Source organism: Accipiter gentilis, chromosome 31, assembly GCF_929443795.1.
Source record: "Accipiter gentilis chromosome 31, bAccGen1.1, whole genome shotgun sequence".
Classification (NCBI taxonomy): domain Eukaryota; kingdom Metazoa; phylum Chordata; class Aves; order Accipitriformes; family Accipitridae; genus Astur; species Astur gentilis.
In genome coordinates this window covers 6,548,223-6,599,834 of record NC_064910.1, presented here as the reverse complement: position 1 = coordinate 6,599,834, position 51,612 = coordinate 6,548,223, and the positions used below count along the sequence as shown (strand labels likewise).

At 41.5% G+C, this 51,612-nt stretch overlaps 1 protein-coding gene across 6 annotated transcripts; it reads left to right on the top strand.

Annotated features, from left to right (window-relative positions):
• The first annotated feature begins 18,855 nt into the window (after window positions 1-18,855).
• IL1RL1 (interleukin 1 receptor like 1) lies at window positions 18,856-48,819 on the top strand. 6 transcript variants are annotated; one of them, XM_049834577.1, is made up of 12 exons: window positions 20,351-20,491; window positions 24,947-25,042; window positions 25,907-25,977; window positions 28,250-28,451; window positions 28,748-28,916; window positions 29,004-29,166; window positions 31,790-31,858; window positions 33,718-33,850; window positions 33,943-34,100; window positions 41,969-42,112; window positions 44,022-44,180; window positions 47,286-48,819. In XM_049834577.1, the coding sequence occupies exons 3-12, from the start codon at window positions 25,911-25,913 to the stop codon at window positions 47,630-47,632; spliced, it is 1,611 nt and encodes a 536-aa protein (XP_049690534.1). In that variant the 5' UTR covers window positions 20,351-20,491; window positions 24,947-25,042; window positions 25,907-25,910; the 3' UTR covers window positions 47,633-48,819. The 6 variants fall into 6 exon arrangements, with proteins under 6 accessions (XP_049690537.1, XP_049690534.1, XP_049690535.1 ...); XM_049834578.1 differs by lacking the exon at window positions 24,947-25,042; XM_049834580.1 differs by lacking the exons at window positions 20,351-20,491; window positions 24,947-25,042; window positions 25,907-25,977 and adding an exon at window positions 18,856-18,876.
• Window positions 48,820-51,612: the final 2,793 nt, after the last annotated feature.

Below are 51,612 nucleotides of genomic sequence, written 5' to 3'. Positions count from 1 at the left end.
ATCTTGGTGCCTTGAGCTTCTGCTGGAGGGGGAAACCCATTCTTCCTTTCGTTCAGAGGCTCTGGTAGCTTAACTACTATACCTCCTTCTATAGCTGCAGTTAGGTTGCAGATGAAGCAGATAGAATACAGTTAATGTTTATAAAATCTGGGCTAAGGAGAGGCTTTTTTTCCTAGAAATACTTAAGGCTGTATTACACTGTAGAGCTTTAGAATACAGGTAAGTAAAATCAGTGGCTAGCAGCTTTACTCCAGAAGACTCCCAGGTCTCTGATTTAGTCATAGATACTACAACGCACGAACACAGAAGCAATAGAGTTTCCTCCTGTCATCCCTACATTCATTATTCCTGAGAGTAAAGGCAAAGTACAGCACTTGTTCTCTTTTAAGATGGGATAATATTAACCAGGACCTGATGCATTTGTTGAGAGAAACTGACCATTAGTCACTAAAAGTGAGTTAGAAAGTAGTACAAACCACTTGTGTCTGCAGCCCGCTGAGGATTTCCCATGTTGAAATCGATTGGAAAAGGAGTCTGATGTCTGCTGGGCATCAGGGGGCACAGTTAAAAAGTACAGCTTGTGTGTGACTTTCTCTGAGAGGTCACTGTGGCGTTACAGCTGGAGCTAGAGCTCCACTTGGCAATGCTGATGACTATGAGGAGTTGGTATTTCACTCTGAAGAAAGGTAGGAAGCTCACAAAGTCATTAAGGTGAATTTTCTGCTCCAGAAAGGTTGGGTTTGAATTGCTGCTCCAGATCACGTGACTTAGGTAAATTCTTTTTCTGGTTCGTTTTTGCCCCCAGCCACTCATATGATCTTCCCTAATTTTTTTTTGAGCACAACAGTGGCTGTAGTAGAAGGGCAGTTTTGAACACTGTCTCATTAGATTTCTTTTTTTTTCTTTCACTAAGCAGTTTCCTTGATGGGCTTTATTTCTATTGGCAATTATTAAAATCTGTGTTCTGTCTTTCCGTTGTATCGGGGGAGTGCTTCCTTTTCCTACATTGTCCATGGTAACACACCCCAGTGCTGCCTCATCTCTCCACCAGTCTCTAATGCTGATTTTGATCTTTTGCACTTTCTTGCTCAGTTTATTTATTCTGAATACACACAAATTCCCTGAAAAAATGGAAGGGCCACATTCAAGGCCTTAAGAAGATATTTTTTCTCTCTTTGAACACATTGTTTCTATTACCCATACTGTTTGTTTGTTTTGGTTTCTATTTTTCAAATATACATAACTGTTTCTTCTGTGCCATGGAAGTGGGTGACTTGGACAAGCAGTTGGATTTGGGAAGAAATTTGAGTTATCTACGTTTGTCCTACCTCTCACTCCTAGGGAAGCACACTCAGACTGTATCGGCTAGGTTGGTACCTTCTGGGTAAGGTGTGCCACAACCACATCATTTCAAATGGAGCATAGGAGAAGTGGCAGGACAAATGCATCTTTGTAGGAGTAAAGAAGTTACAGACATGTAAAACGGGCTATAAATTCTCCCATTTCTGAAATGGTGAATAAGCAGGGCATTTGGGAGTTACAAAGAATAAGATTCATCTGTTCCTTTAAAACAGAAAAAAAATTGGCAGTTAACTCCCCTACATATTGCCTACAGGAACAAATAGTGAAAAAGCTAAAGAGCTGTCTTGACAGGGACACTCGCAGTGGGAAAGAACTTGTGTGCCATATGTCCCCCTGCCATCTGTGTATGCTCTCTTCTGGGTCGTGACATCTGGTTCTGCTTGATATCTGGCTCCGATTCCTGTATTTTTAGAGTAAACGGGACTTGATTCTCTTCAGAGACTGAAGAGAACAGACCACATGCTGACTTCTTCAAGAAAAGCCAAGTTTTTCATAAAAGTATGTCTCCTCAGCCTAGATCTGAATGGCTTGGTACATGTATGTATTTAAATGAGCCAAGGACGTGCCAGCACCGTCTGCTGTCACTTTTTAAAAACTGCTAACTTTGGTGTGTTTGACATTTTTGGAGGGTTGGGCCATAAAGTTAGTTGGGTACCTAAATTAGGAGATGAATTGGCTTATTATTGAGGAAAGGATCATGTCCAAGAGAGCAGACAACTGAGGATGGGAAAAGATCAGGGATCCCAAGGTAAGGGTTGGTGAGAGAATAGTAACATCTGCCATAGAAAGTGGCTGTAGGGATCCCGAAACCCCACAGCAGTGAGCTGCAGTGGCATTGCACTGTGCAATGCTTCCACCTACTGATGCCTGAGACTGAAGCTCTCCCCTTTTAAAAAAAAGCCACTCTGTTTACATAAGATCATAACGAAGTTCTGTTGCTAATAATGCCAAGCCACAACAGTAAAATAACAAAACAAAACACCAAAAGGGAGTCAAAAAAGAAGATATTCTGATGATTGCTGTTCTGAATTATACTGTAATTATTATTTTTAGTGCTTTCCCCATGTTGTTTCTCAGTTGTAGGAACTAGCAGGGAGTTTAGTGGAAAATGAGATTTTTGGCCTTTGAGTCTGTACATCTGTTAATTCAGTGCCTCAGAATAATTGGGAAATGGGGAGGAGTTGTCCTCTGTAGAGCTGCATTTCTTTATCAGCCTCCAGCATATGTCAGTTAGATCTGACTGCTTTATGTTGAGCAACACTTCACATTGATTATTCCAAGAAAAAGACTATGAATGGAGACCACTTCATATGGGAACTGCATTCCAACAAATCAGCCATGCATGATGTCTGGAGAACCGTTACCAACTGCGTGCTCCCTAGGCAATTGACAGTCCCACAGCTCACTTGACATGGTGAAGTATGGAGAATTTGTGCCTAATTTAACTGTCTAGCCCACTCAGCTGGGAACAAATGGATCCAATGGTCACATGGTGAGAAAATCTTGGAGTCTGGGATGCTGAAGTGTTTGTAGGACCCCAGTACCCAGGGGGACAGTAGTCCTCGAGTCCTTGAAGAAGAATTGCCTCTGGGCTGCCATCAGAGAGGAGCAGTCAGGTGCATCATGAAGACCATCTGAAACTGAATGTCACAATGTTCCTGAGAGCAGGAAGCACTGGCCAGTCCTCCCTGGCTCTGATGATTTATGAATCCAGTTTCACAGGTAGTGTCTCTGCTACAACATGAAATGATCAGTCCCCAATCCTTGCCTTGGATGGTGTGCCCTGGCCCCAAGGGACCTTGCAAACCCTCTTTTCCTTGGTGGTATGTAGCCTTTTTTTTTTTTTTTTTTTTTTTTTAAAAGGTCTGTCTTTTTTTTTTTCCAATTAATCTACAGCCATATCATTTACAAGTTGAAGAGAGTTTGCAAAATGGAAGTGGGTGGTTTCAAAGCCTATTTAGGACCTTTGCCAAAATCTCTGTGGAGCAAAATTTTGTACTTGGATTAATGCTTGTCTTTAATAATAATATGCTTATTATTATTAATATTACTATTAATGTTAATTTTAACAATAAATGCAGCCAGATCATAAATCCTGCCATAGCTCAGGCAAAATGATTCTTAGTTCCAGAACTAATGGTGAAGATGAGACTTTGCAGAAAGTGATTAAAGCAATTAGCACAGGATGGCTGGGGCAGAGTGGTTTGTAATGCTATCATCAATTCAAGGAGCTCTCAGTAGTAGTTAGATTTTGTAGCGAGCATTCAGGTGGCAATTCTTAAAGTACATATACTACATAGTAGTATATGTATTAGGATACATGAAGGTCATCTGATGACTGAAGGATCCAAGAGCAGCCCCAGGCATGCTCATGTGTAGGCCCTCAAATGCACAGTGCTGCCAAAACTGAAATTTTCTGCTCCAGCTGTAGGGAGGCTATGAGCAGTCACTGGTATCCTGGGGGAGGCTGGGAGTTATGGGAGAGAGGGGCCCAGTGGCTTTGGTGGGGCTTCAGGAATCTGGGGGTCAGGCCATGCATTTGTTGCTTTTCTTCTTCAGTCTATCTCTCTCTTCCTTGAAACCCACCAAAAGAGGCTGCCTCTTGCCCACCTCATTTTCAGTGGCACACAGCTACTTCTCACAAACCCCAGCCTTACTCATATGCCTGCACTTGTGAGTTACAACAGGTCCTAGCTGGAATTGGGCTAGAGTGCTTGAGAAGAGAGTCAGTATGTACATTTCTCTCAAGGATGTGAATAACACAGGGTAGTGGCTATTTCCATTTACGGAGTAGGGTCCGGGTGGGTAGTATGAGATGGTCTTTCATAGGAAACAAAATGAGAGTTCTTGGTTGTATTGTAATGGAGGTTAAACCAAAGTGCATATTTTGCAAAAGAAAACATGTCATTTTCAAAAATAACCATATGACTTCTTCTTTGGCAGCTAAATACCATCTCAGCTGAGTAAGAGGCTAATAAGAAGAAAAAAAATAAAAATCCTTGTAAGGCTTTAAGTGTTTAGCTAATTTGACCTAGAGCTGGCAGCATTATAAAGTCTTTGTGGCCTGGTCTGGGGGAGAAAGGAGGAGGTGAGGAGGAATAAAGCCAGTAGCACGCTATATAATTACTGATTAAGATCACATGTAACATTTTGAGCTACTTGTGGGACGTGTGAAGCAGCAAAGTGCCATTTCATCTTTGTATGTACCTCTCTCTAACCACAAATGTACTTATTATGGGCATATTTCACTGCTCTTGGCTTTTCTTTTTGAAGAGAACTCCAATCAGTCTGATGATCTTCTTTTGATTTCCTGAGCAAGGCAACCTCCTGGATCGCCATGTTCCTTTCACAAGACCCCGTGTTGTGGAAATTCCCTTGCTTTAGATGCAAAGCAGATTTTTTTTCTTCCCCTAAAAGCTCCTGGCTTGTTGTCAGCAAAGTATTTTCAAGCAGGGAGTACAGAGTACTTTTGAGGAAAGCTGTGGAAGCAGTTATTTTTGACCTACACTGAAAACCTGCACCTGTATTTCATAACTTAGTGCAGGATGTATCCACCTGCAGGTGATCCAAAATGCCTAGGGGAGGAAAAAGAGCCTTCTGACATGCAATGAAGTTTGGTTACAGATGCTGTGAGTCTGTGTGTTCCTCCAGCTAGGCACTTGTAAGGGCCGGAGGGAGACACGCTGTCTGCAATAGCTCCAGCTGACCAATTCCTTGGGCCAAGAGCTGTCTTGCAACCAAAGGACCCAGTTTACTTACAAGGGCTGCTGGGGAAAAAAGAGGAACAACAAACGCTGGAGAAGAGCATGAGAAATGCTCTGCAGAGTCAGGCCAGCAGCTAACCGAGCCAGGCATTCTGTCTTCAACAGAGGCGCAAGGAGCTGCTGAAAATCTGACTGATATCTCAACAGCTGTCCCAAGGCGCTGGGCTGGCTCTCTAATTGCTGAGGCAGCCGAGCAGGTCGCTGCTACCTTCTCACCTCGCTGCCCAGCCTCTGTGTGCTCCAGCTTCTGACAGGATGCTCTGTCATTGTGGGAAAAGGGTGACATTCCCAAGGGCTCTGGTGGGCATCCAAGCTGAAGCCACCCTTGCTCTGGTGCTGCATCTGCATGGACAACCTCCCGAGGGTGCTGGCTCCAGCTGCACCTCTCATCGCTGTCAGCTCAAGCCAGCTTGGTTCCTGTGCCATGGCCGTGTCACTCTTTTGCTGTGACCATCCTGTAAGCTCCTCATGCAATGTCTTAGGTCTGATTCTGGGCCTGCCATCCTTGGTGCTTCCTCATGCACTCCCTCCAGGACAAGGAATGGAGCCAACAGCAGGCAGGCCTCTAAAAACAACTCTTCCTGTAGGCCAGAGATGCTCCCACACAAAGTTGCTCTCTTGCTTGATCCAGCCTAACCAAGCTGCAGCACCGGTTGTAGAGACGCCTCGTGCTGGCAGGCTAATGGGTTTTGTCCCCACTAGCTGTTAGCCAAGACTAGCCGGGGTGTTTTAATGTCTCAAGTTTCAGAATGCAGTGATGGTTGAACAAGAGCAAGTGACATTTGTCATATAAGCGTCCCTGGAGATCTCGGTGTGCTTTGGTCTCCTGTCTGCCTGTTTGCCTACAAAAATCAGCAGGGAGCTGGGCACATTTGCAGTTGCTGGGCCGTGGCTAATTTATCCCCAGCACTCAAGATCTGAATTCTGAGCTCCACTGAAACCTTGGGATCAGGATAACATTCTGGTGTCTGAGCCCAGAAGTTTCTTTAGTATTTTGCTTCCTTTTCGCCTCTGTAGCAATAAACAAAAACCCATGTGAAAATGGCTGGGTTTTGCATAGCTTGTTTGGCCTGTGCTGCTCCAGTATTTCATGGTGTTTTGCCACTGCCTGTAGCAATAGGTGTCAAATGAAGTTTTGTGTTTACAGTGAGGTGCTTTTATCATGCTTACTCAGCAATTATTTAGACTGGGGCAGACTGTTGACTTTTTCTCTTGGGAGTGAAAAAGAGGGGTTTGTGCAAAGTATCTTGCTATTGGTGGGAAAGAAAGTCCCCGGGCTGGAGTATCGGAACCCAAACACTGTTCTCTAAGCCTTGAAACCCACACGGAGCGGAACTTATTTCCATTCAGATATAGAAATGCTGAGTTGGTCTGTTGTTATTGCATAACAAAATTAACTACATCCTCCCCCAGAAAAACAATAGAGTTGTCTTGCCTTATTAAGGTGACTTGGGACCCTGAAAGGTATTAAAACAGTTGACTTTTCTCTTGAAGAAAACAGCATTCTTCATTGGTTCTTGGTTAGCAAACACTCATGCAACATGAAATTACCAGAGAAATGCCTGCAGGCATCAAGCTGGTGTGGCCAACCTGTGCAGCTGGCTATCAGGAGAGTTGTGATACATTTTTGGTATTTTTCTGGTATGGTCTGATAGGTGCTTATTCCCTGTCCTCACAAGTTTGGATTGTCCTGCTCCCTGTGTCTGCCCACACCTGCTCCAAGGCTGCCTTTCTACTGTGCCAGCACTCCTGCCTGTCCATGAAACCTGCCCAAGAACCAAACCAGTTGAAAAATAACTGTGCTTTTGTTGTTCATCTTAGCCAGTTATTTCTCAGGCAGAGCTGTTTTCTGCACTGTCTGCCATCTAGGAACACAAAATATTTTTTTTTCTGGCACAGGAGGCAGGAAAGCCAAGGGTGGAAGACTAGGATGGTGTGAGAAGCACTGCTCCTAAAGCACAGCCTTGGTAGGGTTAAGCAGCTGTTCGATGGTCTGTGTTCTTGTGGCTATCCCGTTTCCAGCACTCAAGTATGGTCCTTCAGAGCCCCCTCTGTAGATTGCAGTACCATGCCAGGAACACACTGAGGTAATGTCTCTCTTCTCTGGCCACCTGTTTGGGTTTTAAGGAATTTTTTCTATGGATTGCATCTGATGGACTTTCAGTTGCCCTGGTCAAGGGGTTGAGTGGAAAAGGTCATATCCCACAGTAAGTAGCATGGTCTGAGACACCACCTTCTGATGAGGCTTGTTTTCTGCAACCAACACATTTTTTTTCATGTTTTTACCTATTCCTTTATCAAGCTTCAGCACAAACCTGGTGCTGGCCATCCAGCATATTACAGAGAAAAAGGTGATGGATCTTCGGGAAAGAGTTATCAGCCCTGTGTAACTCCTTGCCAGAGGACACTGCAGAAGTAGGAAGTCCACACGTTTCTGGGGAGACCAGACTTGGAAGACAGATTCAATAGAAGGTGAATAAACAGACAAAAACATCACAGGCTCAGGGAATTCCTGGTGCTGAGAGCAATTGGAGGCTAGAAGAGCACTGAGGTGGAGTTATGGTGTATGTTGGATGTGATTTTACTCTTTATTTTTCTTAATAGTCCTTACTGCAGAAGAAGTTAGCTACTGAGCTAGATGGTCTGAACCAACACAGCTGTTGTCACGTTTCTGTGACTCGAACTATAAAAGCAATAGAAGGATGGAACTATTCCATCAAAGCTTGCTACCACTGCTGTTGACAAGCATTCTTTCATGTCTTTTTTTCGCATCTTTTACTGGTGGTTTAATTCCATAAATGGCAAGTCTTGAAAGGAATCATCTTGTCTGAATTGTAGACTCTTCGAAATTCATCATTACTTCTTTTGTCTATCTGCCTGTTCCTTCATGTCAATGAAGTTTGTTGTCGTTGTCCATTACATTGCCTCAACAGGCTCCACAGTTGCTTTTTATCCTTCTGAGAATTTGTAATTTTTCCACGATTCCAGTAACCCCAACTAGCTGTATATTGGCTCAAGATCTATTATTTCCATTCTTGCAGTAAATTTATTCTTTGTCTTTTCAAGCTTTAATGGACCATCTGAAGGGACCCTGCTGGTGAAAACCACCTGGAAACATTTAGCTAGAGCAGGTTTCTACTTCTTTTGTCACCACTGTTTTATTGTCTTAGTCTTTCAAACAGAAATATTTATTTTGTCTTGATGCAGATGATACTTCTACTGCTCCCTATTGGATATTACATTTTGACTGAAACTTCTGGGTGCTTCTTTCTTCTCATTAATATACCCAGAATTTTCACTGTAAGAAGTTAACTCCTTCTTTCCAGACATGTTTGACTCAAATGACCAAAACAGAAAAAATAGGAGGTAGTAATAATCGAGTACAGACGAGCACACTGACCTACAGTGAGTTCTGTTGACTTTGGCGTATATAAATAATGAAAGGAAAAATGTACCTGGAACCTCACAGACATTTCTGTTGGCATGGTGCAGGGAGATGCATGGATTAGATATAGATGCAGTTATAACAGTGGTTTTAGAACTGAACTTCTCCTAGAGTCAATATGAGCCTCTGACTAGTTATGACAAATACTACTTACGACCTCCTTTAAATTCCACTGTTTTAGCTATGATGGCAGGTGGAATTGTCCATAGCAATGATGTGCTGATATTATTTAATGGTAGGATTTCCATTCTAGACTTTCTTTTCTCCAGCTCAAAAGAGCAACAACAACAAAAAAAGAAAAAAAAAAAAAAAGAAAAAAAAAAGAAAAAGATAATCAGAATTATTCATTTCCACTTTAGCTGGAGCATGGGAAATAGTTACTGGCAAAAGGAATTTCCAGTAAGGAGTTAGAGGCGAAGTTGGTGGAAAAAATGGTTACAGGTGGGAAGCTGATTGACTGACTGACTGAAAGGAAACATAACTGAAAGGTATGCCCACTGAAGTGTACAATCTCAGGGGGTTTTTTGCACATAATCCCATTCCTCTTCATGCTGGCTGGGAGAGGTTATAGTAACATTTGTTACAATACTTAGCTGTGCATTTGAAAGTTTCTTCTTCTGAAATCTGCAGTCCAGAGATGTGTCCCTGCTTTCCTCATGGTGTTTCTTGAAAATGTAGTTGAGGTGTGTGCTGTTATGCTGGGTTGATATGCTAATCTTCTATTGTGATGAATTAGCTGGAAAACATGCCACAATCTTGTTCATTTTCTATTTCTTTTGCTAAGTGTATGTAGTTTTCATCTAGATTTAAAGTGTTTACAGAGAATTAAGTTTTCTTTGATTTAGATTTTCTCATGAGACACATTCTTGTAGTGTAAATCAGTATTTTCTGAAACTTCATAATAAACTACTCCAGAAAGACAACACAAACCGAACAGAATATTTTTAATAACAATAATAACTCAAGGATTTTAGTGTCTCCCAGCTGTTTTTCAAAGAGTATATAATGTAACAGTTGCTTTACAGATATGTTTCCTTAATTGGTTTATCAGCCAGAGAGTTGCTGTTCTACTTATGACTACTTTTAACTGCCTCTTTCCATCCTTTAGTTTATGAATTCATAAAAAAGTGCTTTTGCTAGTGATATGGAGAGATATTAAACCGATTTTCTGTGTTTATTTCACATGATAGACTGCCATTTCTGCTGAGCTTTTAAAATTAAAACTTTTTTGCTACCCAAAGGTCAGATCTGACACCTGAGGCTTTGCTGGGGCAGAAAACCAACCTGACAGAAACCGTACGTTGACTTTACAGTATCAGTAAGCTTTGTGACAACAGCAGGAGAAAGTCTGTGGAAAGACCTCTCCACACAAGCACTCTTATCCAGAAAACTTCTGGTTGTCTGAGAAAATTAGGATAAATTAATTTGCATGAATGTAGTATTGCTTCTGTGATATCCTGCAGATCTAGATATGTCAGTGCCTATGGGCAATGTCTTTTTCTGAATTTAGACACACACCCCCCCCAAAGGGAAAGGGATGGTCTAATCTGGTTAGTGGCAGAAGGTGAGGACCTCTAAGACCTTTGGAGGGAAATCCCTAAATTGGCTACTCTTGACCCTTACTGTTGACTGTAGAGAGAACTAAAAGGAAATGCTTACTTCCTCCCCCAGTCATGATGTAAGCTGGCTAGCTGTCTTCTGAGAAGAGATGCTAACGGAGCAGAAACAGCTCTGATGATACAAAAAAAATCTGAAGGCATGGTGCACCCCTGCTCAGCTCTTCGTTCTCATTCTAGCCTTGTGGTTAGCGCATTCGTCAGGAAACTGGTGATGTATGTTGCCCTGAAGGAGAACGTGTTCCCTCAACTCCTGCTAGGACACTTTCTGCTTCTTCTGAGGTACCTGGGCCAGTTTGTACCTGGTGGTGCAGTTTTGCTTGTTGAAAGCGAGTGTGAGGGAGCCCAATCCACTTAAGAGGAGTCAGAGCCTCAGAATACAAATTTCTTATTAATGTCTACACCCCAAGTGGCTAGAGTTAAGTTCACTCTTGGCTGTTCTCTGTCTTCCTCATGATTTATAAACCTTAGCATGTAGCATCCCAGTCTCAGTGGTCAGGGTGGAGGGTCCTTCCCTTGACATAGAAGCCTCTAGACACCTTAGAAGTTGGGTCTTCTGGTTTCTGGGTAAGTGTTCTGACTGGAAGCCTTGCCTGGGCATTATGGATTGTTCTCGGTCTGAGTTGTAAATGATTTTACATCAGAGAGAAATCCTTGTCCTTTCCAGACGATGGGGTTCTGAGTGTGTAGAGTGCCTGTCTTAAGCATAGAAGAGACCTTGATTGAGTTCAGGCAGTGCGGGACATCAGCTGTATGGGATTTTTGCCTGAGGTGTGGGTCAGTCCTATTTTCGAAACCCCAATTCAGGCAATATTTAGCTAGAAACATGTGATATGATAAAGAATTTCTGGCCATGTCTCTGTTGTCTGGGCTTGAATGGCCTTTGGGAACAGCAAAGTGACTCTATCCTTTATAATGCACCGAAATAACCTTTTTTCCTGGGTAATGGAAATGAATACCAGAAGTCTCCTGGTAGTCTGCAACTTCTTTAAAGTAAGAAAATAACAAATCTTATTACTGCCTGGATGTGCAGTGTCTGACCCAACCATCTCCATGTCACCCACCCGTCCTGTCGCATCCACAGCAGTGTGGGCATGTCTGCACTGAGGCTGCTGGGGCAATACGGAGTTGGCCAGGGAGCATCCTTGGCTCCGTGGCCTAGCCTATGATTAGTGTGTACCTATGTGATCTCACCCGAGGATGTCACTCAATTCATTTAAGATACAAGAGCCTCAAAATTATTACTGAGCTAATCACTAATCTGGACACAGGCTGTGGCATTCACTCATATGCAGTTATCCAAATGAACCATGCAGGGTGGCTGGCACTCACTTGCGCATCCAGTACATGGTGCACACTGACTTCGTGGAATCAAGAGTAGGTGAGGGCTTACATACCATGATTTGTCAGTCTTTGCAGGACAGATATTCCTGAACTCATATGCATTTTTAATATTTTTTCATTGTTTTTATTACTTACTTCTACTTCTGCATTAGGGATGTTTAAGTACCCCGAGAGATACCATGTCCACATTAGCTAATAAAACTAAGCATCCTTGAATTTTCCTTCTTTTAGGCCTACTTGTGTCAACTGCTCTTTTGTAAGGATAAAAGAGGTGGAATATGGTTTATTTTTGACACTAAGGTGTAGTTTCCCCAGGAAAGGAAGGGCCCAGAAGTGCGCAAAGCAGCTGATTGCATATACATATTTTTCCTAGATGCCCCACTTTTTAATGCAAATGGAGTCTGTAGTTGATGAGATGGCCCTGTCAAGCTGTGAACTATTAATCACAGTATTTATGAGATGAAATTAAATAACTGACATAAAAAGGAATTTAAACTCAAATAAGAGTTACCTCCACTTTTGTGTTTCTTCTGCTTCCCTATTAATGTAAAAAATAAGAACTACCATACCAGTTTGCACAACCTCCCCCAACACCGTCCCTGGATCTTTATCTTGTTGCTAACCAAAAGCACAAACCATCAGAAACATGCGAAGGAGAGGATGATGAACTCTGCCAGTGTCAATCACGTGGGATGGACATCCTCAGTTTAAAGTAGCTTTTCCAACAACATCTTAAATGGTATCTCTCCATCTTAAATTTGAGTCATGCCTTTTGAACCCAGCTGTGCATCTACTTTTGACAGCTTCACGTGGTGATTAGTTTCTGTTTCTATTTATGTGAAATAGTGTTCTCTGCTTTAACCATGTGCCTGATAATTTCCCTATTTCTTTTATCATGAAAAGTACCAAAAAATCATTCCCTGTGTAATTTTTCAGAGTGCTGAAAGTCCTCCCTTTTCTCAGCTGCAGAGTGCCAGTCAATTTGGTTTATCCCTATAGCAAAAGCCCTCTGTACCTCCGATATCCTTACTGCTCTTTTTAGTAACTTTTTTCATGCTGTTATATCCTTTTTGTCACTGACAACCAGGATTACATCCAGTGCTCAAAATAAGGATATGTTGCATCAGTATAATAACATTTCCTGTTTTGTTCTCTGTTCTTTTGCTAATAACTCCTCATGATCTGTTTGCCCTCTTGGCAGCTGCTGAACATCAGGCTGTTTTCAGAGAAAATCCAAAATGACCCCAAGATGTCTTTCCTAGGTAGTGAAAGCTGATCGCTTTGTATGTGTTGGAAAGATGATTTCTCTGAGAATAGTGCTTTGTGTAGATCAATGGCTAAAAATAACAAACCAAATAAAGCTAGAGGATACCCGATCTCATGGGATTTCGCATGAAAAGTTATCCACTGTCCAAAAGCAATCATTCTGCTACAGAACTGACTGACAGAGTGGCCTTTGGATTTCAATTAGTTTCACAGGATCTAGGAAACTTCCAGCATTTGGGTCCTGTCCTAGAGCCTTAGTCCTGGACTGGTGTGTCTGGGAGCCACAGGTAGTTACTACGGCTGTTGGGCTCCAGCGCATGAGCTTGTGATGTGGTCAGAGGAGGACAGACAGACAGACAGACCTACCTCCTCACGTACAACGCAGAGCACTGCTAATGCGGGAGGTCTCGGACAAGCATAAGTTCAGGAACAGTTTGGCTTGTGGTCACGGACTCTGAGAGTGATCAGGCAGGAGTGCTTGAAACCTGCAGCTCTTGAAGGCACTGAGGTTTTCAGAAGCTGATAGGAGACTCTGCAAGCTGTGCTGCTGGCCATGGAAATGAGATGGAACAGAGATGTTTCTAATCGAACACTTTTAGATAAAACAACAGACATGACCTGATCTCCATTTCTGGCTGGATCCATGCTGAGGACTCATATTTCTAGTGTAGGCATTGATCAGCTGTGGGTTAACCTCCTCACAGGGGCTCTGGGGGAGCTTGTGCTCCACTGTCTCAGAGAGCTGCCTCCCAGAAGTCAACCATGGACCCAAAATCCAAAGAATAAATGGCTTTAAAAAATGTTTGCCTAATATGAAGTCACTCCACCATCCAGCACTGAATCCCTGCGTAGTAGGGTTGCCTGTATTGTACCGCCTTCAACCTACAAGGAAAGCAGATGGGATAGGGCTTCTCCTGTGTCTTCCCAGCAACTGCTGCGTCTTATTGGCACCTTGCAGGCCAAATTGTTGTATACAAAGACCTCTCAAATCTGTGAAGACCTGCCAGGGTTTGCAACAGGCTATAGTTGCATTGTAATGGAAATACCTTTAAATTGTTGTAACCCATGATTTGAGTTGCATATAGCAGGACCCACCTGAACCAGTGGAGGACAAGCCTTACAAGAAGCAGTGCAAGTGCAGCAGTGATGTGACCTGAGCTGCCTTTGGTGCCCAATAACTCCGTGCAACACACCACCTCTGCTGTCCTGAGCTACCACCGTAAGAGACGGAGCCCAAAGTTGGGGACTAAATGAACTCAATGGACATTTTGTGGACATTTCTAGACATTTTATGGACATTTTACAAGGGTGGTCTGTAGACTAAGGGAATGATACCTGCATATTATGTCAAAGGATGGGAAGGGGAGTGGTGCTTAATGAGGATGCATTGGATAGTGTGGGACCTGAGCATGATGTAAATAGTATGGAATAAGAGGTGGAGAATCTGCTGAATTTGTCTGGGATAGAGTTAATTTTCTTCATAGTAGCTGGTATGGGGCTCTGTTTTGGATTTGTGCTAGAAACAGTGTTGATAACACAGGGATGTTTTCATTACTGCCGAGCAGTGCTCACACAGAGCCAAGGGCTTTTCTGCTTCTCCCCCCACCCCACCAGCGAGCAGGCTGGGGGGGCACAAGGAGTTGGGAGGGGACACAGCCGGGACAGGTGACCCCGACTGACCCAAGGGAGATGCCAGACCATGGGACGTCATGATCAGCAGATAAAGCTGAAGGGGGAAGAAGAAGGAAGGGGGGGACGTTTGGAGTGATGGCGTTTGTCTTCCCAAGTCACCGTTAGGCGTGATGGAGCCCTGCTGTCCTGGAGATGGCTGAACACCTGCCTGCCCATGGGAAGTTCTGAATTAATTCCTTATTTGCTTTGCTTGTGTGTGTGGCTTTTGCTTTCCCTGTTAAACTGTCTTTATCTCAGCTCTGGAGTTTTCTCACTTTTACCCTTCTGATTCTCTTCCCCGTCCTGCTGGGGGGAGTGGGTGAGTAGCTGCGTGGGGCTGAGCTGCCAGCTGGGGTTAAACCACAACATACAAACAGGTTGTTTTCCATGTAGAATCCTACAGAAATGAGGAATTTGACCTGGGGGATAATAGAAAGGTGAACAATTGATACACCAATACTGTGTCATGCAGGGGGAGTAGATATGGTGACTACGGATGAGAACAAATAGCTCATTTTAGATTGATGGGAAAAGAAGCTTAGTTCTTGGAAAAGCTCATCTCCCAGGAAGATTTACAGGAAATCATGTGGAGAGCTGCAAGAAGGTTTTCTATAAACAGAGGAGGTTTGGTTAGTGAGGGAAGAGAAAAAAGGTTGTGTTGAGTTTATATTTTCACAGTGAAAGAAACAAGCCTGAAACCTCAGGTAATAAGTGCTGAAAGGAACTCTGCATGCTATTTGGTATCTCTGCAGCTTACAGAGATAGGCAACTGTTGATATTCCCAAAACTTCTTGCAGCTGGCCAAACTGGGTACATACTGTTCTACAATGAACAGCCCGTTTGCTGACATACTCTGTCCTAGTTTCCATTAACTAGCTGCTGGGAGTCAGGGTCAGAGAAGGTTTTCATGCTGATATTCCTCCCTGCTTTGTTAGGTGCTCTAAGGATTTCTGAACTCTAGCAGGGGACTCCTTGGTGTCTGGATATCTGGCTGCTTCAACTATAGAAAAACTATCAAAAATGCTTTTTTTATTCTAGGAAAAATAAGTTGGGTGAGTTTTCATAGAAAAAGCTCAGAAGTTCTACTTTTCATGAGAGGCCTTGTTTTTCTTTCCAAAATATTTTGAACTTCCAGGGAATGGAAACTCCAAGTTGCAGCCAGATTTGGTAGTAAATACAATGAGATAATTATATTAAAGAATGTTCTTAAAACCCCAGTCCTTAACCTATAGAAAAAATAAGACATCTTCTTAAATAGTGATATTATCAAAAATATAATTTTTACAACTAAAGCTCTGCTCCTGCATGCTGTCAGTATGTCATGACCCTCTTTTATCAGTCAGACATTAACTTCCAGTAATTCATATACATTAAGGAACAAACAAGACTATTTAGTAAGAATTCATTATAAATAATATCCTTTGTCAACAAATTATCTTCAGTGACTTTCCGGAGAATCCCAATTCATTTTAGTTGTGTAAATTAATAAGAACTACATCTTTTCGCATGTGAGCTATGTTTTCCAGAATGCCATGTATTTGTAGAAGTTTCTTCCTAAGAAATTGTGTAGAAAAAAATTCTCAGGAAAGAGGTCAGATAGGAATAACAACGATGTGCTGAATAATACTCTGTTTCCACAGTAATGGGAAATAGAGTGGGTGCTGCACAGGAGGAGGTTAGCTTCCCGTGCACTCCGAGGGGAGGGTTGGCTGTAAGGACCTGGGACTTCTGGAATTAGTCTATGCTGTTGCACCGAGCAATGACCTCTTGGATCTGATGGTCTTTGACTTAAAATTTGGAAGATTTCACTTAGGTACGTCTTGTCTGTGCTCTGAAATTATTTGGACACAGGAGGGCTGGTTTATTCAGCGTTTCTTTTGTGGATAAACTTTGGATAGGTTTCTTGCTCAAAGATACTTGCCTGCTCAGACTCACTCTCATCTCTGTACTGCAAGGCATTCTGGCATTCAAGGGCAGGACCACCTGTGGGAATGGAAGATCCTGGAGACTCAGTGGAGTATTTTTCTTTCCATAAGAGCAACAGATGTACTGCACCGATCCTCTCTCTGGTGGGCTCTGTGGCCTCCCCATGGGGATTCTGCTGGTGGTCCGGTGACATTCAGAACAGCTGCTGTTATTTTCATTCTGGCTGGCTGTATCCAGCCTCTGTGGGATGGCAGCGCAGCTGCTTTCTTTTTGGGGCAAGGCATGGAGCAGAGAAATTGAGAAATTCTTTAGAAAGGGAGTCTGGTTTTAAGACACAAAGGGTTTGGTGATGATGTTGAGATTTTTGTTTGAGAATAGTCCTTGCCCTGACAAGCATAACTATCATGGTTAAGATCTTTTATAAACTGCTGGTGATCAAATAACTTCCCAAGTAATATAATCAATGTGCAACCCAAAGGTAAATACATGCCAGCCACACAAAAGGGCAGATATGATTCTTGTTACTTTAGCCAGCTGCTTCCTACAAGATACTCTCACCTCCTTTTTGCACCTTCTGAACTTTCATACACTGGCTGGCAACTCAAATGGAGCTGAAAACCTGACAAGAGTCTTAATAGCTCTGCCTTGGTGGGATGAAGGAGAAAGATGAGAATGCTGAAAATGCTGATGGCTTTGTAACACTTAAATTCTTATTAATCCTTTTCTGTCCACATGTCCCTCGCTGACCTTGGTGTCTGCAGGGTTGTTTCTCACATCGTCTCACTCTTCTCTCACAGTTGCTGTGCAGCAGCTTTTACTCTTTCTTAAATATGTTATCACAGGTGTGCTACCAATGTCGCTGATGGGCTCAGCCTTGGCCAGCGGTTGGGTCTGTCTTGGAGCCAGCTGAAACTGGCTCTGTCCAACATGGGGGCCTCTCCCAGTGTCTTCTCACAGGAGCCACCCCTGCACCCCCCCCACGTCTTGCCACATAAACCCAAGACACTCTGGTTAGGCATGTACCCCCCAACAGTGTCTTCTTGGGATAACTGTCTCAAACTTCTTGCAGAAAGGAACCAGCAGAGCTATTTGGGGACCAACCCATTCATCTTTATCGTAACGTGGGTGGTAATAGGACTGCATGTTTAATGATAAAGACCAGGGGCAACTTCTGCCTTGGGGGAAGAGGAGTCCATCCCCATCAGAATATTGTAACCCTTGAAAAATAATTCTAATTTCTTTTTTGCACAAAGCATGAGGCGCCTATGCTAGCCGCAAGTAAGGCACCACAACGCAGAGGAACAGGAAGGACACTGCAACCTCAGTAGGGTGGATCCCCACCAGCTAAAAAACATTAGACCTACCATGGGTTTGGGCACACCCAGCAGCAGCTTCCCTGCCATCCCACCATTTGCTAACTCCACCAGTGGTCCCTACGCTGGCCATGATAAACGTAGATAGTGAAACCTTCCCTGCCAGGGTCAGTTCTGTCCAGGTGTCCCTCCGCCTGCGTGCAATGACAGTCTGAAAGCAGGGTGCAAAAAATGTACACAGCAATTATTTCCTAGCTAATAGAGGTAGGTATTAGACAGACAGGGCTAATACGCTGCAAGGCTAAGTGCTGTTTCTTGGAGCAGAGTGAACCCTGATGTTGCCGAGTTGCTGTTTTCCTATCTCTGCTTTTTATCTCAGGATTTTATCTTTTTTTGTGTCATTGTTTTTGCTCTTGAATGCTTGAACTCCTGACTCTCATGATATCAGTAACTTAATTCTATCTGTTTCTTCACTTTTTTTATCTACCATAGCTTTAACTTGCATACTTTTCACAGCTCAGGAGTAATTTTGCCAACCCAACCGTGTTAAGTTCATACAGCCATGCTGCACCAAAACCAGCCATTGAGTCACAGACAGCTGAGTCTCTGGGCCATTGACTCCTAGTGCTGGTAAGGGCCTCTGGGGCCAACTACAGCATCTTGATGCTAATATCAGATTTTTCTTTAAGGTCTAACACCTAGTGGCAGCTCTACTAGGGTCCCAGCAAACTCTTCCAGTGCTTCACTACCTTTCCTGATAAAAGATTTTTCCCGCTGTCTTGCCTAACTCTTCCTTGCTTTAGTTTAAGCCCATTACTTCTTGACCTCTTTGCTTGGAGAACAGATGATTGTCTTGCTTGCTGGAGTGCTATGTGTAGAGGCTGCCAAGGGAGCATGATGCATCTAACTCCTCAAACAAATTTATTGACATATTTCTGTAAGCGCGTTTTTCCATATACTTACCAAACAGGATTTTTTTTTTTTAGAAACTGGGTCAAAAGTTACGAAGCGTTCAACATTGATTGCAGTTCCTTATGAAAGCTGCAGAATGGCTTTTGCTCAGCTGGCAACTATCCCCTTTAGCCAGGAGCTCAGTTACCCACCTGCATCGTGATCTGGGAACAACCTGGGCGTGGGGAACAGACCATGGGATGAAGAGCTCTTCTGAGGTATGGACAACACAATGAGCACCTCTGATCTAAGTTTCAGTGGACTTTATGATAGAAGAACTTATTCTGTATCCAGGCAATGGGAGTTAGCTTGACCTGAATATATTTAACCTTTCCCTAGAGTAACCTGACCTGTCATGGTGAGAGGATGCTGAATCTACCACTGAATGCAGACGGTTAATCCAGACTTTTTACCTGAGTCTCTGGCATCTGGGAATGAGGAAGACCTCGATTCCAATGAAACTGCAGAAACCTAAGCAGGCAGTGGTTTGTGAGCTTTTCAAGGTGGGGATCTGAGCTGACCCCGACTGGCTGACCAAGGCATTGTGAAATTTCACTGTTGCAGGTTTGGGGGTTTTTTAGGTCTTTTTTGCATCTTCTGTGTCATATGGGAAGTGCAACCCCCAGACCGCTGCTAGACCAAGAACTGGGGAAAGCATGGGTGTGACATCAATAAGATTTTTGCAATCTGACTTATAATTGCTACTTCTTTGTGTGTTGATGTGGAGTTGCTGCATGCTGACAGCAGAGTCCCAGAACACTGCAAGTGATAAATAGTATTCATAACTCTGCCAGGGAGAAATAAGAATTTGAATGACCATAGTATAAAATCTTCTTGTTTGGTTAAAGAAAGAATGAACAGTTGATTCTTAAAATGTCTTTAGGGGTTATTCTGCTAAGATGTACATATTGATTTGTCCCCCGGAATTTGGCTGATTTGGTACTGAAATTGCCCCTTTAGACTGGCTGCTGCACAAGAAGGGGATAGTTTGAGACGTCTGATGGGTTCAGGTTTAGTGCTGATGCTCAGAAGTCTTGAACAGCACTCCCTAAAAATGTCTTTCTGGCATTCAGTGGCCCATAGGGTCTCCTGAATCCCTGCTCTTGTCGGTCACTGCACACCGGGTCATGCCCACCGCTGTGGTGACTTCTCCCCCCCCCTTGCTCTCCCAGAGTTGCTTCTGGATCTCCTGTGGAACTGCCCTGCTCCTCCAGCCTTCTTTCCCTCAGAGACTTAATTTAGCTGCCGGTGCAGACAACTGGTTTCTCAGCAGCCTTCTTTTATCAGCTTAGCTTCAGTGAAGCAGTTTCCTTCACTAAAAACTGTTCCTGGTGCTCCAGGGACTTTCAGAGCTGTTCTCCGGGAGCTGCTGCCAGACTAGACCAGGCAAAGCCGTCACTTGTTTTCGAACAAAATCTGTTTCAAAGCACCCTCTGTTGGCTGAGTGTCCCTTTTCTGTTCTCCCTCGGTGTGTGAGAAAGCTAGTAACCAGCCAGCAGATTTATTGCAGTATAATCATGCTAAAATGGAGTAATTTGTGATTAATGGGAAACCTATGCTCTTGGTAAAAGATGTCTGATGATTAATTGGAACGATGAGATGTCATCTCTGATAGGTACTTAAGGTTACTACAGTAATTTGCATGTTCTGCTCTGTTCCGTGGGAGGTGTCTCAAAATGAAGCTGTATATCTTGCTCCTACGGATATGAATTGTACAAGCCAGTAAAAAAGAGTTCCCAGAAATATCGGGTACAAGCCACAGCAGAGAAATCGGTGCAAAGGACCCAGCCACAGAGAGCAAGCCACTTCTCTGCTTTCTGAATTTTCCAGATGGTAGGTCAAATTTCTATATGATCATTTAATCAAAAATAACTGAAGTATTTTATAAGAAAGTTTATTTCAGTTCACTTCTGTGCTTCTTTATCTCAAGAAAAAATATTAGATTAGAATAGTGGATACGCTTATGTGATAGACAAATAATTTTGGGACCAGCATAATGAATTACCTTATAATGAAGTGTATTTAGAAATGGATTTGCCCTCAGTTTTCTGGCAGATATATTTACTAATTATTCAAAGACACAGAAAATATTTACTTTGCAATGGATTTTTCAGAGTTTAGTTTATTTATGTCCTTTCTTGCTTCAAAATGTTTTGTAAGAATAGTGTGTATATAAATTCCAGCATTTCCATACCTGAATATTGAAATTCCTAAATTTTACACTTATAGCTGGAACTAGTGTAGGTGTTAACTATTGTGAGTGCTAGTTGTGGAATAAGTTCAGTGTTATTGTTGCTATTTTAATACCCCATTTTCAGTCAGAATGGGTCTTCTGGTTTCCTAAAAGACTGAAAATAACTTCCAAAAGGTGAATGAATGAATTCTATGTCTTAGTAAACAAATCTCACACAACTGCTATTTCATGGCATGTTTATGTTGTAAAGTCTGTTAAGCTTTTTAAAGTAGAAATTGCAATAATATTTCCAAGTTTGTTACTATGCAATGTATAGTACCTTTATAATGTTTGTTCACTTATATAAACAGTACTACAAACAGTTTTTTGCCAAATACGATTTTGGAAAAAAAAATCACAAATATGTTACTAACAAACACCGTTGCCTTTGGAGAAGCAAGGAGTTAAGCCCTGTGGACTACTGCTTCCATGACATTAGTAGGGAGTTCCCAGTTCTTTCATCTTCCTTTGATATGGGATTATTAGGGGCCAGGTTTTGACATATTCAGGTAGTTATCCCAAATCTCTGTATTTGGATCTTGTGCTTTTCAGCATCAGACTGAAACTTTACTTCACAGAGCTTAGACTTAAGCTCATAATATGCAGTTATTGTGAACTATAGGAAGAAAGAGATTTATGGAAAATGTCTCCTTATCTTTTTCCCCCTGAATATTAGCAGTCCAAATTTATGGTATACTGAGGACCCAAATATCTGTTATGCAGGTTTTACTTCAGACAAATGTAATAAAACATAAGTTCTAAATAAATCTGCAAAAGCAGAAAGAAAACTCATAACTAATTCCAGGAATTATGGCCTTTGTCTCTGTGCTTCGAGCTACAGGGACTTCTTCCTTTTGATTGTGGGATGTGCGGTGTCTCAGTGCCTTTGTCTTGTGCCTCATAATACCCTTTTTATTTGACCTAAGTATCACAGGGGTGTGAATGCTTTAATCTTGTTTTGCACAGTGTAGTGCCACAAGCTGTAAGGCACTAGTGAACCAGTCCTTCTCTTGCTATTTGCTGTCCAGAACTGCAGCCTCTGCCTCGGTTTTTATTGAGGTAATTTGGCAGTTTGTTGCTGACTTTGGAAAATGCAAACAGAAATATATTGTTCTTTTAATTGCCTGAGCTCTTTTTATTTTCAAGGAACATTCCTCTTTAATTAGAGCCCCATATATTGCACATATTCACACACACAAACCCTGAACTCTACTTAAACTGCTGCCAATACACAGCAACTTAAAAGTGGGGGGAAAATCAGTAAAGCAATCATCAAAGTGAGGTGGGGAGAATCTGTCTTTTCGGCACAACTATTTTGCACTGTTTTGGTATAGGCTGGTAGCCCAGTATGTGTAAGGTCTCATGAGGACATGCTTTTTCAAAGAAACAGAAGGCTAAATACAACAACTGGCAAGTATGATGATAGGCAAATACAAATTTCTTACTTCTGGATCATTCTGGCACTTGTTAGAAGAGCTGGTGAGGGCAAGTAATTGGTTGTCTCCATTCCTGGACAAAGCTGTATCTCAAAAACAGAGAAAGCACAACTCCTTCCAACTTTTTGTTAATCACCAGCCTTCCATTTCTAGGGCTGCAATAGCACTGGCAATAAGGAACTCACCAGTGTCTCCAACAGTGGTATCAGTTGTGGCCAAATACAAATTAGCCACATACAAATAAAATCTCAAATGAGAAAGAACCTAATTTCTGACAGTCTCCAAATCTAGTCTATGAAAGTGATTTTCCTTTAAAAATCAATATTTTACTTTTTGTCCTCTTGCTGAAGTATCTGCTTGCTTAAACAAAATATCTGTAAAAAGTAGTAGGACAGTTAATGTAACTGCTGGTATACCTCCTTGGGGGCAAAATAAGTTTCTGGAAGAAAACCAAACACTTGGAGGGCAAAGGCTCCCAGCAGGGAAGGAATATTCTGAATATTTTTTATGTCTATTTAATTACTCAAATAATCTAATGATATTAAATTCTATTTATTATTCAGCTTAGAGTTCTTCACTTAGCTGATTCTTAGGGTCCGTTTGGAGACTTCACTGGTGACTCAGTTGACGTAGATGTATCTTGTATGAACTAGCACTGCTGCAGTTAGTGCTTTGCATATCATGTTTGCTTATGTGTATACACATACATGTGTTTTGCATGAATGCTGTAGGCGTTCAGCATCTGATGGCACAGTGCTCTGGAAGGCTGCATAACTACCCTTTTGGAGGGCTTCATTTTCCCTCGCTACATCACTAGTCCTGACTATGTATATACCCTGCTGCAGTCCCAGACGTGTCAGTCAGTCCCTCTCCAGAACAAGCGAGCCATTCCAAATGTATGTGGGTACCAAGTAGTTTAAAGTCAGCTTGCGAAACTGGCTGCCCGGCTGGACAGAAGGATGTCTTGGGAAGAAAAGGTCTGCTCTGCATAAGCCTATGGTCAGTAGCAAAGTCACAAGTATATGGAGATGGTGAATTACTGGGAATGATCAATAATGGCTCTTGTGAGCTGCAAGTGAAAAAGTCATTTCTGTGAGAAAAAACAAGTGAGACATAGGCTAACCAAAGCTGATTTGAGACAATAAGATTAGGTATAGTAACAGATAAGTGATAAAGACAGTTAACTAGAGTGGAAATTAGTGCAGAAAATGAGGTGGTGGTTTAGAGCAGACCTGTATCATAACAAGGCTCAGTGAAAACAAGTCAAGCAAAATCAGTTCTCAGAAAGATTAGATCTAGACAGCAATGTTTCGATTTTACCCAGAGAGGCAGAAACGGAACGGGTAGATGTCTCATGGATTGTGGAAATGAGGTGCTTGCTGCAGTATGCCAGAGAAACTTTTCATCGCTTGCTCCTGGTGCGCTGTTCAGGAGATTGAGACACTATGCATCTATCAAACGTTGCTCCTATCAGCTGAATAGTCAACTGCTTTCCAAATATGTGCGGGGCATTTGCACCTCCCTTTTCTTTCTCAGGAGAATAAGGAGCCATGAGTTCCCATATAATTTTTCAACTGTGATTGAAGTAGACCTTAGCTGATGAATGAAGCCAACAGAGTTGCTGGCAAATACAAATCTGTTTAGGTCCTGAATTGGATCCACGCGTCTAATAATCAGGCTATGTGAAACTCGGCTCCCCATTCCCACCTGCCAGTCTAGTTTGCTCCCTGGTAGTGTCAGAAATAAGTTTTAGGAACAAGCCTTCTGCTGTAAAGGATGATCAAACAGAAGTGCTTTGCTGTGTTCATGCTGTGAATTTTGTTGTGTGCTGTTTTGCTCCATATCACTCTTCCCTGAGTGCCTACCCTGTCCCAGGTCACTCCTGAACCCTCTTCTGGGCCAGCTTATTCATCCCTTCTAGGGCAAAACTCCTGATGTTTGTTGGGCTGAAAAGTATCTTCTAAAAAAAACTATTAACCTGGCCTAAGATTTCCCTAAAATTAAAGAAGTCAATAGAGTGCATGCGCTTGTATGTCGTGCTTTTCTCCAGCTCTAAGGAAAGTGAGCAGCTCCTTATGCACTTTGTTTCTAGGGGCTCCTGGCTGGTCACTCGCTTCCCGTACAAGGCATGGCATCAGCCTTGCCATGACATTAATGCTAGGATGCTGCTTTTTCGGTCTAAACCTCATATTTTCTGTAATTTCTGAGTATCCCTGCAAAATACCTACACTAAAATTCTCACGCTTTTCTCTTCCAAGAATAACTTATGTTATTATTTTTAAGAGTTTAAGAGTAAGCCTCTGGATGTTATTAAACCTTCTAAAAGAAGAAACTTTCCATATCAATACAAAGCTGATGACATTTCTAAAAGCTCAAAATCGAGCTTAGTCTGAATTTCAGAACTTGCCAAAAACGTAGGTCTTGATAAGGTCTGTCAGTGTTTAGTCTGGAATTCTTTGGCACTGAAATAAAAATTCCTTGCAGTAAGTGTGGTGACAGTGCTCACCCTGCCTGTACATTTCTTGCCTATTTTTCACTAATCCTCTTGTGCTCACTGCAAGATAAATTATAATTTGTTTCTAATGTGATTTCTTTTGAAAACTTATCTGCCATCTGTAGTACCATGGGACTGCTTCTTCCTCATACACGATAGTAGAACCCACCGCACTCTGATCTTCAGTGAAGGACAGCGTTCAAGCGAAGGGTTTATCAATGGTAAGTAGCATGCTTAGAGCTGGATTGCATGCCTGCTGTCTCCTGAGATTTTCCTAATTAGGTCAATTTAATGTTCACAGACAAATAGCCAGTTTCTTTAATAAAAGGGTTTGCTGGAGAGTGCCTGAGCCACATCGCGAGGTGTGAATTACAGCAGGTACTTATCAATTAGACACAAATGACAACATCAGCGAGGCACAGGATCTGCCCTACTGCTGTTACACTAGTATAATATATGTTCTTTTACCTACCTTTCCAGTCCGTTTCTTCGGTTCCCCTTCAGGTTAGCATTGCTGATGGCACTTAATTTTTTTTTTACTGCTAAACACTTACCTAGAGAAGCTACCACTGAAGATGCCTCCACTTCTGCAGAAAGCCAGAAAGGTGTTATGCACCTAAACAGATGATTGGATGTAAGCTTAATTCAAAGAGAGGGTATATATATTCAAATCCAGGATCTATCCTTTTCTAAATCAAGGTATAATTTTTCTGCACTTGACTATGAAGAGAATGCCAACATACATTTAGCTTCCTTAGAAAAAAAAGCAACCAAGCAAAAAGAGTCGTCTGCCTGAGGCCCACCATGGCAGAGTAATTCCTATACCCCATTAAACTAAGTCATAAAAGTAGTTTCAGTGGCACATCAACTACTGCATTGATTATAGAACAAAGAGCATCATCTCAAAGCTGCAAAACCACTGCTACACACACACGCACACTTTGTACAGGGCAGCTCGCATGATGCATTTTATCACTGCGTGATACCGTTATCTGTTAGCAGATGTACATCAGTACCATGGCAATAGTATAACTGATGCAGTCAGAGTATATTCTGAGAGATCAATGTTTTTCTTTTTGGTTTAGAAATATGATGGGGTATGTACATTTGGTCTTCCTATCTACCTTCCTCTCGGTTTCTATGACATCTGAAACATGTAAGTCACATTTTAAAAATACTTTCTGATGAGGTTTATTCTGTGGAAATGTGTGGGCTGTTTCCAAATTGGTCATTTTTTTTAAAACCTAAATGTAGCTAGTTTACCTCAAGCCACAAATCACAGCTTAAAAAACAGCTTTTTGTGTTTTCTCTGCTTATTAAAATGCACTGAGTACTGTCCATTTCCATGACATCAAGTCTAGGTTCTACTTCTGCTCCTTGGCATCTCTGCAAGCAGAAAGAAAAGGGTCTTTTTGAAAGGATTTGAGAGTAGCTGGTGTTCCAGGCCCCAGCTGGGCAAAGTCTCCAAGACCGTGCTTAAATTGCACCGGACAGGGCATATGTGTATGCACCCTGCTGAACCAGGGATGTTACTGGGTGCTTTGCTCATTAAAAATGCTTTTTAATGTCCTGGTTTTGGGGGTGCTAACCCACGAGTGCAATGTAACAATAACATTTCTCTGCACATGGGGGATACTCAAAAGAGCGAGCTCTTTCTGAGGGGTCAGCTCTGCTGACTCAGCTGTATAATGCTGGCCAGCGCTGACCCATGACACAGCGTTACGTGGCACTCACGTAGTTCTAGTCTCCAGCTGAGCTGCTTATTTGTCTGAAAAACATCGTAAGATACGATCTTTAAATATTTCCCCGTATTCTCAGTTTTACAATATGAATGCTAAGTTTCAAACGAATCAGATTTATCAAGAGGCCCAATTCTGCTGAAGAATTTGCCAAGATAATTTACACTGATGTCATTGAGTTTAGATGAGGCCTCTCATTTTCTGTGTGTTCCCTCTCCTCTATTTTTTCCCCAAAGAAAGCTGTATTTCCAATGTGTTCCTCCTTCGGTGGGGCAATGCCGCCTTCCCTGACACCCCGATAGGTCCCACTGGCTTTGCAAGGCTCTTGGGTGGGAATGCTGTTGAAGTGAGGGGGCTGGGGGTACTCATACTTGATGGGGCTAATTGAGGTGCCTGAATTAGTAAGTGATAAGACATGTCATGTCAGTGGAGATGAACTGCTTCTGAAGAAAGAAACAGAGCAGAAGCCAAGTGTTCACCATGTAGAGAGACTCACTACTGGACATGTGCATCTACGCATCTAAAGCCAGGCGGTGGCAATACTCCCACAAAGTGTCATTTTTAATAGATGTGCTCTATCTTGGTTAGCTGTTTGGTTACCTACCCTCATTTCCATGCTCCCTTGTCTACTGTAGGTCCTCTGCCAATCTCCATCTTTGTCCAGTCTCCACCCTTGTTTATTTTCTCATCTTTCTCTTCTCCAAAATGCAATTTAACTTTCAGACTAACATTTCTGTTTTCAGCAGCCAGTTCACTATTCGGGTTCCTGGACACTTAAATATCTGTCAAAATTGCTCAATTCGAGTTTGTCTGGACCAGTTTCCATATTCAAAAGTACAACCACACTCACTTTAAAAAAAAAAAAAAAAAGTGTCCTACTCCCAACTTATTCCTCTTTTTTTCTTATGTGTGAGCATGTGTGGTTCATTTTCCTAAGCTTCTTATTTGTCTCTTATTCCTTTCTGGCATCTTTTCACTTTCCCATCAGATTCTTCCTTTCATTCTGTTACATTTCTTTCACTTTTTTTACATTTTCATGAACTTCAGAGAGAAACCCTTCTGGATTTTGTCCTTTTTTTTTTTTTTTTTTAAATAATCTTATCTACAGGCTTCCTCCTTCTACTTTTTTCTTCCATGAAAACAAAAGAAGAAATTTATTGATTTCCTTTTTCTTTATTAAAAAGGCAGAACAAGAGCTCTTCTCTGTTGTATAACTGAATATTCATTATACTGAAGTAAGGAAAGCTAACTTCATAGTGCAGCATTAAAGCCAGTACTTTTCTTTGTGTTTAGATTCCTGTTTTGAGTAAAACTGGGATTTCAAGCAGAGATTTGCATAAGAAGTTCATTTCAAGAAATCACTATTTTTCAATTAAACCCCCATATTTTTTAGTGTACGTCTGGTTTGAATCTGTGTGTGTGCGTGCGCGTGTGTGGTTTTTTGTTTGCTTGTTTCAGTTGCACACATTAATTACTATTTTTGCAAACAAACTGCTCCATAATTCAAGTAAAAAAAAATTAAAAAAAAAAAATCTAGTGAGAATAAGTTTGCTATATATCATCTCTGAAAACCCAAGGACGGTAGAGGGACATGACTGGCCTACTGATCCAGGAATGTCAAGTTGTCCTCTGTCTCAGTGGGGCTAAGGTTTAATTCATCTGAGATTTTTATCTTTTGTTTATTTGCAGTTGATGCAATGGAAGGTGAAGCTTTAGTTATAAAATGTCCCCAGTGGAGTTCATCTGTGAAAGTCAACTGGTATCACACAGATACTAACAAAATAATTCCTGCAGAAGAAGAGGGATCACAAGTATTTTCCTTAGAGCGATTTCTTTGGTTTCTGCCAACTTCTAGACAGGATTCTGGAAACTACAGTTGTGTTACACATTTGTAAGTGCAACACTGAAAAGTGTAAGATGTAAGACTGGAAAGAAACATACATCTTTTAATAATGCATTCTAATTATTATCTGGGGAAATAATGCCTTTTTTTCATGGTATACACTAATTCATGTAACTTTTCATCCTGCAATTGTTATTTTTATGACAGGTCATTAAAATCAACCTGTGTCTGAACTACAATAAGCATCCATATGTTTATAAAGCAAGACTCACATTTCTTACAAATATTGAATATATTCTGTATAAAAATACTATCATTGACATACCTTTATTCCATTTTTAAAGTCCACGTAATCGCACAAAGTCATTCAACATCAGTGTGCAGGTGCATCCATACAAGCAAGGAGTATGTTTCCCAAGTCAGATTCGTTACCCAAATGACACTGGAAGAGGAAAAATTGTTTGTCCTACAATTGACAATTATAAGAATGCTACTATCATCCAGTGGTATAAGGTAAATAAAACCCCAATTGTGCCAGTTGTAGATCAGATTACTGTGAGAAGCTATCTGCAGCCAAATAAAGAAAGTTTTCTTTTCCAGGACTGTAAACCTCTTCAGGGGCAGAGATACTTCAAGGGAGATAAATATATTTTTATTAACAACCCAAGAAAGGAGGATGATGGTTATTATACTTGTCAATTTACCTACACTCATAAAAGAAATGTGTTTAACGTATCAGCAACAAGGATTTTCATAAGTAAGGGTAAGACAGTCATTTTGTAGCTTCCTAAGATAAAAAAGAATGATGCCTACTTAAAGCAAAGGAAGGTCCTTTTGTACATTAAAAAGAAAAAGAGTTTCTGTTGGTTTATCTTCTTAGTGAAACTTTAGAACTTTTTTTTTTAGGTGAATTTTATGGGTGGGGACCCAAATGGAGCAAGATGAACGTAAATTCAGACCTGGTCATGTTCAGCTTTTTGCTAAAAGTCTCTGACAACACTGGTTCCATGCTGTGGTTGGTAGAGCTGTCTGGTAGCACTTATTTCTGAAATTAAGGGTCTCAGTGGGATGCTACAAAGCTCTGCTTTCTATTTGTTTGAGGGGAGAAGAATTTGTATCTAGTGAGGAACATCTGGTGATCATTGGATCACCAATGAGTTGATGGCCTACAACTCAATACCTTCTGGTCCATCTTGATTATCTAGCATTTATTTGATAGTAGGGCTGAAAAAACTTTTAGATTTGTCTTGAATGATACAAAATGAGCCATACAGAGAGAGAGAGAGAAAATGAGTGGAGCTCAGTGATTACTGTGTCTGTTATTTTGAATGCGGCCAACATGGATGAGGTGTGTGGACTTTGGGGTCCCTCTAGGATACAGTCTCCTCAGGAAGGCTTTGTATTTGGATGGTGGTCAGGGAAAGAGCACGCAGCAATCAGCAGTTCCAGACTGCATCAGGTTGCAAAACTTCAAAACATGTCTTCAGTTCTGCAATCAGACCAGTAGAAAGATAGTCAGAAAGACTTTTTTTTTTATTTTGCAGGGTGGGCTTGGGTTTGGGTTGTGGGGTGGGGTTTTTTGGTTTTTTTTGTTGGTTTTTTTTTTTGTTTTGTTTTTGTTTTTTGTTTTTTGTTTGTTTGTTTTTCAAAAACATATAAAGGTTATTTGCAGACTGACGTCAGACCTTTTTGCTGTGGGGAGGCACCCAGCTTGTGGGCAGAATGCAGATTTGGAGCGTAGGAGCCTTGATTCCAGTTTTTGCTGCTCAGCAGCAGAGTTTGTTCTGATTATTCTGAGCTGGACAGAAGACATATTTGAGCCGAGACCTAGTACGGTAGCTTAGGAGGTGCCATGCCTTTCATCCCCTCTTCCCTGTAGTAACCTGTTGGTCTCCATGACACTTCTCTGCCTAACACTTAATTTTTGTTTGAATATGCTTTCATCAAAGCTTCTCTAAGTGGTCGGGAATATTGTTGTGTCTGGGTTATAGTGAAAATTCCTGGGTTTTATTTGGCACAAAGGCATCCAAATTTACAAAAGCCTTTGTTACATCCAGGCAGATTACTTCATTTCAAAGTTAATCTGACTTTCTTTTGAAATCATTGCAGAAAGAAGGGATTGCAACTTAACCTGTGAAATCTGAGCTGGGTCTGTCATGTCTGCTCCAGTTTTTACTAAATTCAAAGTACTTAATGACAACTTCTTTGAGGTTTTATCAGCCCTTAAAATTAGTATGCTGTTGAGTGGAGCTGTAATATTTTGATAACATTGGCTTATGATGTACATTCCTGTTGCCCTGCAGATCCACAGTGACCAAGAGGACCTTCTGCCTCTGAGTGCTGGCATCTAAGAACTTAGCTAGCTAGGAAGTTACTGACCTTCTCCCGACTTCTTTTTTACCAGATCCAGCTAATGAAAATTAGAAACAGTTAGGATAAAGAGAATTGCTTTTCTGGCCACCTGGGAAGCAGAGAGTTAAATGAGTTCCTGCAGATTTTTTAGGGAAATATGGTTATGGGTTTCACAGAGGTGCCTTGAGATGGAAAAGGGTAGCAAGCAATGTGTTTGGGGTGGGAAATATAAGACAAGAAAAGAAGAAAAATGCATCAAGGGAAAAAAATCTGAAGGGTCTGAATGCCTAATTCAAGTCAACCGGCTGGATGTAGTTTGGACCTGTCCATAACAATTATTAGTAGGGATGGAAAAGAAATATGTTAAAGAAAAAGTAGTATTCCTTCTAGAAGGTAATGATACGGGATGCTCAATGTCATGGCAGACTGATGTAATGGGAAGCAGTTGTGTGCAGCAGTGGTGCGCAGACAGCAGAGAGAGAGTCTTGGGAACCAGGCGTGCTCGGCTGTCGGGCTGCGGAGATGGGGGAAACAGAGGGGAACACGGGCAGGCAGCTGTGGGCTGGAGGGTCCCCAGTTCAGGTACTGCATAAAAGTACATATTAGCTATTTCATGTCACAGATATGAGTAATTTCTCACATGTCGGAAGGAATCTCTTTATCTCTTTTTAAAAACAAAATAAGCAACTGAGAAAACACAAACACCTATAACTGCATTTGCTTTTTTGCCCATTCAGCAGCGAAAACAGTACTTGAGAAACTAAAACTTTTCCTTGCTCTTTAGGTCCAAAGGTAAAAATTAAATAAATGGGGAGAAACACTTTATTAATGGGTACAGACTCCTCAGAATTATTTGGTCATAGGAATAAAACCAGATGATCCTGACAGACATGTGAAACACTGTTGTAGTGTTAATGTGCAATTCTGCTTTGGGATCTTAAAATATTAACAGTACAGATTATAATAATTACCTTACAAAATGCATTTTCACAACTCTCTAATATGTGCATTCTTTCCCTCCTTAATTTCTAAAGCAAAACACTCACCTCTGCCTCCTCAAATTTTATTTCCAAAGGATAAAGGTATAATAGAAGTGGAGCTTGGTAAGTATTCGCTTTAAATTATTTCTAAATTAACATTTTGTGAGGGCGTAGCGAACATGGGGATCTTCAAGAAGATTTAATGATGGAGTTTTTCGTTACGGTTTTGCACCATAATGTTTACCAGATTTAATTCACCCCAGGCACAGGGATGTGAAGTTAGATGTACCTGATGGGTTATTTAGGCATTAAGCAGCAATTTAAGGGGATTTAAATAACCCATTCTACCCTCACTGGGACAGAGCAGGATTACGCACAGGGTCAATTATTACATCTCAGCTGAAGGGGTGACCATTTGCATCCTCTTCAAAGAGGGCTTTAGGTAAGTCCCTTGAAACCACTCGATGGTATCCCTAAGAGAGAAGGATGGGCTATTCTTGGAACTAGAGATACTCCTTGTTACTTGCAGTCTCCGTGTGGAGGCAGTGGCTGTGTCTCCGTTGATGGATGAAGGAGAGCAAGGGATGGTCGCTGGCCCCGAGGCTGAGGAGCACTGCCTGGCTCATGTCCCTGTTGGTTAGCGTTGAGCAGACCTGGCTGGCTGGAAGATACCGGGAGGACCAGGGAGTGAACTTAGAAATAGGAGGTTGGAGAGCCCGTGATGCAGAGCTTGCTCCCCGTCTCCCTTTCGTTTAGGACCGCAGATGTTCGCAGTGATTCAGATTCACTTGCAGCCTCAGAGCAAGGTGCTTGTGGTAGGACTGAGAGCTGCCCGGAGTTCTTGTATAGTCAATGGAGAAAGGTGGACCTCTCTGGAAAGCGACTGAGCCCATCTGAAACGTGAATAGGTAGCTCAGGGTGCTTGTCTCCCAGGGCAGGAGGGGGGAATCTGGGCCACTGGGAGAAGGGATCGCAATTCCCGCTCCACTGCTTCTGTCCTACAGCAAGGCTGGGCTGGCAGCAGGTACTGCAGGGGTCCCGTCCGAGGTGCCACGCACCGAGGCTCAGAGACGTGCCGCGTTGGCTCACAGTCCTGTTCTTTTTGCCTCTTTCCTCCAGTGGCTTTGTCACCCAGAATTAGGTGATCTGTGCTCCAGGACCACCTTTCTCTAAGAAGATGGTCAGTCTCTAGTGCTCTGTGGGCTCTGCCCACCCCTCTGGGAAAATAAGTGATCTGGCACTGCTTGCACGGAGCAAATTCGCTTTACGTGTAAAAACCATTTGCTGTACTGGTTCCATTGTCTCCTATTTGCAAAAATGAAGGGATTTCTCCATGGTCCCTAATACCGATTCAGGTTGTAAGTTATAAGATTTGTTAATCTTATCTAAGCCTTGCTTAGATGCAGATTTACATGGAAATGATTTAAAGTGTTTTAACTGTACCTTCTTCCAGTGCAATGGTGACTCTTTGGAATAAATATTTCCTAATAACAAATATTTAACAAGTAATTTCCTGTGTTAGTTTTGCTTTGGACTGGTTTACTTCACTTTTGTCCAGCTTGAATAAAATCCAAGATAAGACTCTGCACACAAGACTTCGGCAAAATAATATATACTGTAATTTAATTATGTTATTTCCATGTACATTTGTGTGTAAACCAACATTTAGTTTCCATGTTCCTCAATAGTTGATTACACGGGTTAAGCATCACAAGTAAAATCTACATTGCCTTCATCATAAAAAAATATAAATAATTCCTTTTGTAATCCTTGGTGTTGTATTAGATAATTTGTTAAAACTCTCATTTTACTATTTCTTTTTGTCATCATTTTGTCAGCAGTAGTTCAGAAAAATATATCAAAATTGTTAAGACAAAACTCACAGGTAGTATGAAGATTTGTAGAAAGAGATGTTATGAGGAAAATAAAATTATACTTGTTTTTCATCAAGGAGTGTTTACAACTCTCTGTATCTTGATTAGGTGCTGCTTTGTCTCTGAAATGTCAGGCCCGCCTGGGGATTAAGAAACAGCCGATCGCTGTTGTCACATGGGATATAGATAACATCCCAGTGAAACACTTAGATTCTTCAAGATTTCATGAAAAAACTCATTTGTAAGTACATATAACACAGAATAAGCTTTCTTCCATGCAAACTGTTTCTAGCCATTAAAGCCCACAGTACCAGTTCTTTCTCTCTCTCTTAGTTTTGAAGGACGTGAGCAAGAATATTACAGAGAGACCACTTTGCATATTACTGAAATAAAAAAGGAGGATCTGCAGGCAAATTTCACGTGTGTGGCAGTGAACGAAATGCAGAACACAAAAGCCACGGTGACGTTAAAACTTAAAGCACAAAGTGAGGGTAGGATTTTTTCGTTTTGTTTTCTTACACTTTGCACTCAGTTTGAAATATGTTGGTGATTTTATTATTTGTTTCTGTTAGTAAGAAAGCTTCTGTTAGTAGGAAGAAAACCCAGCCTGCTTCCTCCTATGTGTTCAAGCCAGTGGCAAAATTTTCTTGGCTTCATGAGGTCATGAAAGTCCTTGGGGTAAATTCTGCTGGGGGGTGAAGGGGGCATTACTCGAATGGTATCAGCAAGAGGTTAAATATGCAGAGCACGACTGTATCAACCCTGTGATAAGAATATCCTGTTTCTAGGATATTTCTGCTCGGTGACAAATTCCCCTTGCCTTGAAGGCAGGCAGTGCACTTGGATTTGAAGCACACTGGTATAGTGCAGTCTGCTCTACAAAATATTCAGGCTATGGAGGAGCCTCTGCAGATGAGAGAGCCAGGCAAGGAACTGACCTCTCCTTTGGTCACCAGTGTTACAATGTGTTGTGAGGAACAGAGATTCGTCGTCTTTTGAGAATCGAACTGTTGTATCTGGTGTGGAAACATGGCAGAAAATAGGCAAACTTTAAACCCAAGAGTTTCAGCTGCCAGTTTGCTAGTTTGCTTGCCTTCCCTCCCATACCCCATCCGCTGCAGCGCCTTGTTTTTTGACTGAATGTTAAACGGTGTGACTAACTTCTGCGATGTCTGGCTTTATCGTCTTTCCCTCTGAGAGCCACTGTGTTCACTGTGTGCCACACAGAGGTGCGAGTAACACTTTAAAGGCTTTCCCTTCATTTTGTTTTTAAATTCATGGTTCTAGTAATTTCTGCTGGAGAAGGAAAATCCAGGGCAGTAAATGGTGGGGACTGGGATGGTCTTTAGCTTTTATGGGAATTTTTTTTTTAATAGGGATAGCCAAATCCCTAAGCACTGTTGCCAGCACCACTGAGTTAGATTCTTATGGCAGAAAATGCTATGGTGTCTGTGAAGGCACAACAAGAAGCTGTGGTCAATGTTTTCCTTTCTTATCCCTTCAGATAAGCTGAACCATCAAGGACCTTGAGAAGAAGTCCCAAGGCCTTTACCAAGGATTAGTTTTCTATAAGAAAATGGTGGGAAGAGTAAAATCAAGGTTATTGTGAACACTGGGTGTGCACAGCTCCATGTCCTGCAGTATTCTTGAACGTCCATAACTTCCTACAGAATCATGGCTTCAAAGCATAGACATTTCCTTGCCGTGGCCTAGACTAGAAGGGATGTAGGTGAATTATAACAGAGGATGGGGCATCATCCAGCAGGATAGCACCGATTCCCCCCAGAGGAAGGTGGCAGGAGATGTTTTGGTTGGATATTACTAAGTGAGCGTGAGCATGGCATCAGTCAGGAAGCTGGAAGCACATCAGCTCTGCACTGAAATATCTGAGCGTGGGAGCGTACTTGCAATGAGAGGGAAGGAAATGGAATAACAGTTTCTGCTTGCTCTAGTTCAGGCAATACAAGTCTTTTATTGGCCCCATATTATGAACTAGATGAAGGAAGGAGTATATTTTATATTCTGTATTCATCAAGTGATTCACTGAATCTGATTTCTGTTGTAGACAAATCTTATTTTGTTTTTTATCCATAGGTCTTCAGTAAATGTTCATGAAAGCTCTTGACTGTGACCCCCCCTTTGCTGCTGCCTGTTTTGTGTGGATATCTGTCCCCTTCTCCTTGTTGCTGCTATTGTCAAGATGCCTGCTTCTGCTCCGCAGCACTGTTGGTGTAAGCAATGCTATGTCCAGAAATGGTTGTGCTCTGCTTTAGTTTTCTTCACTCACTCCTCACACAGCTGAGCGATATTTATGCTAAAACAATGACAGCTTGCCTCTGAGTATCATAAAAATGCTGTAGGGTTTGCTCATGCCTCTCATGTTGTAACTGTGTAATAAAAATGTGTACTCTCCTTCTTTTTGTGTTTTGTTTGTTTGTTTATTTTTAATGGGAAAAACAGCTGTTGTTGTTTTTTTTTTTTTAATATTTGATTGTTCCTTAGTGTTTCCCACAGCACAACTTGTGTCTGCCCGCTACTATCCTGTTAATGTTCTTTTTACACAAGTTCCTGCTCTGTTTTCTGATATTTTTTTTTCCCAGGACATTCAATATGGCTTACATTATCATTATTTGTAGCACAGATCTGTGATAGGAAGTAAGAGATGAATAGGTGTTGTGCCATTTACTATCAAATTAGTCCATTTTGGGGGCATTTAATGAACTAGATAAATAGTGTTTAGCAGCACAGATGACAGATTAAGGGAGGAAGCAAAGATGCTGTAATCAATTGCCTTAGACCTCCTCTGCATTAGTACCTGTTCAGTCTTGCAGCAATAGTCTCTGTCTTCAAAAACCTGCTAAACGAATGATTTGGCTCACCACATGGAAATTTTCTGTGGGAACCAGAAATTAAATCTATTTTTCTGAGTCACAATCAAATACTTTTAAGTCCTAGTTCACTGTTAGCAATATCCTTAGAATTAATCCTAACAATTTGCTTTCATAACAATTGTAATCCACATAAGAATAAAAAATTGCCAGAGAGGAGTTATGAGAAACAGAGGAGTTTCTTTCACAGTCAAGAGTGGTGAGAGATGTTTAGTTTTGTCTCCATGGAAAACAAAAATACTCCCTTAATACTGGCAGGAACAGATGTCATCGGCAAATCTGCTTGACATTTCACAGGGAAAAAAGTATATTTTCCAGCTTAGGATCGACGTTGTGCATACATGTATGTGTTCACACGTGTGTGAAGAAAAGCGCTGTATTGTGGAAAGTGTCTGTCCCAAGTGCCTTTTCACTTATCTTTTTAAATAGGAAATAATAACTGCCAAAAGAAGCCTATCCACTCTTTAGAAATGAGCTACATAACCTACGTACCTCAGTTTTCGGGAGCAACGCAGCGCAGTCAGCTTCTTTTGGTGTGGAGGTATCCAGACTACGTACACTATGATTTTAGACACAGAGAAATCAGGCAAATTCTTTGTTTTAACAAAAGAATTTAATGAGGATTTGGCTATGAATTTTGACAGTCCCTGCAGCTATGGTCTTGCCTCCATTAGGAGGTGCTAATGTCCCTGCATTGTTCAGCTGCTGGTGCTGCATGCGGAGGTTGCTTCTCCTCCTGCTGAGGAAGACTTTTCTCCATTTTTTTTTCCCTATCCAGCCCCTGCCTAGACTTTCATCACCCCCAGTCAATATGGAACTTCCTTCCACGCTATTTCCCATCGTTTCTCTGCCCATTTTGACTGAAGCTGGTTGCTATCTTCTGACTCCTTCACGAACACTTGTTCATAAACAGTCTTCATGTCTCATAATACCTCTTTACAGAAAATATAGGCTATCTCATTTCCTCCAGATCTTTCAGTCCTATATGTCCCTTTTTAATTCCAGAGATGGTGATCATCCCAGATTTTACGTTCCCTCTCTGCCACAAGACATGTCCTCTCATGCGCTCTGAGATCATCCGTGTAACTTGCTGTGTGGTGTGCCTCTGGTTATTGTAAGGCTAAGGAATTTGCGACAATTTTTAATTCCCTTTTCTTCTACCTTTCGTGACAAAGATGTAGCTAGTATCACTGGGCACCTGGGCAAGAGACAGCAACTCTGCCTGCCAGACTACTCCAGTTGCCCTCCACAGCTGCTTGGTACCTCTCACGCTGGAAGATGCCACCTCTCAAGAACGAGAAAACTAATCAGCTACACTGTTCACGCCAGTTCAGGTCATCGATATCCGCAGTGGATCAATGCTCACAAAAGTAGCTCTGCTGGCAGAGGGAGGAGAGCTGTTAGCTCCTGAGACAGAGGCAATGACAAATAATCAGAGAAACACTTTTGTGTTAACTCCTTCTACCAGCAGAGCTGGGTCAGGACAGGAACATCCTTTCAGCATCCCCTTTAACCTGTCTGCTAGGGAATACACGGGCTGTCTGAATACCTTCCAAGTCCTTCCCTTTTTATTAATATATAAGCTGCCACTGGCTTCTAGTTCCTCATCTTGATTCAGGGCTCATTAAATAACTGGAGGTGGCTTTTCATGCGTGTGACCCAGAAGCATCATCTTATTTTTCCCTGAGCATTCCTCCATTCTCCTTCACAAGGAAGTATAAAAAGCCCAGAGGACAACAAATCTTTGGTGTGAACACTCTTCTCTAGAAAATGCCAGAAATTCCAGTCATTTAGAGCAGAGCTAAAGTTCAGCCCAGAACATCAGCTCTGTTCTTCCTCAAAGATATTTAATGCCGAACCTAACCTTTTGGCTCATCTTTGGTAGACGGATGTGGACAGGAATTCCAGACCCAGATCTCTGCCTTAACTGACTGGAAGTGTGTCTACCTTAGAAGCCAGAGAAGTTACAAAAATACTGCTGTTCTTCCAGAGTTTGTCAGGAAATCCTTCAAATGTTGCTTTCTGAATTGTTTTCTCTGGCCTCTCCAATATCGTTTCTTGTGAGCTGATAGTTCTGTATTCCCATGGCTCTTGAACATAAATAAATAGTATTACAAGACAGTCTACTCATGAACTCTCTGCCGCTAAATGATGCAGCAGAGTCAAACGGAACAACAGGATCTGTTCAACCTTGTTCAGGGGCTCCAAAAATGGCTTCTGGCCTTTGCCCCCGTTGTGAAGATAACTGATGTATTCCAGAGAAACGAGAGGCTGAGTCAGCCTTACCGAGAACTGAACCTGCAGTTCCAGGAAGACCCCTGTGTGGTTCTTGTCTGATGCACTACAAGCTGTATAAGCACAGGAAATTTATCACTTCTTTTCCAGCCTTGGTCTAACCAGTGTAAAACTAAATGTAAACAGCATTTTTAGGTTCATAATTGCAGAAGTTGTTGTTGGAACCTGTTTCTTCTCTAGATGTTTTACAGATACTTACTCGATGCATGACAACAGTATTTATAATGTTTTGGCGAGGACACTATCAACAAATGAAGCAATAACAGATAGTGGCAATCTCTGATGCTTGGGTCATCCTCACCAGCTAGTGGAAGAGGTTTCCTAATTTTGTCTCCGTGTGTGTGTGTATTGACCAGGAAAACGGATCAAATCATAATATTTGAAGGGGTCCACAAGGACAAAGTTCCTTCACGGGCATCATGTGACACTGTTAAAACTAAGAAGTGGCCAAACATCACTATAAAAGAAACTGGTTGTTTTCTTGCCCACTTCAATCTTACTAGAAGTTGGTTTCCCAAATCTCCTAGTTCTGATGAGCTATGCTTCATCGCATGCCTGATGTTTCTTTCTCCCTTTAAATGACAAAGAAAGAAACAGGAAGAGTGTGAAAATCATGTCAAATTTACCTTACATCCTACCAGAGGAAAGGGAAAATGTACTTGTGAACTCTTTATTTATATACCTTTTCAGTGGAATTTCTCAGGCACTAATATTTTTAGGTTGCCTTATTCAGCATCTCCTGGAGACGCCAGGGAACCCGTAAATTTCAATATAAGATACTCTTCACTGCTAAATATTTTATCTTATTTCATTCACCTAGCATGAAGTCCATGCAAAAGCTCTGGAATTGCTCCTTGGCCGTGGTCAGTGCCTTCACCTAGTAGCATACTTACTGGCTGCATACAATCTGCAGCATTTTCCAATCTTTCTTGCTGCCTCTTCTGCAGAGGAAATTGAGACTGGCTCCTCAGCCTGCTGTAAGATGCACCTCCTCAAGCACCAGAGACTGGCCTGCTGCTGCTGCCATGTGTCTTGTGTGTGTTTTGCAGGCAGAGGGAGGAAAAGCCCCGAACGTCTGATCCCAGCTCTGAATGCACAAGGCTTGGCTGGGTGGAATTGCTACCAGTACATATAATCACCCTCCATGGGTTGAGATGCTGTGAAGGGTCTTTACAGTGAGGATGCCAGAGCTGACCTCCATGTTTGTATTGCCAGAAAGCTTGTGTTTAAATTTATATGTGGTCAACATTCAAAGGAATGTTTCTTTCCTCAGCTAAGATAATTCTGAAATTGCAGCATACCTCAAATCTCATTGTCACACTGAAGGGATACATGCTTCTAGTGGTATTCCAAGCCAGGGCATTGCATCTGGCAATTATTTTTGCTATATCATAGTAAACCAAAAATAGATGGGCCATTTTGTACAGATGTGATGCACAATCTGGACATTTTCATGTGCATTTCTATGAGGGTAAAAGTCTATCTCCCAGTCCAACACCCCTGGAGGTATATTTTTTAATCCAAATAATTTCAGTGATGTGAATCACAGAAAAGTCCCCAAAGTGGTTATATTATTACAACTATAGGATGACAAGTTGTCATGCTGGGAAGGAATAATTAGGTAAAGTACATGGACTGTGAATGGAAACATCTTAATGGGTTTAGTTGTCAGAGAAAAAAATGTATGTGGAACTGCTCTGAGTCTACATGTTAAAACCAAGTGGAGTATATTCAGGTGTCTTTCATTTGCTTAGGAGCAGTTTTCTACCATGAGACAATTGCCATTAATCTTCCCTCCAATGGAATAAAGAATTCTCTTTGTGTAACTGCTGTAAAAAGGCTTTGATATTTTAATTTCAAACTTGGTTACCTGGGTTTCATAGTGTTTTCAGTACTGAATCCTGGGTGAATTCAATATACCTAGGACATAGGTCACAAGTGTCTTCTTCAGATTTGTGGTTGTAACAGTCTGGATTAAGCTTCTACCTTTCTAGTTTGGAGAGAGTACAAAATGACCTTGCTTTTACCTCCCGTTGTCTCTTGCTGCAGCAGAACTAGATGCCATCTGAAGGACACACATATCTAGATTGACTTCTGCTCTGTGAATCACAGAACAAGAGGAAAAATGGGCTGTTACAGAAATGCAGCTATCACAGGGTTGTGATAGAAACGCAGCTCTCCCCTAGAAGAGTGATAATCACAATCTTGTCCTAGACTAGCTGTGTGCATATGATAGCACAGAGCTGGTGACTGCCATCCTTATAGAATCATAGGATCATAGAATGGTTTGGGCTGGAAGGGACCTTCAAACATCATCTAGTCCACCCCCCCTGCCATGAGCAGGGACATCTTCAACTCCATCAGGTTGCTCAAAGCCCCGTCCAGCCTGACGCTGAATGTTTCCAGGGATGGGGCATCTACCACCCCTCTGGGCAACCTGGGCCAGTACTTCACCACTGTCATTGTCTAAAATTTCTTCCTTGTATCTAGCCTGAATCTATCCTCGATAAGTCTTCATCTCTGAGGTGGAGGGGGTCAGATTCAAGAGCTCTTCCATGAGGGAAGCTGGAACTGAAGTGAGTGGCTCCTTTCTTTCCCAGTTCTCCTTACTTGTCATTGCTATTTTATGCTCCTTGACCCTCTTCAAAGGAAAAGGCAGGGGAGAACATCTGCCTCCAGCTAGTTTATTTTTGTGACCAGGACATGTTCTGTTTTCCTGCTTGTTTTGCGTACTTTGTTCTTATCTTGCAGATTTCATTATTTGCACATGTTTCTCTGTACCCTGTTTGCGCAGCTATGCCAGAAGCCTCCGCTTGTCCTTTTGTGGACACTTACAGTTGTCATGCGTAGGCTTAGCTGCCTTACAAAATGCTTGAACATTGTTTTTGGTTGAGTTATTAACAGTTTTACAATGTTACAAAATACTTAAACATCATTGTGGTATTTAGCGTAGGTAGGTCTGGATTCAACAGAAGTAAATATTAATTATATACTGCTTAGTATGCTTCTAGTTTAGGGGTCTCTCTGTTGGCTACACCAGCCAGGGAAGGAAAAAGCTTTGTCGTCTCTGTTGTGAGCTCCTTAAAGTTGCAACGGAAGCAAGGATATGAGAGGCTGAGGCTTCAGCCCACAGGTTAACTTCTCTACAGCTGACAATATATTTCTCTTCTTTGCAGTCGGTCTTCCTAACGTCCCCTTGATCGTAGGATCTCTAGTTTTGCTGGTTGCAATAGCAGTCTCTGTTATACTTTATCAGTCCTTCCGAGTTGATATCGTCCTATTGTATCGGGAGATATTTCAGCCCTACTCAGTCAAGGATGGTGAGTAAGAGTTGAGCGAGAAAGTTTAAAAAAAGCAAAAAGGCATATCATATGGAAATGGATTTATTTGATAGTTGCTTACTAACTCATATGACACCTAAGCCTGATCCTTCTCTTTCTCAAGCCTTCTGAAATCGTTTTCATAAGAGGGGACATACATAGATCTGGTAGTGCTTTACATTCCCTTGTTTCCTGGGTTCTGCAGTGATATATTACATAAAAGAGGGATTCAGTCCTGGTTTCATATTTTTTTAACAAAATTTTTTGCCATGAAAAATTGAATGACAGTGAAAATCCGATTTACAGTGCTATTAACTGTACTTGTTATGTGTTCTCTAAAGCAAAGGAACCAGCCCGCTGGCTAATGTGTTAACAGGTATGTGTTAGACCAATACAGTTTTTTATAAGCCAAAGAGAAAGGTACCAATATTGTGGAAGACACTTTTGGGGGAATACATCCCATCCAACTTTAGGGGTGGACTTCACCTCAAGATTAAGATATCTCAATTTAGTCGCATGCAATGAAGGTGCACACACCCAAGTTCCCATCATAGATATGAAACCTGGAGACGTGGGGCTGGGTTCAGCTGTCTAACCGTAAGCACTAGTGCCACTGGAGCTCCCTTAGGACCTGAGAGAGACCTGAACCCTTCTGCAGTGGCAGCTGAAGGGCAGGCAGTGCCTAATGACACTATGTTTTTAGGTGACCGAATCCAGCTCCTCATCAATAAAATCAGCTGAGCGAACCAGGCACCGGGTCCTTGCGTCAGTGATCTAAATATGGGTATCTAGAGTCATTTGGAATGGCCAAAAACCTGGACACATTACACAGATCTGCCAGATGTTGCAGTCTTCTGGAGCAGGGTCTGGAGGTCAGGCAGGATGCCATAGGAGGTCTCAAATGGCACTAGATGCCTATGTTTAGGCAACTCACCTGGGCTCCTGGCATTTACATGAGAGTAATCTGAATCACTCTAGAATTAAGTAACTGCAATGGCCAGTTCTCCACTGATTGTAGCAGGAGTTTAGGCACCTAGCTTTCATGTAGCCACCTAAATTAACATTTTAAAAATCTGAAGCTGACTTCTACCACAGATGTCTGCACGGTAGATATATACAGCTGATCTAGTTACTTCTGTGCTTTTTAAAGAGGAAAGAAGTATGCTTTTTAGGGCAGTTTCCATTTAAGTGTATTTTATGATGAAATGAATCAGGCTCTGGAAATGGCTATTTCTTTTTTATCGTAAGGGTGGTCTGGACAAGAACCTCAGATAGCAACAAAAGAAGGGATATGATCATCTCCATTGGAAAGAAAAAAATGAAACATTTGGGATTAGAAAACAAATGCTGTAATGGAAAACATATTTGAGAGAAATGAAGAAAAGAGCGAAAGAAATATTTGACTTTCTACTTGGTTCTGACTGTGAAACTACTTCCTGAGTGACAGAGCTTTTCACTCAGAAGTATGATATGTCATGGGAATGATGAGTAATTACTTCAAGGTGGAAAAATTTAAAAAAAGTGGAGTGTCTTGTCCTGAATGACAAAGGCTGTTAACAGCCTATAGTATCACTGAAGTAACAAATGCTGAGCTTCAGCTCTATTTCATGCTAATATGCGTAGATCAATTGAATTCTTACTCTATAGACTTTGGGACACAGCCTTCACAACACAGAGGTTGGGTTCTCCAAAGTTACAAACACACAGGACATAGCAATTGAGCATGGGAAAGAACAAATATGAACAGTATCTAATTTCCATACATGCACCTGATAGGTTATTAAGATTAGCAGGAACTTCTACTTAGATCTATTTCAAAGACTGATTTTTTATTTCTCTTCTAGCTTTTGCAATAGACAGCCCTAATTCTTGTTAACACAATACACTTCCCTCTTGTTTTGCCTTACAGATGGGAAGATATATGATGCATATATTATATACCCCAAAAGCCACACCAATGAAGCTAATTTTGTGGAATATTTTGTTTACCAAATCATGCCAGATATTCTAGAAAATAAATGTGGATATAAACTGTGTATTTATGGGAGAGATATATATCCTGGAGAAGGTAAGTTTCCGATCAGATAATGCACTGAATGACTTGTCAAGTTTGAGCAAATTGTGGTTCTAGCCCCTTTTAGGGGTATAGGAGGTCCCTTTATGTTCCTGAGCTTGCTGCTCATCTCCTCAGCAGCTGTGTGTCTGCTTCTTCAGGCAGGGTGATGCAATGGCACTCTGTGCTTGCCAGTGTGCTAAGAAAAGCAAGCTACAGGGCAGGGGCACAGATTCTTTATCATCTTCTTGGGTCATGCAGGAAATGTGACCCCAAGTATGGTTCTTTGAAACATACACCTGCTCTTCGGGTAATGTGACTCTGCAGAGCCATCATCTGGGCAAAGCCACAACTAAACCATGCGTGAGTAGGTCTGCAAGACACGGAAGAGGAGAAAACCACAAACTAAGTTGAGGAATTAGCCTTGCTGTTATCACTCAGGGTGTTTCAACCTGTTATGAGGGTGTTAGAGTCACAGGAAGTTCAGCTTCTGTTCACTGACCTGACCTACTTTAACCTCACATAATTCCCACCACTAATTCAAGAAAGAGTTGGTATTCTTTATTCCAGCTTCCTTGTCTTCCAGAATGGAATCATGTTAATTAATCTGTGCTAATTTCCATATGGACACCTCTACACTATCTCTTATGATTGCTGTCATCTAGGCACTACCTGCTTTCCTCCAGAGCTGACTTGCCTGTTTATCTTGTGCTCTGGTTATTCTGTGGACCAGATCTTCGCTCCCTGTCAGTAAGCAAGCATGAAGCCAAAGCTGGCACGGTTTCTGTTACACATTTCTGAAATCACCTGCATTGGGCTAGGTATCATTCATCTGCCCAGAGCTGGGCTGAGATCTTTGATGTTCTTCTCTTCTGGAGAGTACCAAAAGTGCTGCCTGGCCTTCGGAAAAGCTACTGCAACAATAATGTTAGAAAAAGCTGCAAGAGTTGCTGAGCCAGACCATTCCCAGGTCCAGAAGAAGGAACTAACAGTAGCTCACAAAACTGTCAATGACAAGAACTTATGTCACCTCTTCAGGTGATTAGGGACAGCGTGATATTTTGTTATGGGACACTACTCTCAAACTGTGGTTTATGGATGCTAATCCTGAAGAAAACTGAGCATGGCATTCAACTGAGGTGAAGACCGTGGGACTAAAAAGGGCTCTAACAAATTGGATGAAAACAAAGAAAATTTCACTGTGTGAAGGCATGAGTGGATGCCTGTAACCCAGGAGTGACAGACAGAAGACTCACCAAGCCAGCCTTGGACAGTGAGTAAATTTTGTTTGACTTGTTCAGTCTGATTTCATCAAAACTCTAAAAATGTCCCGAGCATTGACCATCGTCCTTTTTCTTTTCTTGCCTACTTTCCCAGCCTTCTGCTTTTCTCTTTCTTGTCCACTTTCATGCCCCAAAATGCTTTCACTTGGGTAGAAAAGCTGTTCTGAATCTGCCTGCCACTGGGAGCACTTAAAAGTTCTCTGCTTCCAGGCAAATGGACTTTACCCATATGCTCCCCACTCTTGTTTATCTTCTGATCTTGAGCCTTTCATTACCAGGTTTCCAACTCCCAAACCTTGCAATTAGAATATGCTAGGCAGAGTAAAACAGGAAATGCCACTTTGAGTTATTATTATCTTTCCTGAACACGTATCACAGCGTTTGATGAATCATGTTTTTCACTTTAAAACTTCATGTATTTCCAGAAAAAAAATAATTGCAGTGAGTATATAAAATGGAATTATTATTTCAAGACATGCTTATGACTCTTGGTTCCAAAGCAAAACTTTGTCATTTGAATCTTGTGTTCTTCCAGTAAAAAGGAAAGTTAAACAGAATGATTCAAGTGATAAACACTGCATAGCTGTTGGACTCCCATTATGCTTCCCTAAACTAGCATTCTTTTTGTTTTCTGGTCTTACTGATTAATGGCATTTTCCACAACAAAGGAATTTGAATTGGTGAACATCGCAGAAAGGCAAATTATTTTCACAGAATACTCTTAGAGCCAAGAAATAGGACAGAGAAGTCATTGAAAGGGTTATCTTCCTGACGCAGGGCTGAAAAAGCTGTGCTCCTCTGAGACCGAGAAGACCCTTGCAATGGGCTGCCAGCCCCCAGCAAAGGAAAAGAGGATGCATACGCATCTGGCTGATGACATCTGCAAATCAGTGGCTCTGTTAAATAATTGTTACATCGAATTTCCTTAGCTTGGCTCCCACCTCCTTTCTTTTGACCCAGCATCACATGCTCCCACCAAAACAACTCCAGCTTTCATTCTACAGACCACATGAAACTCTTCTGAGATGAGCGTTGCACTAGACAGGCTTTCATCTGCAGTCTCTCTCCCATAGACATCGCAGCAGGTCATCGAGAAAAGCAGCTCCTGGAGGCTTGATGTGGAGCTTTCCAAGCTGGCCCAGAAGTTTCTCCCACAGCACGCTGGCTCTTGAGTTTCCTAGGTTCAACACCTCCAACACCAGAGTCCCAGTTGCGGTTGGTCAGTTCTCCCTAACACGGCAGTGGGAAAGAAAACCACCTTTAGTTTTGCTGACATACAAATGTCCTGCAAGTCTGGATTCAGCCCCGCAGGGCAGATGCCAACCCAACGCGCAGGTTAGCATATAAATTAGCATGCTATAGCTCAGGAGAATTAACACTCCCCCTGCCAGTAAGTAACCCTCTTAGAAGCAAGTAACCCCAAAGTCTCCAAATTACTAGTTTTCATGGGTAAGTATTGCAGGATCAGTCTGTAAAGCATTAAACTTGATAGAACACGATGCCTTACATGGAGACTATTGATCAAGCACAAAGTTGATGCAATCCAGATCTACTGAGCTTGACCCTAGGTTGTTGGATTAGAAATTCCTAACAGTACTTAACAGCAGTGAAAATATTAATGTTTCAACCAAAGAAAACATTTGAAAGGCAAGCTTCGGGGTTTTGGGTTGTGATTTGTTTGTTTGTTTTTTAAGCTCTTTTTCTGATGAATAAACTGTACCAGACCGAAGTGGGACAGAAGTTATTTCTGCTTAGAAAGCAATGAAAATGAAGTGCCTAAACACAAGAGTTTATAAAAGAAATTTCAGGGTCTTATCATTTTCTTGTATATTCCTAGATACAGCCAGTGCAATTGAGAAGAGGATGCAGAAGAGCAGACGGCTGATCATCCTTCTGACCCACCATCTGATTAATTGTAAAGAACATGCTTATGATCAACACATTGCTTTATACAATGCCCTCATTCAAAACGATACAAAGGTGATCCTGCTGGAAATGGAGACAATTGGGACTTATGAGAAGCTTCAGGAATCTCTTAGATTTATTATTAAGCAGCAAGGTACCATCAAATGGAAAGAGCAGCACACTGTGCGCCCACAGTCATCCAATTCTAAATTCTGGAAACAGGTGAGGTACCACATGCCGCTGACACGCAAGTCCTCATGCTCAGCTAATGCTGGGTGAACAGTCTATGAAAATACTGTTACACTACCAGGATGGACCACGTGCCTGCACCTCTTTTTCCTTTCAGTAGGTACACGATTTTACAGTCTGGAAGTCTGGCTGTCTTTTTGAACTTTTTTCAGTCCTTTAATTGAGTAACAGTGAGGCAAACTGAGGGAAGAGGTCTGGGGAAGTAAGGGAAGTTTTCATAGTTATGGGAGTTCTGTAAATAAATCATCCTAGGCTGTCTGCAGAATTTTGCATGTCACAGATAACAAAATGTACCTATACACTTTCTATATATATAGTTTACATATAACTGAAAGTTATGATTCTGAATAGCTGAATGTCCTGCAGGTTTGCTTTACCTTTCCAATGCAGTTGATCAAACATAAATGCCTTCTGTATTATTTGACTAGAAAGTATAATGTGTATTATGCAACTAGAAAATATAATGTTGTGCTTTTGTTAATTTTTTTCCATCACTTATTCCTTTTTGATTCAATAGTAATACTCGTTCCATCACATTTTATTTTTTCCTTAGTACAGATGCCTCAGTACAGGCTCTTTTGAGACTGATGTAAATACAGCATTTAAAAAAACCCGCAGTGTTAAGGGAAATAAATACACTGATATATATTTATATGCATTTTTAATATTTTCTTTATATATATTTTAAACTGAATCTCACACAAAGGGGAAATATTGAATCTTTCAGGTATAACAGACCATGATGTTACTGTTGCTATTATCTCCAGATAGAAATAACAGGTTAGGGTGTTTTTTGTACTCTGACAGCATTTCTTTAAGCTACTGACAAAAGAGACTGCATTTTTATAGCAGGCAGTATTCTCCCCTTTTTTTTCTCCTGCATTGACTTTATGCCTAGTTACACTTATGTCCGGTAGGGAATACCCTGAGATGCAAAGGTCAGAGCCAAATCTCCTCCTAGTTCAGGGGAGTATGAACAAAAAGTGTTCTAGTACGGTCATCCTTGAAAACTTTAATCTTTTTAGCTTCTTAAAACCAGGAATTTTCTTATTGTTGGAGAAGGCTTGGTTTTGAGCTTCAGGCTTGCTACCAAATGGACTTTAAAAGTGAAAATTAGATGCAGAACACCTATTGTTACCATGTCCAGGCTTACAGAACAGGCAAGTCCTTTCCTTTTACTGTAAGTTTTTATTGAATGTGGATCTTCAGACTTATGGATAGCTATTTGGAGTAGGAAAAATATGTATGCATTATATCTATAGATTTTTTTTTTAACATTAAATTAAAAGTTCTATGGCAAACTAAACAGCTTTTCCCTGATGAGTTATATTTTCAAGTGTTTGTGCACTCATCGCTCACTTCACCACAACTATAAAATGTCTAGCGTTGCATTTTATTATTGCCTCATTAGATTGTGTGCAGTGTTGGGTCCTGTTCCTAAAGATCCCTCTAGATAAACTTCACTACCTCTGTGGAAGCTCTATAAAATGGATTCATGCAGATGTAAGAGACTCAGTTTATTCCTACAGTACCGTTTCTTCCCGAATGCTAATAATGAGGCATGTGTAAAGTCAGGAAAGCCTGTTGCTTTATGCTATGAAGATTTTTCACAGCAGCTTCTGAGCAAGACAAGGATATTCACTTCCAAGATTATTACAAGATCAATTTTTAATAGAGTTTGGGTCCTGAGCACTTAATGAGGAAGAAAGGATGATAACTGAATATCTTGGAAACAAAAAGTCTAGGATGAATTTTGAAGCTGGAAAGGGGTAAGAGGAGAAGGTAAAATGAGGAAGTGCACGGGTTCAGCAGTGAAGCAAATTACTCCGAAACATACTGATATCTCACTGACTTCTGTTAGCCAGGCATGTAGTTATGATGGTGAAAACCAGACTCGCTAAATGGCTCTTGTGGTGACACTCCTTTTATATCAAGCCTCATGGTCAACCAAGAAAAAAAAGAGGAAAACAGTATCAAGCAAAACCTGACAACTCTTATTGTGGTTTACCAGCAGTGAACAGTATGGCCTTGACAGAAAGAAAAAGGGCAAATTCTGAGAGTGGCAAAGAACTTTTACAGAACCAGGGGGTGAGTATCTGACTGTAATAATGACAAAAAAATCCTGCAGTTGTCGCTTCTTTTTGTATTCCTTGGTGGTTACTAAAGAAATCTGAGTTATGCATTAAAATTAATGTCTTTCTACAGATGTTATCACATTTTTAGTGTTAAAGAGAAAGCACAAAAAGAACTGTGGAATACTTTTACAACACCATTACAACATCAGCACCACTAAGGCCATACCCGGAGTCCTGTGCCCAATGCTGGGCTCCTCAGCAGAAGAGAGAAATGGACATACTGGAGAGTGCAACGAAGGGCCGTGAAGTTGGTGAAGGGACTGGAGCATCTCTCCTACGAAGAAAAGCTGAGAGAGCTGGGACTCTTCAGCCTGGGGAAGAGAAGGCTCCCAACTGAAGGGAGGGTATAAAGAAGAGGGAGTGAGGCTCTTCTCGATGATGCCCAGTGACAGGGCCAGAGGCAACGGGCACAAACTGAAACACAGGAGGTGTCTTCTGAACATCAAGAAACACTGTTTTATGGTGAGGGTGACCCAGCACTGGCATAGGTTGCCCAGGGAAGTTGTGGAGTCTGCATCCTTGGAGATATTCAAAAGCTGCCTGGACATGGTTCTGGGCAACCGGCTCTAGATGGCCCTGCTTGAGAAGGGGAGTTGGACTAGATCACCTCCGGAGGTGTCTTCCAACCTCAACCATTCTGTGCTTCTGTAATATGCGACTTACAAAGAATCTGAATTTTCAAAAACATGTTTTTAAAGAAAATTGGCAATTTTCACACTAGGCAGTCTGCTTTAGTGGAATAACAGAAGGACAGTCTGCCCTGTGCAAAAAAATCTCTCTTTCATGACAGAAAGCTCGTAGAAGAATCAGTTTGGATGCTTAAGGCTTAAACGACACAGAACAAAGGTAATTTTGTTGCTGAATTAGAACTTCCATGTAGAGATTTAATGCCCTTTAAATTCCGCCCTCTGCTTGCTGGTTTTGGTACCTCAAGGGGCTCCGGAGAGCAGATTTGCTCTCGCTTGTTAATAGAGCAGAGTCATCTTGCCACCTAGTGGATGAACAGGCATTAAGAGATTCTGACCAACTAGAAATCAGTCTAATAGCATTAGAATTAAGCACAGTGAAATTTTCAGGGTGTGCATACTGCTGTAATCCCCTGAAACCCATACAGCATTATTTGTAAACGGTAGCTCAGAATCTGGCATTGAGAATACAATGCTGACTCTCTAATAATAACGTATTTTGAAGGAACAGAAGTGTCTCCTGGCCATATAACTGCAATCATACAGCATTGTATGTCCCCAGTTGTAAAATCTTATCTCTGGATACTTCATATGTGAAAAGTATACACTGCATTGCTGACAACAAAGAAATAACAAAGAGGCAGGAATAAGAATTGACTTAACTGACACTGAGGTCAGTGGTGATGCTCCTGGTGACTTCCAAGGAATGAAAACCAGCTCCTGCTAATAGGAAGTAGGAGAACTGTTAACAGCACTTACTTAGAATGTACTGCCCTCCCCACAGATGCATTTAGTATACACCAGCCCTTTGTGTGAACATATTCAATGGTTTGGCCTTAAGGTCCCCTATACTGTTGAGATTTGATGTTCCTACCACCGACTGAACTGTGACCCCTCCTGGTTTCTTCATCTAACCCACAGTCCTGAAAAGCCAGCCCAGCTATTGCTCCTGCCACACGCAGGGAGAAAGTTTTACCTGTATTTGCTTCACATGGTTGTGAAACCCAAGAGACTGACCACTAGAAGGAAGTTTTTAGAAGTTTTTGTAGCACACTATTATTTGTAGTGTACGCAACATTAATTTCTAACAGCATTGGAAAAGAGTACGTTTGGAAGATAATATATAAAATTGATGGTATATTCTATTGAAAAATTGTACATGCACAACTGTATCTTCCAGACTTTTTCA

Coding starts and splice junctions, on each gene's coding strand:
- IL1RL1 (XM_049834578.1), top strand. CDS start 25,911: ATGATGGGGTATGTACATTTGGTCTTCCTATCTACCTTCCTCTCGGTT. Junction 25,978..28,249: donor TTCTATGACATCTGAAACAT/GTAAGTCACATT, acceptor GTTTATTTGCAG/TTGATGCAATGGAAGGTGAA. Junction 31,859..33,717: donor TATAATAGAAGTGGAGCTTG/GTAAGTATTCGC, acceptor TATCTTGATTAG/GTGCTGCTTTGTCTCTGAAA.